This window comes from Apis laboriosa, unplaced genomic scaffold (assembly GCF_014066325.1).
Source record: "Apis laboriosa isolate Shangri-la unplaced genomic scaffold, ASM1406632v1 scaffold1321_cov151, whole genome shotgun sequence".
NCBI classification, from domain to species: domain Eukaryota; kingdom Metazoa; phylum Arthropoda; class Insecta; order Hymenoptera; family Apidae; genus Apis; species Apis laboriosa.
The window spans coordinates 165,109-231,277 of NW_025221248.1; the positions used below are offsets into that span (position 1 = coordinate 165,109).

The 66,169-nt window shown below is 23.0% G+C and overlaps 4 protein-coding genes and 1 pseudogene across 21 annotated transcripts; 4 read left to right on the forward strand and 1 right to left on the reverse strand.

The window, feature by feature from the left end:
• Positions 1-9,727: 9,727 nt before the first annotated feature.
• LOC122720756 (synaptotagmin-7) lies at positions 9,728-23,243 on the forward strand. 10 transcript variants are annotated; one of them, XM_043947689.1, is made up of 11 exons: positions 10,209-10,326; positions 15,874-16,019; positions 16,536-16,547; positions 17,790-18,099; positions 18,249-18,389; positions 18,481-18,628; positions 18,774-18,883; positions 18,959-19,127; positions 20,340-20,552; positions 20,704-20,806; positions 21,188-23,243. In XM_043947689.1, exons 2-10 carry the CDS (start codon positions 15,955-15,957, stop codon positions 20,802-20,804), a joined length of 1,269 nt encoding a protein of 422 aa, XP_043803624.1. In that variant the 5' UTR covers positions 10,209-10,326; positions 15,874-15,954; the 3' UTR covers positions 20,805-20,806; positions 21,188-23,243. The 10 variants fall into 10 exon arrangements, with proteins under 10 accessions (XP_043803619.1, XP_043803622.1, XP_043803620.1 ...); XM_043947690.1 differs by lacking the exon at positions 10,209-10,326 and adding an exon at positions 13,063-13,108; XM_043947691.1 differs by lacking the exon at positions 10,209-10,326 and adding an exon at positions 14,094-15,135.
• On the reverse strand, positions 11,539-57,943 carry LOC122720754 (dynein axonemal intermediate chain 7 homolog). Of its 9 annotated transcripts, XM_043947678.1 has the most exons (18): positions 57,738-57,943; positions 49,390-49,567; positions 47,999-48,139; positions 47,686-47,851; positions 47,230-47,609; positions 46,962-47,148; positions 41,516-41,656; positions 41,378-41,452; positions 41,076-41,302; positions 40,815-40,996; positions 40,422-40,709; positions 40,165-40,326; positions 35,006-35,159; positions 34,607-34,898; positions 34,410-34,505; positions 34,078-34,299; positions 33,872-33,979; positions 24,554-25,996 (listed from the first exon to the last, which is right to left on the reverse strand). In XM_043947678.1, the coding sequence occupies exons 5-18, from the start codon at positions 47,349-47,351 to the stop codon at positions 25,856-25,858; spliced, it is 2,397 nt and encodes a 798-aa protein (XP_043803613.1). In that variant the 5' UTR covers positions 47,352-47,609; positions 47,686-47,851; positions 47,999-48,139; positions 49,390-49,567; positions 57,738-57,943; the 3' UTR covers positions 24,554-25,855. The 9 variants fall into 9 exon arrangements, with proteins under 9 accessions (XP_043803612.1, XP_043803613.1, XP_043803609.1 ...); XM_043947677.1 differs by lacking the exon at positions 24,554-25,996 and adding an exon at positions 11,539-11,772 and having other exon boundaries at positions 41,378-41,656; XM_043947674.1 differs by having other exon boundaries at positions 41,378-41,656; positions 47,999-48,011.
• LOC122720755 (fatty acyl-CoA reductase 1-like) lies at positions 49,526-52,537 on the forward strand. Its single transcript, XM_043947683.1, has 10 exons — positions 49,526-49,665; positions 49,775-49,993; positions 50,068-50,316; positions 50,392-50,537; positions 50,621-50,730; positions 50,828-51,020; positions 51,095-51,343; positions 51,417-51,596; positions 51,704-51,784; positions 52,235-52,537. Exons 1-10 carry the CDS (start codon positions 49,660-49,662, stop codon positions 52,329-52,331), a joined length of 1,530 nt encoding a protein of 509 aa, XP_043803618.1. The 5' UTR covers positions 49,526-49,659; the 3' UTR covers positions 52,332-52,537.
• Positions 53,823-57,059, forward strand: LOC122720792 (annotated as a pseudogene).
• Positions 57,944-58,154: 211 nt separating the features above from the next.
• Positions 58,155-58,949, forward strand: LOC122720758. The gene is made up of 3 exons (XM_043947705.1): positions 58,155-58,298; positions 58,400-58,784; positions 58,880-58,949. Exons 1-3 carry the CDS (start codon positions 58,155-58,157, stop codon positions 58,933-58,935), a joined length of 585 nt encoding a protein of 194 aa, XP_043803640.1. The 3' UTR covers positions 58,936-58,949.
• The last annotated feature ends 7,220 nt before the right edge of the window (positions 58,950-66,169 follow it).

Genomic DNA, 66,169 nt, shown 5'->3' on the forward strand with positions numbered 1-66,169 from the left:
TTTATTAATGCGTATCAATGTTCAGTTATTGTTTGCTCTCAGTTTTTTTTCCCGAATGGATGTTGTCAATCACAATTAGATATAATAAATAATTATTATAAACACTAAGATAATTGTATAAAAATAATACAGAAGATGTTATTCGTCATGATCAATGATTCATAGACGAATATCAGCAAATGTGTAAATAACAATATTCAGGGATATTGGTGAGTTTATATTATGTTGAATTTTGACTTACTTGGTCCATGTAGAGCTAGTAAATTAAAAAAAAATTATTTGAAATAATATTCTTGATAAAAAATATATATATATATATGAAGATCAAATGATTGGAACTATTTTTTATAATACATAATTAATATAATACATAATTTTATAATATATAATTTAACTAAAACTTAATTATTAACATAATAAATAAGTCAAGAATGAAATTATGATGAAAATAAATTGATCAAAGTTTAATTAAAATCATATTAATATTATATGACTAAGTTTTATTTTTTATATATTTTTATAATATTTATATAGATATTTTAATTAGCAATTAAAATTAACAACGTGTAATAAATTAATAAATTAAATTTGTTAAATAAAGTTAATTATAGATGGATTTTCTAAATTTGCAATTTTGTTATTACTCTGATAGAAGATTTTAATATCGATTGATAGAATTAAATTTGAATCACAATAATTGATTATAAAAGATATTTGGAGAGAACAAAGAAATTATTATATATATAATTAAATTTATTAAAATCTTCTTTTTATTGAAAAGATATGAAAAGAACTGAATCATTAGATTTACTTAATAAAATTAGAAATATCAATAAATTGATCAATGTAATAGATAAATTTTGGAAAAGTTTTAAAAAAAGGATAAGGATAAGGAATTTTTCATGATAATGATCCATATATGATTAAAAAAAGAATTAAATTTTTAATAATTAATTGTAATTAATTTTTTTAGTAATTTAAGATACACATCTGAAAATTTTAATAAAGATTTCGAAACATAATATAAATAATATAATAAAATAATAAAAAATAAAAATATATTATATATATAATTATAGCAAAACATAATAATATCATTAATTTTAAATTAATTTTAAACATAATAATATCATTAATTTTAAATTATTTGTAATATCTGTTTATAATTAATTATTAATTAAATATATTTTATATACTATAAAGATATGTAAAAAATAAAACTTAATTATATAACAATATATTTGATTAAATTTTATTAATTATTTTCACCATTTGTTCACTTAATTTTGTAAGTATATCAAGTTCCTCTATATATTAATTATATTATATATTAACTTATATATATATATATTATAATATAATAATATATTATTAATATATTATTTATTAATATATATAATTAATAAATATATTATATTTCTTATATATATAATTTTAATTTATATTATATATATAACTTATAATTCCCTATATAATTACATTCGATAAACATTAGTTATAATAATGAAATTCATTTTTAAATATGTATTATATTTGAGAGGAGAAAAAGAAAAGAAATTAAAAAAAAAACATAATATTGAAATGTAAATTAATTTAAATATTTATCTATTTGAAATTTCTTTTTTTAAAGTTTTTTTTTTTTTTTAAAGTTGATATGGAGCGAAAAGATATAATTTTAATAGCAATTTTTGGAACGATTAATACTTTCGTAGTTTTGATAGGTACAGCAGCATGGTTTTATCTTCGAGCAAAGAAAACTAAGCAATGGAATAATGATCTTAAAAAACAAAACGGACATAGAGATAATTTCATAGATAGTCAATATAGAAAATTAATAAAAAGAAATGGTCTTCTAAAACTCAAAATATCTTTAATTAATATAAAGCCTTTTAGTTAAAAAAAAAATTAATATCATATTTTTATCCAATTATATATTAATTGTATTTTTTTTTAAAGAAAATAATAAGAAAATTATAATAACACAAATAAGAAAAACTATTATTTTATAAAATTTTATATTATATTTTGAAATATTTTGAAATATAAATCGAGCAAAAGATTTTATTTCATTCTCTATAATTTACATAGAATTATAAGTGTTGTAAAAATTGTATTAAATATAATCTCCAAAAATCAATAGAAATAAAAGATCTTTGATTACATTCCATTCTAAATGTAAAAAATGTAAAATATATATAATATAAATTACATGGTTAAATACATATATTTATATATATATATATATGCGTGATGAGATTGTTAAAAGAGAAAGACAAAAATTAATATCTATTTCGAAAATATAAACTTAAAATATTAGGAAAAGATAACATTATTTAATTATATGTATCAACTCTGTTAAATATTTCAATACGTTCACTGTTCTATGAATTATCAGATATAATGCACATATGACACATATGATATATACTATTGACTTATTAACACATAAATACATTCTATGTATCAAAGTCCAATCAATATTAACTCCTATATCAAAATGTAATATTAATAACTATATATCTAGATATTTTTTTGCATAATATTTAATTGATCAAATCATTGTATCAAAAATGATAATTAGGATATGTTATGAATCAATAGTATGTATATCATACATGTCGCATGTTTTGTCGCAAAACAAAACAACAATATATGGGACAGTGAACATATGAAGAAAAAAAGATGGTATTGAATAATAATTAATTTTTTATATTTTGTTATGTTATAATTTTAGCTACAAATTTCGATAAAAATATAATAAAAGTTATAATAAAAGTTTGATTTATAAATTATTGATATATTGATATATATTGAAATTTGTAAAGATTCCTATTCTAAATTAAAGTTAGAGATAAAAAATGTATTTGAACATATGATAAAATATGATTCAAATTAAAATAAATTTTATTTCGATGTAGAAATAATATATAGAAATTTTTACAGCAAAACGGAAAGAAGTTATAATCTTAATAATCTTAATAAAAGTTCGTTTTTATTATCGAATTATAAAGATTTGAGTTATTGAAATTCGATTATGTTATATGTAATTGATTATATTATTATATTATTATTATGTAATCCATTATGCTCTAAATATGATATATTATTATGATCTAAATATGATAAATTTTAATTAAAATCAAAATTTTCGGGTTTAATGAATTTTTATGAAATATAATGTTTTAATATTTAAGATTTTCATGACAATTGTATATTAAATTTTGCGAATAAATTAAAAGTTAAGAATTATATTCATATTTTCTATAATATAATTTTATAAAATGAAAATATCATTTTTTGATACTCTTTTTATCTCAATTATCTATAAAATAATTCAATTATCTTGAATTATTATTTATAATCTAAGTTTTAATTTGAGTTTTTAAAAATCTCTTTAAATTTTTAATTCAAAACTCTAATATTTGAGTTCTTCGATTTTGCTATTAAATAGCAACTCGATAATTTTACCTGTTAGATAGTGCTTCAATATACATGAATTATATTAATGAATTCTAAAAACTTGAATATCTATAAAAAACAAGTTGCTTAAATCAAAAAGATTTTGCAAATAAATATTATGTATACAAATATTAAATAATACAAACAAATATAATAAAATTATACATATTTAGAATACCATAAAGAAATTTTAATCACAAAAAAGTTAAAGCCAATTATCAGAAACATTAGATTGAAAAGTGAAAAATCAATTGTTTATTGTATGTAATTTTCACTCATTAGATTTTAAATTTGTAGGTATAATGAATATAATTCTATAAGATAAATTTTTATGATTCATATATAGATTCATTATTTATTATAGACAGAAAATCAATATTAATTATCAGGAGTAAATCTGAAAAAAAAAAATAAATATACGCATATTATATTATGGTAATATGATTAAATTTAGAAATAAACTTTATTTAATAAATTATATTTCTCAATCTTTTTTTAAAGAAGTAAGTAAACTCTATAAACTCTATAAATTCTAAAGAACATAAATTAAAGATTATTCTAACAATATGTAATAATATCACTTCTAATCAAACATAATTTAAAAACCGTATTTTTATTCAATATACATATATTTAATATAAATATATTCAATATAATTCAAATATATTCAATATAATTCAAATATATTCAATATAATAATATAGTAATATAATATAATAATAATATAATAGATAATATAATAATATATTTATTAAAATTATGAATATAGATTTTCGCACTCAAGTTCATTATAAAATTTCTAAATATTAATATCTTTAATATTTTTTAAAAAATTTTATCAAATAAACTATTTAAATTTAATATCGAAGAAAATACTTTTTAATTTAATCTTAAAATTAATATAATATAATAAAAAATAAAAAATAAATTTTACTCATTTTACTCATTTAATTCAAAATAAGAAAAAAATTATAGAACAATTTATTAAATTGTTCCTCTTAAATATTTAATTAAATAAGTAAAATAATAGATAAATTACAAAACAGTGAATATATATATCATTAAAAAATATTTACATGTAGCTTTGATAATATAACTATATTTTTAACCTCATCAAAATTTAAATTTATATAATTATTATTTAATATATTATTAAATATATATATTAATAACAAAAATATATTTATTAATAACAGAAATATAATAGCAATTCTAACCTCAATAAAACTTAAATATATGTAAGTACTTACTCGTCATAAAAAATATTAAATATAAATATTAATATTAAATGTAAATATTTAATATTTAATGTCTCAAACATAAATATTTATATAACAAATGTAACAAAAGAACATTACTTTTAATAATTTTATTAACTTCATAATTAAACCAAATAATTCTTGAATAATTAATCTACATTATTTTTCAGAATATATAACTCGAAGTTCTATTAGATGATAGATACGTCTATTCTGTAACTCATTTGTGATTAAATAATTGATTAGTTTTTATGATGATATAATCGTCATAATATATAAATTTATCTTTTATATAATTTATTTCGTTTTCGATTCTAAATATTTAAATTATATTTGAAAAAATTTGAATACTTCGAAAAAGGCAATGAAATATAATTATTGTATGGTAATAGTATTGTGCACACGTTTTTCAATTATATTCAGTCAAACATACGTTTCATCGAATCGATTATGTAATTCACAAATTTATGTTTTATATCCATACATGGTACATTTTAAAAATAACGTTTTAAAAATAAACATAGTCTAAATTTAATAAATGAATTTATAATATATTATTTGAAATTTATTTCTTGTTCTTTTCAATCATCAAAAATTGAAATGAAAATATTGAATATATATATTCATAAATATTCATTAAATTATAAATGAAATCATTTGAACTAATGTTAAAACTATATTGTCATTATTGCTAATGTTCTTATCGAATATTGAAAGATTCATGATCGACTGACAAATTTAAAAAAAAACACAAACAAGAAGGATTTGAAGAGGTAGTATGCTATAAATTCCGTAATTTCAGACAAGATGCCAATTGGAAATCTGCCAAGTCTGATATTTCGTAACACTTAAATTGGTGAAATGCAACAGATATTCCACTTGTTACATTACAAATTGCATATATAACTTTTTTTTTATTAAAATTTATAGTGTATATAGCAACTATAATTCTTTAATATTTTTATTTATTTGATATAGAAGAAAAATTAAGATAAGCTGTTAAATATATTTTCGCAATTGTTTTATGTTATTTATATTATCATTATTTATTGTATTCTTCATGAATAAAAATGAAAATTTAATCTTATTTTTATGTTGGTAATAATAATAATAAAATTTGGTATCGTAATATAATTTGATAGATTATGTGTTTGATACATAATATTATTATAAACGTTAAAACTTATGTAATTAATATAAGAAGTCTTATAGATTGTTACGAAATTTATTGTTTATTATATATATATAAATGGCAAATAAAAATCAAATATAATTGTTTTTGTTTTGTACATTAATAATAAAGAGAAATTTGATCTAAATTTGAATAATTATAAATATATTGGAAATCTTTTTTTATTTTATAATTATTTATTATCTTTTATTATTTATATTTTTTTAATTATGACTTTAATTTATAAAGTTTTTATTTATGGCTTTAGTTTATATTTGTTTTTTCTTAATTTTCTGAATTTTCGTAAAAAATATAGTTTTAAATAAAATAGTTTTAGAAAAAAATCAATAAATTAAAAAAAAATAAAGCTAAGAAAATAGATACTTACTTTTAGATAAAAATTAAAAAAAATTAAAGTTAAATTATAAGTAATAAAAATCAAACTTTATTTCCATAGCAAATAAAACTATAAAAGAATAATTAATCATATTCAATTGATATATAGATATTCAATTTGTAATGTAAATTAATAAAAATTGTAATTGTAAATTGTAAATTAATAAAAATAAAAATCAATATGAATAAATATAAAAAAGAGGAATTTACAATAATACTATTTTAATTATATTAAATATAATAATAATCAAAAATATAATAAATAAATAAAATAAACAATAATAAAATACAATAAAATCAAAAATAATAAATAATATAGAATGAATAAAAAAATAATGAATGCTGCTAAAAAGTAAGTTAATTATATTAATAATTAAAAACATATGAATCACCAATAATTTCATTAAATGAACATTAAATTTTCATTGAAAAATACATAACGATAAAAAAAAGAAAAAGATACATGAAGATACATGAAGTTATCGTAAGCAAAGATAAAAATTATGAATGATTTCACATTCTATAGTTAAGAATTAAAATAACATATAAATTTGTTTTAACATTATAATTGTTATTATACTTATCAATTGTACTATATAATTATAGTATATTATATATTTCGGTATCAAAATATCTCTTATAATACATGAAAATATAATACTTAATTGAAATATGTCAAAAAAATGTGGTAATTGCTTATGTCTTTGTGCTTTATATATGCAAATATAATAAATAAAAGCAAATATATATATATATTAGTATAAAGGTGAAATTTTTATAAAAAAACATAAAATTGTAAAAAATATTTCCAATAAAATTTAAAAAACTGAATTATAATATAATAATATGAAGTATAATATAATATAATAACATATCAAAAAAAAAAAAGAATAACGAACAAATTATCGTTACTTGCAAAAAATTAAAATGGAAAAATAAAATGAAAAATAAATACATGAGTAAAAATAAAAAAGAAAAAAAATATAGAGGATGTAAAAAAGAAAGAGATGTAAAAACAAAACAAAACATCATGAAAAGAAAATAAGAAATGTGTTTGAAAGGATAATAGAAGAAAAGAAATGTGTATAAAATTAGAGTTATAGAGAAATAAATGAAGAAACAAAAGAATATATCAATGAAGAATATACATATATTTATGTAATATGAGCAAAATTGTTGGACAGTAAAGGATATTCGGTATAAAAAATGGTAGAATCATGAAATGAACGAAGCGATTTATCAAGAAAGAAAATAGTGTGAGCAAAAAGAGGGCAAAAGGAAAAACTGTGGAGAGACAAAGAGACTGTATATATATAGTTAATCCTGACAGGAGTGAGAGGGGAAGCAAAAGTCCAGAAACAGTCATATCGAGGGGTACATTGCAAGTATAGAGTGGGAGAATTCGGAGTGGGATACAAAGTGATAGAAATGGGTGGGAACGAGAGTAAAGGTAGGAGAAGGAAGTGCTGATGAGGAACGTAGAGAAGAGATGAGGAGAAGAGGAAGGAAGGAGAAAGTGGGGATTGGTCATAGGGGTAATGGTAGGATTCCGGGGGTTGAAAGCAGCTGAGAGCAGTGTACGAGTAGGTCATAGCAGAGAAGAGAGGTAGTTCGCGTTTAGCAAACGTCTCGTTCGTTGGACAAAGCGTATAATAATCGTTGGACCGCTTCTTTACATTTTTCATTCGTATCTGTTTTTCAAAAATATCTCGTTTCTAATATCGATCTTCATTTTTTCTTATTAGTGTTACTATCATCATCATCGTCATTACTGTTTTCGTCGTTGTTATCGTCTTTGTAGTATTTTTCATTCTATCTTTTTCAATCGTTGTCGTTGTTGTCTCATCGTTCTGTGTTGTACTTATTCCTTGACGTGTCCTTGTCATTATTGTCCTTGTCCTTATTTGCGGAGAATATAATAGAAAATCGAGGAAAATGGATACTCCCATCGAAGAGCAATGGCTGAATATATTTATCATATAACGAAGAATCGACATTGATTCGATCGATTGAAAGTACGAATTCCAGTGTATTAATTTTGACTGGTTTTCGAAATAATTCAATAATTAGAATAATTCAATTTTTTTTTGAATTATAAACTAATGTCAGTTAACATCTTCAAATGATTTTCTCTTAGTAATTAGTCATTGATCAATTTTTTGTCTTTTCACCCCTATTTTCTCTTACTCTTTCTTATATTAATATCATTTTGTTAGATTCGTTAGAAAGCAAAGGTGTACACCATTATCCTTACATTTTATCTGATCAAATCTTCGATTAAACTTATCAAATTTTCGACGAATTCTTTGATCAAAATCATGGATTAAATTATAATCGGATTAAAGATTAAAATTATTATCGGATAGAAAAGGAATAAATTAAAACATTTCTTTGATATTTTCTTTATTTATCTTTTTTTTCGAAAACTAATTAAAAATATATAATATTTAAGATATATAGTTATAGACATTTAATATTTTCAAATTTAAAGATAGAGAAAAAACAAAGAAAGAAAGTTAAAAAAAAGGAGAAAAGTGGATGTGAAAAAACAAAGAAAAAAGAAAAGAAGAACGAATGGAGAGAAAAATTAGAAAGAAAAAAGTGGGAAATATTTGAAAAATTATAAAATATTAGAAAGGATTAGTTTTTTTCGTTTCTTCCAGAAAGAAATCAATTTACATTTGTTAGGAAATATTTGTGTTAAAATTATAACATCAATTATTATTATTGTTAATTTTTTATTACAATGTATATGTTTATTAATTTGATTATTAATTATTATAATTCAATAATATAATTCTACTTATCTCACAAATAATGAGATAAATAAGTCATCAGGTCGGATCAATGTTAATTTTATTAATAGAATATTTAAAAAATATCAATGTGTTATCGATGAATTTAATATTTTAAAATATATCAAGTTACGTATTTTTTAATTTTAGTCGAATGTTTCAAATAATCTTATCATAAGTTATTCGCTCATTTAAAATCTACATTGTAAATTTTTCATATTATTATTTTTTGTAGGCGGAACAATTTTTTTTCCGTTAGGAAAATAGTATAAATTGTCGCGGAATTGATTTTCTCTTATCTTCAATCTTTTTCGTAAAAAAGGAAAAAAGGAATAGTGCTTGAAAGAGAAAAACGAAAGAATACGAAAATATAAGGAGAATAAAAATGTAAAAATAAAAGTGCCTCTAAAAAGAAGTGGATTTCAAATGTGTAAAATATTGGGCGGTATTTTGGGATTAAATTTTATTTTTTTCAAAAAAGTGCAAAAAAAAATAGCAATGGAAAAAAAATTATAAAAAGTGAAAAGAAAGGGAGATGTAAAAAAAAAACAAAAAGAAAAATTGAAAGAAAGAGCGAGAACGAAAAAAAAAGGAAGGATAACAAAGAATAAAAGAGGAGTATTTTTATTATACAATATCTATTACAATGTATTTATTATACAATATTACATTAATACATTAATATTTGTAACAAGCATGTTATGAAATTTAAAAGAAAAGAAAGAAGAAAATTATCAAAATTAACATAAAAAATTTTGAATCATGCGACACGATTTGACAAAAAATGTATCACAAATTCAACAAGCTGAATTAAAAAAAACAAGAAAAATTAATAATCATTTAATTAAAAAAGAAAATTCGTAATAGTGTTTGTATAATTCGCTCTTTGCTATTGAATTAATATATTTTTCTTCGAACAACTACTCCCATGGAATAGCATCATCATCAGTCAACATATAATACTGTAATATATCGATCCTCTTCGGTATCGACAACAAGCGGAGACGCATTTTCGTTCGTTAGAAGAATGTACGAGATGAATTCGTTCGTTAATGCATCAAAAGTTTTCATTGCTCGATAATCAGCTCAAAAAGTCTACAAACAAACGAATACGAAAAGTAGTTCCGTTTCTAGTTTGGTTCAGGGAACGATCGAATATGGAAATCGCAGCCTCTGCAATGTTGGATGGCCTGAAAAACAATCGAATCAGCAAGTTGGCACTGTCGCGGTTCTTGTCGCAGAGTCTGTGAGTAAATTAACTCGACCGTTCGTCGAGCACGTAATCGATTCGACGTGGTACAAGTAACCAGGATGCTAGAAGGCATCGGCACGTAGCGCGCATAATAATTGATTGCTTGGCTTTTTTATGCTTTTATTGCGTTTCATCGTCATCTAGTTAATTAGTTTCCCAACGCATTCTCGATCCTTTTGACATATATCGCGCGCACTTGCTTATCGCAACTCCGAAATTTATTATCCACGCGCGAATCGTTCGCGTTCTCACGATAGGCACAACATAATTATATTGCTACCTGTACTAACTCTCTTCGACCTGTTTCGTCTTTTTGATCTTGCTTTTATACAAAATATTTTTCTGTAACTATTTAGTAACAATTTTACAAAGCATGCGAAATTTTAAAGGAATTTTATGAAATAAAAATCCCGATGTCATTCAATCTAGCTGAGGAAGTAATACTTGGTTCATAGAAGTAATACTTATACTATTAATTTTATTCTTCGATTTTCATTCTTCGTTTTTTTCGTTTCTGTTCTAAAAGAAACATTTTCTATTCTTTTATAATCAATATGTTTTTATAAATATGTGGTATAATTAAAAAAAATTCAAGTAGGCAATAAAGAAAAAAAAAATTGATAATGAAAATAAATTATAGAGAAAGGGCGAAGGGATGAAGAGAGGAGGTAGCAACGGAAGAAGAAAAAAAAGAAAGAAAAAAAAAGAGAAAATATAAAAGAAAGAAAGAGAAAGTAGGGAGGGAGGAAGAGGGAAGGGAGGGGGGCAGAGAGAGAGAGAGAGAGAGAGAGAGAGAGAGAGAGAGAGAGAGAGAGAGAGAGAGAGAATAGATCAAAAAGCAAAAAGAGAAATTATTTTTTTATTTACTCTTAAAATTATATTTAAAATTTATATATATCAATATTATTTAATTTATTTATCATACAAAACAATTTAGCATAATGATTCCAATTTCAATTCGAAAATACATTGATATAAAGTGATTATTTTCTAAGAAAATAAATAAAAAAATATGTATAAGTATGTACATAAATTATGTATTTATATATTTATACATATATATATATTATATTTTCGAAATTATAATTATATACATATACAATGCTTATTCCTATCTCTTTGGAAAAAAAAATTAAGATTATTAAATCATGGATTAATAATAGTTATTTGGTAATAGTTATTATTACCTATTAAAAATTTTTATTTGCATTTTCATAAATTTTAACATGTTTTAAAATAAAAAATTATATAATAAATACATGAATAATTTGTGATATCTATATTCATTATCTAGTAAAAGTTCGGTCATACCTCGGTTGCGCACGCATCTGTAACCCATTTTCATTTTTTTTATTTCTCATCTAACAACGAAGATATATACGAATAATTGAAAGAACACCGGAGTTGGCCCACTTTATTCAACGATGCTCCAGGCTTTTTCTAAACAAAAGAAGAACAAAAAACAAATTTTGATCAAACTTGTCATTTGAATGATTTGTGACTCTTTCTTGCTTATAAAAATAGATATTTTTCAATTTGTTCTATAATTTGTATGTTATATTTTTTTTTCTTTCATTTTTAATGATTTAATTGATTTTTTATATGTTTAAAAATTAAAAGATATGTTCTATAATTTATATATTGGAAAATTGTATAAAAAATCTATGTATATTATTAAATAATTGGAATATATTAAGCAATAATATAATTTATTGATGATAATTAATTCGAAATTTACGATTAAATAATGATTTTGGAAAAAATAATGAAGATAGGTTGAAAGGAGGGAGGAAAGGAAGAAGCAAAACAAGAGAAAATGAGAGAAGAAAGAAAAGAGCAAGAAAACTAAAGAAAATAAGAGAGAAAGAGAGAGAGAACCAATGAAATACCGACCAGGAAAATATATATGGTTGATAAGAATGAGAGGGTAGTAAAGCAATAGTGGTGGTGATATAATGGTAAAGATAGGATAGTAGTGGTGACAATAGTGGGAGAAGTCTGGCAATGTTAGTAATGGTGGTAGTGGTAATGGAGGGGATAGAAATGGAGGAAGGATAGTAATATGTAAGTAGAAAAGGGTAAAGATAGGATATGATAAAGTAATATAACCATGGCGGAGAGATTGACCAAGAAAAGAGGGGTAAGTCTGGGTTAAAAGAGAAGGAAGAAGTGAGAAAAGGAAAGAGAGAAAAGAAAAGAGGGGCGCAAGCGTTTGATCCCTGGTGCGTAGGAGAAATTTTCTATGGCGTCCTGAATATTCCTTTGATGAGCAGCGAGGTGGCGCCAATGTATCGAAGGCTTGAATGCATTGATGTATATATGTGACCAGGGCTTTTCCACCTAGGAGAAAAGTTTAGTCAGTGATGCGACGCGATTGCAGTTAGAAAGAGAAAAATGTGCACGTTTTTCGCATGAAAGCGAACGTGATATATTTCAATTTCTTCTTCGATTATATAACGAGAATTTCGCGTTCTTGTTTGAATTTATCGATAATTTATAATTTGCAGTGAAGAATTTACAATTTACAGTTTATGGCTTATGGCTTCAGCTTACGGCTTATGGCTTATAGTTCACGATTGTGTAGTTCACTAACTTTCGTTTCTCGATTTTAATTGTTAAATCCATTTTGTTTTTTTTCTTATATATATCGAATCTTGCGTATTATTCTTCGAATATAACATGTTTTTACTATTATATCTTTTATCAAATTTATCTCCATTTAAATTTTTTATTGTTAATTAATTGTTTATTTTCAATTGGAAATATTAAAGAACTGGTGAGTAATTAAAGAATGGCAAAGAATAAATACAAAAATATTAATATAAAAAATACACGATTTTTTTCGACGATATCGTAATATAGGTGTAATAGAAGAACGATAAGCATATACATAATATATTTAGATTAATGTCTTATCTTAAATTAATTAGATCTTAATTCGAAGTTCTTCATATATATGAATTGAATAAAAGCAAAAAAATTTTAAGATTACAGATTAATTAAAAAATTTAAATTGAAATGATTACGAATATAATTCAATATTATAATTAAAATAAATTGAATTATATAATGAATACAATTTCATTATAATTAATTATCGATCTAATCAGTTATGAATCGAATGATATTTTTTTTTCTATATCATTTTATATACAAAGTGTTAATGTATTGTGTGGGACATTTTTAGAAAATCGATTCTGATGATTAAAATAAGTTGATATTATATTACAAAAGTTGATATTATATATATGACAATATAATATATATTATACGTGTATATATATATATGATAAAAAATGTCGATTTATTTATTAAGTTAAGCTTATTTATTAAATTAGTTATTTAAATTTGCATTAGATGAAGCGACAAAGAAAAATAAAGCGGTTTCATTCTATCTTTGTCTATTTTATTTAACACAAACTTAAATTGCTTATAATTTAATAAATAAGTTTTTCTTTTTTCTTAATTTTTTTAAAGCATTTTTTACTTGATTTATTTTCTTTCTCTTTGCAATTGCTTTGCTTGCAATTACTCTCTATATTGCATTTCCATTTTTTTTCTGTCTTCTTTCTCATATAAAATTTTCAAAATAAAAAATTATTAAAATACAATATATACAAAATACTATATCTTAATAACACTTGAAGTATTTTGCATTAATAAATAAATAAGAATAGTAATAATAGTAATAAAATTCTTTTTTGAAAAATGCAGAATGTGTATAAAATATCTAATATATTTCCACAATAAAATCTTGTTACTCAAATAATATTTTATGATTGATATTTTGATTGATATTCTCTAGTTGAGAAAGTGATATTTCATCATGAGTATGTGATTAATTTATAGTAGAAGAAAAACAAAATAGTTTTAAATATTTAAATTTAGTTAATATGCGATGATAAAAAAAGAAAGATATTTTTGTATTTTCTCATAAAATTTATAGTCCGCGTGTACATCGACTGGGAACCTGTTGCTTGAATATTCTTCGGCATTGACCGAGCTATATCACGGCCAGGAACTTTTACCTTTATCATGCGCGTGCGTTTCAATCGATCGCTTCTCTTACAATTTTCTTTCCTGTCAAATGCACTTTTCGTTACTAATATTTTTGATTAAAAGGAATTTAAAAAAAAGAAGTTATGGAATATAGATAATTCGCTTTACAAAAAAAGAAAAAAGAAAATTTCAAGAAATAGAATTTTGCTATTATGACAAACATGATTATTATTATTAGTAATAAATCAATCAATAATCAGAACGCATTTAAACGACATTTTGAATAACAAGTTTCAAAGAGAATGATGACGAAAAGAGGAGACTGATATACGGAAATAATATATATAGATGAAAAAATGAATTTTGTTTTGATATTACTTGTTATTTAATCGTAACAAAAATATATACGTACTCAGTATGCGCGCGCCTTATTCATCGATTTTTGCAAACATTATTGCGTGACCTAATATATCTTCTATTAGTTTTGAAATTTTGTTCTCTATTTCTTGAATATCAATAATATCAGAAGACTTAATCTGTAACGTAGTCTTCGTATAGGAATCAATAATGTATATTTAATTTTGTTCACGTGTCGCATGATTGTCGCTGGTCACGCTGCTGCTATTCAGCAACGTTATGGTAATAATAATCAAGTTATTTCTGGACGATGATTGGTAACAAAAACAGTAACAATATAATGAATTGAGATGATAGTGGTGGTTATCTCAGTTGTTGACGATGACAGTAGTGGCGGTGATTATGACGTCGGCGATGGCGTGAACAGTGGCAGTGATATCAGCGAATGTAGCTAAGATCGATCGTATTCCCCTTCTTTCAACCCCTCCATCCACTAACCGACTAACGGGCTAACCGACCAACTGAATAACTGAATAATCGAATAAATTTCTGGGATTTTTTCGAGATACTATCGACTGTTATTATTATAGTTCTTTAACTAAATTAACTAACTAAATTTTTAAGTTTCTTAAAAACTTACACATTTTTAAATTTGTTTGATTATTGTTCTTTAATTTTTTCTATATTCGTGAACATTGGAAACTATGAGTACGCAATAATAGTAATTATTGATATAGATGAATAATAGTATTATTTCATTTGAAGTATTTTTAATCGAAAAACTTTATGCATAAATGCTAAATATACCTTAAAATGGTATCATGTCGTGATGCAAATTTTTGCAAATATAAAATATTCATAATTTCGAATTGCAAATGTTTTTATCGAATTAAATTCGATATTTATCAGAATATAAGTAATGAAACATATAACTTAAATAAAATGTTATCAATGTTATTATATTATTGTTTATATATAAATAAAATTTATATCAAAATATTAAAAATTAGATCAAATAGAATATCAAGTTTTGTAATTTGAAAAAAATATTTAATTCAAAAAATTCTATATCAAACATTTATACTCAAAAAAGAAGAAAAAAATTGAAACCTAAGGAAAAGATAAAAAATGCACATATAAATAGAAAGAGTTTTGTTTCTCGTTTTTTTTTTTTTATTCAAATAGATTATATCTAAAACTTAATAACGGGAATGTGAACGCGTCCACGCAATAATCGTGGTTAAAGACACTCGGAACAATAAAATCATGTGGGCTGCAGTCACGAGATCTTTGGAAATACTGGTTGCCTTCTTCGAATATTACACTACCAGGTAAGAAATGTGTATTAACTCGGCAACTTAAATTAGGAATAAAATTAGCATGATAATGATCCTTTCGATAAAGATTTGCAAACATAAGGCGTGATGGAGTATGTTTGTCTGAACAATGACTCGTGAAATGGGTACGTTCTCTCTATCTCTTTCTCTCTCTGTTTCTATGTCTTTAATCTGTCTTTTGTCTATCCTTCTGCTCCCTTCCTTCATTCGCTAACTTTCTTTTTATTTAATTAGGTTTTTTTCTGAAGTTCTTTTTTTTTTCTTAAATTTATTACTATTGCAAATGATATAAATCGAGTCACGTTTTAAAATAAAAACGAAAGCAAAGAATATTTGATTTATGATATCAAAAAAAATATTTGTGGTTCTATTGAATTTGAACAATTTTTTATTATGTTTTGTATTTCATTTTTTTTTCGTCGAATTTGAGATTAAGATTTAAAATTCATAAAATTCTATTTTAATTTTTTGTGTTTCATGCATCCTTTTGGGGTTACTATTGGAATCCAGAGCGCAACTGGAGTAAGTATATCAGTTAAAGAATAATAAAAAATTTTTAACTAATCTTTTCTCATATTGCTTCACTTGATTCTTCTATCTTCTCTTTCAATTCTTCTTCCTAATGGGAATATCTTATTCGCGGATGGGCGCTGCTTTATCTGCGTAAGTAATTCAATTGAAATAAAATTCCCAAATCTAAATTCCAATTTCTTCGATTTTAAGTTGTTTTTTCATTTCAAACAACAGTCTTTCGTTTTTTTTTTAAACAATAAAAAATATAAATTTTAAACGTTTTTTCTAGCAACAATTATGAAAAATTATTACTTTTATATCCGCTGTTTCCTCGAAATACTCTCTTAATTCTCTCTAATATTTTTTATCAAGATTAATTAGATAAGAAATTGAACGTTAAAAACAAAGGAACAAGAGAGAAAAAGAGAGAATGGGAAATAAATAGAAAATTAATCTCTTTTCTTTCGAAATTGATTATCAAAATATCTTTAATAATAAAATAATAAAATCGTGATATTTATTTAAAATTTTGACAATGTATATTTCAATGATTCGAAATATAATTACTTTTCTGTGTTCTTGCAAATGTTTAAATTTGAATATTTAAGTTATATATATTATCTATATATTTAGTTATATATTAGGTTATATTAAATTGTATAAGTTATATAAATTATATTAAATTATATAAGATAAACATAGCCATTGTATAATTGCGATACATATAAATATATTTACATTAAATATATTTAGAATATATCATAGTTTATATTTGTTACAATCGTCGTTCGCTTTCAACGACAAAATCGTATAATCTCACGATTGCTTCAGCTATGCCAAAATAGAAATTGTATGCATCATAAATGCTTTAGATTTCATCGTAGTTGATAAATGCACGTGAAACAAAATCGAGATGATGTAAGATAGAGAAATAATTTTTTTTCGTGAAAAACGAAAAAACGAAACTGAAACGTAAATACATATGGCATGACAATTACGGTGACATTAACAATGACAATGACGGCGATGATGACGTCACAATATCATTGTGTCATTATCAGACTATGATAATAATATTGATATTGATGATAATAATAATAATAATAATGATATTGATGGTGATAATAATAATAATGATAATGATAATAATGGTAATAATGACAACTAAAACATAAACATGGGAATGAATAACATTGTGTATACTTGGATTTTGAGATTTAAAAAGATGGTTGTCAATTGATTTTGTCGTAGAACAACCGGTAGTCCAGCGAATAAACCAGCATCATCGGCAAGTGGAAGTGGCACAGGCGGAAGTAGTGGGACAAGTGTCGGTGCGAATAACTTGACGACAAGCGGAGTAGCCACGGGAAGTAGCGGATCTGGATCTGGAGCAGGCGCCACTGTATCTGGCATTGGCACTGTGAATGCAGGGACTAGTGGTATCAGCATCGGGGCGAATGTTGGTACCGGAAATGTGGCCAGTGGAACAGTTGAATCTCGTACATCGACGATTGGAGTACAAAATAAACAATTGCAAAATGTCAAAGGAGAACATCCTTCCGTATGTATTCTTCATATTTTCTTCTTTTTTTTTTTTGCATGAATAATTTTTTCTTTATAAAAATTTATTATTAATAAAATTATTAAAATAATATTATTATTAATAAAATATTTTTTTCTTTATAAAAAATATCTTCATTATTATTTTAGAAAGCATTCCTACAAAATAGATCGATGTCTTTAGTGGACATGTACATTGATAATTCGGAGCCCAGCGAAAACGTTGGTCAAATTCATTTTAGTCTGGAATATGACTTTCAAAATACTACGCTTATCCTACGTATTATACAGGTTAATCTATATATTGATATATGCATAATGTATATTGATATTACAAGACAATTATTACATCATATAGACAAAGTTTATTCTTCGGATTTAGGGTAAAGATTTGCCAGCAAAGGACTTATCCGGAACGTCCGATCCTTACGTTCGTGTAACTCTTCTGCCGGACAAAAAACACCGACTTGAAACGAAGATAAAGAGACGCACGCTAAATCCTCGATGGAACGAAACATTTTATTTCGAAGGTAAATATCGAATTAAAATAGGTTTGATAAATTGGATTTTTTTCAGTGATTGCGTTGAAAATTATATTAAATATTATATTATATTATTGCAATTATTATTTTATCTTTTTTTTCGTTTTTTATTATTTTTTTTTATTATTTATAGGTTTTCCAATTCAAAAGTTACAAAGTCGAGTGTTACATTTACATGTATTTGATTACGATCGATTTTCAAGAGATGATTCCATTGGAGAAATGTTTCTTCCGCTATGTCAGGTAACTTCCATTATTGGATTATCGATTCTTTTTCCTTTCAAATTATTTAGAAATTATCTAATGATCATTTAATAGGTCGATTTTTCGGACAAACCTTCGTTCTGGAAAGCTTTAAAACCTCCAGCAAAAGATAAATGTGGAGAATTATTGTGTTCTTTATGTTATCATCCGAGTAATTCCGTATTGACTTTGACACTTTTGAAAGCTAGAAATTTGAAAGCAAAGGATATTAATGGGAAATCAGGTAAGGAAATCATTTCTTTATATAGCAAAGAAATAGCATGAAAGGAATATTTTTGTTATTGTTGAATCGAATAAGATATAAAAAAAACTAGGAAAGAGATTATTAAATTGATAACAACATTGGAAAAATCATATTTAACTATAAATATATGTAATACTATTAATATCTTTCACATGTTTTTTTTTTCGTTCTTTAAAAAAGTTTTTCATCATCATCAAAAGATTTTAAATTGATTGTATTGAAAAAAATAGTGAAATTTATAAAAGTGTTATTTTTTTTAAGTATTATAGTATTATTATTATAGTATAGTATTATTTTATTAAATATTATTATTTAGATCACAATATATTGTCAATTTATTTCGTCGTTAACATAAATACTGTTATTAATATAATATTCTTTTTTTTTCTTAAACCAGTCTGGATTAAACTTTTTTTTATTTTTTTACAACATTTTTAAATGTATATGTATGTTACATACACATATTGCCAATCTTCTAACTTGGATACTGATTAAATCTGTAATACATTTTTGCCAAAATTTTTAAATAATTTGAAAGAAAATTTATTTATAATAAATATTTCTCTATTACCAATATTTGATTCATTTAACTCAACAAATAAAATAGTTTCTTATTTATTAAAGATAACTTATTTAATTAATCTAGCTAATATTAACAAATATAATTTGGCTATATTAAAAGATTTTGCAATTGATCTATTGAACTTTTTTTTTGTATTATTTTACTGCATTATTTATTTTATAATATTTATTGCTTCTTATATTTTTTTTGTATTATTTTTTTGTGTTATATTTGAACTAAAAAAAGTGAAAACAAATTTTTAAGAAGAATTTTTTAATATGCAATAGATACATATTTAGTAATAAAATAAAATTTTGAAAAAAATAATTATAAAAATGATAATTATAAATGGAAAATCTAATCAACAATTATAATAAATGAAAGATACAGACAATTTATGTTATTATTCTTGAATAAATACCTGTTTGGATATGCATATGCATGAATCGCTATAAAATAAAAAGATAATCGTTTTAAGCAGACTTTTAAAGAAATTTATAATGTCTTTTCAATATATTTCCTTTTTATGTCATTTCTCTTCTACAGAACCAATAAAAACCAATAGAAACTGCGAATTAGAGAAAAACTTAACGATGAAATTTAATTTTTTCTTCGGTTTTTATATTTAGATCCGTACGTAAAAGTATGGTTACAATTTGGAGATAAGAGAATTGAAAAACGAAAAACTCCTATATTTAAATGTACTTTAAATCCAGTATTTAATGAAGCTTTCTCATTCAACGTACCATGGGAAAAAATTCGCGAATGCTCGTTAGACGTAATGGTAATGGACTTTGATAACATTGGTCGAAATGAATTGATTGGACGAATTCAACTTGCAGGTAAAATGATTTTTTTTTGAATAGTACAGTCAATTGATTAGCTCAATTATTTATACAAATTTGATATTGATTGACACTAATAATGATTAATTTATATGCATATTTATACGATTATATCAAATAATAATAATAATATTTCGTTAACTTTCAGGAAAAAACGGAAGTGGAGCAAGCGAAACAAAACATTGGCAAGATATGATTACGAAGCCACGACAAACAATCGTACAATGGCATCGATTAAAACCGGAATAAAGGTTCAAATATATCTGATATTTGTATATTATATTTAGAATATTAATCAAAAATTTTTATTTAAATCTAATCTAAATTTAATAATTTAAATTTAATTTAATTTAAATACATACTTTTTTATTTCTATTTCTTCTTTCTATTTCTTTTTTATTTTTTTTTATTTTTTTTTCTTATTTCTCGTCTCAATTTTTTTTCGAAATCTTATACTTTCAAGATCTGTTTATCGCTTCGTTTTTTATTTATAAAAATTTTTTTCATAACAAAAACTGCCAAATATATTATTATATTATTATATATATATTATTATAATTTATCAATACGAATGTAAATAACATAAAATAGATGTTTATATATTTAGTTTTTTAGATTCAATTTTGTTTCAGATCCCAATAAAATCCAAAATGTCAAAAATTTAAAAGTAGATCGATGGTTGCTATTTTATTTAATTCTTCTTATTCGATTGATTGTAATGCAGAATGAAAAAAGGAAAAGATTGAAGTTCTACAAGAGAGATTTCCCCATTTTCAAGAATATATGATGAGCATATAAAACATTATTCTTAGCGAGAGGAACTTCTCTCGTGTTACAGTTAAATTATTCTCTTCAATATCGGTACTTCTCGTTGGTTATTTATTTATTTTTCTTTCTTATTATGTACAACAACGATTCTAGAATGAATATATCGAATTCATTATCTTTGCGTATAAATTCGTTCTCACATGATTCAACTTTGACTCATGCATCGCAATGTTTTCATATACATATAATATACATATATAGAGGAACCGACAAGACGCTCGAAAGCGTAATCAATTAATATTACTTTTAAATTTTTATTGACATTTAACATTGAATGTTATTTTTATGACTGTTTTGCACGAGTAAATACGTATAGAGTACGTAATACTGTTGCTTCGAAATCCGTGATGCGTCAAGCGTCCTCAACTCTATTTATATCCGGTGTCTTTCGATTATGGTATTATGACTGGTCTAGAAAAAAATTTAACGATAAAAAATTTAATGAATTTTCTATAATTGTCTTTTAATAATGTTGCATTTAATGAAGATTACTAATAGATATTATTTTTCTAATTGAATGTTAGATGTGATGATTTTTTATCTTTATTCATATTACTTGTATTTTTTTCGTTTATCATATATCCATTCAGGATCAAATCAATCATTTCTTTTTTTTTTCTTTATTTATTTTATGATATATCATTGATCATTGCATAGAAATACAATCGGAGCAAGACACCGGAATATAATGTTGAATTTTCATAAGTAGAATCCATAAAACAGCGATATTTTTGACGGAATTTTTGTATCGACTTAGTCGGAAATCTTTTGAAAGCGATGAAAATTGTGATCGGTGTTACACCTTGAATTAATCTTAAGCGTTAAATTCGATAGTTTGCTGTTGTTAACGATAACACGTAGAAAGATCCTTGAGATCAAATTCAGATGGCGATTTTGCATACATTATAAGTATGTTGCGCTCGTGTACGTGTATATGTACGTTTGCATATACGTGTGGTATTTGTGTGCCGAAATGCGAATATTCTTGTATATGTGTCGAATGTGCAGTGCGTCGTGAAAGAAACAACGATAATTCTAATTATTCACAAACTGAAAAGCGTTACGTAGCTACGTTTAGCGTAGCGCTTTTAGGTTAGATGCGTAGACTGAAAGTGTAAAAATCGATATTGCAGCAAAGATATATATTCTGAGCAGCATAATCGATGACTGATCGAATATTTTTACATTATGTGATTTTACAAATTAACAAATTACTAATGTATAATAATTGAGCGTATAAAAAGCGTGCCGCTTTTTAGTCAAGCTACGTATCACGCTAGCGAGATCGAGCGACGAATTTTTACACGAGAATCAATCGATTTTTTTCGTGTTATGTTAAATTCGTCTAAATCCATCACATGAACATATATTGTATTTCCATGTTGATGGTATGGCATTAAATACAATGCATGAGACGACGCACGCACGCATGCACGTATATACTTATGTCCATATACGTACGCATCATATATATATATATATATATATATATATATATATATATACACGAGCACTGTTGCATATAAAATTAAAAAAAATTTGCACAAATACGCATATGTGTGTACACCTAATTATCAGGTAGCACAAAAAATCAATTAGACTAACATTTGTATATCGTAGATTGTATATTATACTGTTGCATAACAGTTGAAATGCAAAAACAAAAAAATATTACGATTTGGCATAAATCTGTTAGAAAAAAATAAATTCCCCCCTCCTTCAAAAGAAAAAAACATGTTGAAACATTCTTATTCAATTGAAATCGAAAACCGAGCGAGTGTGTATGTATCTGATAAATGCCATGTGTAAAATTCATAGTGTTTAGCTCTTAAATAAATACATTCATTGTGCATTTATAAACATATAAGTACATACATATGTTCGATCGTCGCTCGATCGTGTTTAGTCAACTATTGTAATGTAAACGCGTTCTTGAGTGATTATATATGATTATACGCGATTATTTAGAAAATTAGTCCAGTTAATTGGAGAAAAAGTGCCAAAAGTAAACGCGAATGGCGGATTGAACATGTTTTTCGGCTCCTGGATGTTTTTTTTCCCTTTTTCTTTTTTTTAGATTTTTTTTAGTTTTTTTCTTTTTTAGTTTTTTATAGTTGCTTCGTTTAATAATTGTTTAAATTGCGATAAGATAGAAAAAGTTTTCGCACGATTCGTTCAACAATAATGATCAGTCATATAGTTCCAATTGAACTATAATGCATATAATATTATTGCAACTGCATATCTTTTTTTATTTTTCAAATTAACAATGAAAATAGATATATAATGATAAAATATAATCATTCTATATCGGGATTAATCTGTCTGACACCAAAGATTTATTGTTCAAACAATCTATTGCGAAATTTCTTATTTCTTTTTCTCACCTTTCTACTTCTTCCTCTTCTTCCCGTGTTTCTTCCTCTTCCTCTTTTTTCCCTTTTTTTCTACTTCTCTTGTTTTCGCTTTCCTCTGTTTTTTTTTTAGATGGAATACATGTTAATTCCAAAATCTATATTTTAAATTCAATCAACAAATGTATTATATATTGTATATTACATAGTGTACAAATTAATTCGAATTGGATGCGAATTGGGCCTTATACTATGGATTACCTCAATCGTAAGCAACTTGCCAGTCAAGTTCTAGTGCGACTACAATAAAACAAACGTTAATAAGATTTTAAACCGATTTCATAAAAACAATTCATTCTTCAATGTTTAACAAATATAACAAATCAAACCTGAAATTGAAATTAGATGTTCATTTTGCATTATTGTTATGTTTATGCATGACACGATTTGTCATTATCTGATAGTAAATTGAGAATAAGAATGGCATTATTCGATCAAGAATGAATCAAAACATGGAATCAAATTGATACGATATTAGAACACCGCGTAAAACGCGATTACTGCCTTTTCTTAGATTTTCGATCTTTCGTTCGACCAAATTATTAAAAAAAGAATGGAATTTTCTATTCTTCCTTTTGTTACTTCATAATCATTTTTTTCAATATTCATTCGAATGATTGTGTGAAAAAAACTTATTGATTTTTCTTTCAGATTTAGTATTTATTATATATATGCATATGTTTCAACTTTCAAATTGACAAATTCTAATTATATGTATAAGTTATTTGATTAATATATGAATTAGCTTTTGTTTAAAGTTCTAAATGGAAAAAAAAAGAGTTGAAAAATAAGGAAAAGGTGAGAAGCTTGATTTCATTTAAATAAAACAATTTGAAAAATTGTTATTAGAGAAGAGAATATTTAGAAACATAAATGTTAGATAGAAAACATAGTAAATATAAAATGATACATGATCTTTGATCATATTTTATCTCTTCGAAACAGAAGAGGAAATTTTTGTGACAATGTATTATTTGATATGCTGTGCGTTAGAATATACAGTGAAAATATATGCGTAGAAATGATAGATAAAATGAACAGAATTCTATTGATCAAGTCAAAGAAGTAAGCACAAATATAAGAATATAAAAGGAAAAAAAAAGAAGAGAAAAGAAGGTAAAACAAAAGCGAACAAATGATAGAGAGAAATTTCACGATCGATTATGTCCTATCCTTGTAAATACATGATATATTTTTTACTTCTTTTGCTTGTTATATATACACAGAATTGTTCTATTAAGAAAAAAATTAAGAAGAAAAATGGAAAAAGAAGGAAGATGAATAGAGCAAAATATTAAAAAAAAATTTTTTTTAATAAATACTATGTATTTACAAATGATAGAAAACGAAAGGAGGGGGGAAAAAGAAGAGGGGAGGGGAGGATATATAACAAACGAAAAAAGAAACGAACTCCGTTCGAAATATAATTGCAGTTTTGCGATGATGCATATCATTCATTGTCGAAAATCGCATAAACAAATCCGCGTAGCTAGATTTGCTTAGTTAAATATCTGCTTAACAAGATATTTGCATTAATCAAATTCTTGTAGCTAAGTTCGTGAAATACTATTTTGATCATATTTTTTGATTTAATGCAGATTTAATGCACTATCATTTACTTGTTGTTGTATTGCTTATTTATATTATATTTTATTGATCAAATCTCATAAATCCTTAATGAATATGTTATTTGCTTCATATCTCATTCTTTCATCTCGAATCTAATAACCGACTCAGTCTTATCTACGTATCTATTTTATTCTGTTATTTTATTCTTCCAACCCAAGAATAAAATACATCCATTAACTTTCTAGCCATAAATTCGATATCGCTATGTGTTTCCTTCGAAATATTGTTTTATAAATATTAATATCGTTGATAAATTGATCGAACGGAGATATTTATTTCCTGAATATTGCTTTATGCTCGACATACGTTGTATATCCGAATAAAGAGAATTTCGTTTGAGAAACGAATTTTTTATTAAATTTTATTTCCCTTTTATTTTTTATGAAACATTTATATAGTATTCATTTTGACAAATGATATTTGATCGGATTAAGAAGACATGCTGATTACATTGGTACGTTCAAGAAGCTGAGTGACTGTTGATGCTAATTTATATGTAATCTGTTTCGTTAACAATCGAGTCTTGATTCCGGCAGTATGTAATGCCAGTTGATAGAGATCGGCATAGTACTATACATAAAAAAAAAAAGACAAAAGATAAGTATAAGATAAAAGAATTCATTTATTGAAACAAATTGGAATTGCAGGAATTGTATGATAGTGGGATTAAAAGCTTATGTCTCAAAAGTTATAATTCGTCAATGAGATATTAACAAAAATATTTAATTTTGTTGTGTATTATATTTAATATAAAGAAATTAGTGATGAATATATGGTAGATATACAAATGCTTAGTGCAGGTGTTGGATAAAAGATAAAGATAATCCTACAAGAGACAAGCCGACATCACTAAAAAAACAGATTTTAAGTAATAGATTGATTATTAACAATTATGATCTTGAATTATTGCAATATCAGAAATCTCATTTTTTTATTCTTTGTTGTTAGAAGAGAGATAAATTGTATTTACTATTATCANAAAACATTTTATAAGCGTTATTATATTTAAAGATATTATATTGAAATAAGTAATAATATATAATAATACATAATATTTTATACAATAGTTATTTTAATATATAATATATAATCGATAATATCGATTCGATATTATAAATATTAGATAACAATAGATTATAACAATGGATCGGTATTATTCGTCATTTAAAAATAGAATTTTTTAAATACGTTTCGCTGCTGCATCTTGTAATTGGACCATTTATACTCTATTCGTCATAATTGAATGTATATAAGCAATGCTCGTTTGGAAAATTCTATTTCTATATCTTTCAATTGGTGATTCGTAAGTCATATGTGACTCCTCTATTTATTCTTCCTTCCCTCCCCCCCCCTCCTGGAAATACTAAGAATGTGGAAAAAAAGCAAAGATTAGAATATTAGAGAATCGGCGTAGTAATAGGAGTAAAGAAGCAAGAGGAAAAAGTTGCTCACACTTGAACTTGAAATCATCAAAAGAAAAAAAAGAAAAGACAATGATATTAAAATCAAATGATAAATTAAACTTGAAAAAACAAATATCTAGAATTATTTGAATTGTTATCTGTTATTATTTTTAAATTTCAGTATAATATACTATACAATGTATATAAATATTGTGTAACTATGTAATGTATTTAAAAAAAAATTATTTTTAATTAATTATGCAAATTGAAATCTATATAAAAAAAACTATAATCCATAAGGAATTAGATTTTTAATGATTTAATGACTTATTATTTTGGACAATTTTTATATTTATTTTGGATATATTTTATATTTTGGATATCATCCATTGCAATGTGTTTATAGAAATAATAGATGAGTAGTCACATCGTATTACCAATAGCATATATAAACAAAATTCAATCATATCAAAAATTTTTTTTACTAATATCTTGGAAATAAAGACTCGAAAGACTCATAAAGACTCGAAGCTAAAATTCTATATTTTTCTTTTCCCTTTTTTTTCTGCCTCAAAATTTGCTTTTTCGGTCAAGAAATGCATACCGCATTTTATTCAAACTAAATTATACAATAATCGAAATAATTTTATTCGAAAAAAATTAATGAATAAAAATAATTAATAAATAAAATTAATGAATAAAATATTGCAGTAGTAAGTTGAAAAGAAGAAAAGTATAATATTTATACTTTTTAATAGATATTTAATAGATATTTAATAGATATTTAATAGATTTTTAATAGATATAAGATGTGATAGTAATGTAATGTAATTAAAATGTAGATATTAAATTTCAACTATTATTTCTTTCTGTTTAGTGATTTCATATCAAAATAAGATATTATTTTAAATATGTAAATAAGAGATAAAGTTTTTCAATTGATGCACTTATGAAAATCAATTTAATTCAAGTATTATTAGTGATTTTTTTATATGAGAATAATTTAAAAAAGCAAATTTGTATTAAAAAAATATCTTCATAATCTGAAATCTTATAAAAAAATTCAATGATTAAATAAAAAATGCAACGATTTATCTATGGATTTAAATAAAATGTTGTTTATATAAATTGTTTTATTAATATTCTGAAATTTAAAACTTATTCAAGATAAGTGTTTATTAAATAAGTTACATAATTTTATATAAATATATATATAAAATTATAGACACTATTAATCTTTATATCAATTTTCATAATGAATAATTTGCGTTGAAGAAATATTTATTATATTCTTTATCATATATCTGTATTTGTAAATTTTTTAATATCTTTAATGCATTCAACTATCTTTTATTTTTTCTAGTTTTTACAATATTATTACAATATTATTATTATATTAACGATTTTATTTTTATCGATGGATAATCAAATTACTTTTTGAATTATTTAGATTAGATCTTATATTTTCAATGTATTCAAATTTTTTAAAAGATATTTTACAATTGAATTTCTTATTGATTATTGAATTAAACTTATTTAGATTCATCAAAATGTTGTTAACGATAGTTTTTCTATAGTTTGCAGTAGTATTTTAGCTTTAAGTGATGTTCTTTTTAATCTCTAATTCATTTTTGATTCTATTACTATATAATTGTTTTTTAAAATTTGAAAAAAGTTTTTGTATTGTTTTGAATTGAGTTTGTGTTTTAAAAATGAAAAAAAAATCAATACTTATGTTTTTTCATTTATGATTTTGCATTTTTCTACTATTGCTATTGTTATTTGCGTATGTAATAATCATATATCATATGTATATCATATATATTGTATAGATATTTTATGTAATATTTAATGCTATTTTTAATAATAATGGTTCTTCATATCCTAATGGATGTTTTGTATCATATATACTATAATGAGATTTTAAAAATGAATTTCCGAAATTACCATCAATATTTTGTTTAAATTACCATCAAAATAAATAAAAAATCATGTAAATAAATATTTTTCTTTTTACTATATAATATAATTTTATATTATAACAATAATAATAACATTATAATAATATAAATTTTTCTGTTATTATTATTATTCTTATTATTCCATATTACTTTGATTAAGCAATTTATTATTTATTATGATTGATAATGTAAATAATTCTATCATAAAAATTATTTATTATTTATCATAAATTTTACATTTTTTATGGATTAAATTAATAATAATTTTAATTCTGTAGATTTCCGAAATGATTAAATGATTGATGAAAATTTGATTCTATTATTATGTATAATATTATATTTAACAGTTTATATAAGTTATGTATCTGTTATACTTCAATAAATTCTGTTATTTATAAAGATTGAAAGTGATTAAATAAAAGAGTTAGTATTAGATTAGTTATTGTTATTACTAAATTATTGTGTTTGTTTTCTATTTGAAATTATTCAATTTTTAAAGGAAAAAAAGAAATTTTTGTTGTATCTGTTTTTACACTTTTGTGATTGCAAGATATTTTCTTTCGCTATTTAGTTACTGTTTATATTTTTTATTTTACTTTATCCGCTGTTCTAAAATACACTTAAACATAAGCTAGTAATTTATTATAGTAATTTTTTGTATTGCTAGACGTTTGATATCGATACTATGATATATAATAGTATATCATATGTTACATTTCGATCTCTGTAGTTCTATATTAATTTCTATCTCGGTGATTCTACATTATACATATCTTTATTAATATTCCATGACAAAAAAGAGTATTATTTAAATTGATTATTTTAATATAATTTATCGTAATTAACTATATTATTTATTATTTTAATAGAATAACTGTTTTAATTCTTCATATTTTATTTATGTTTGTTTTTAAGATCTTCCATCTATTTTAGATTGATAAATATGAAAATTTGCATTTTACTTTTTAACTTTGTCGATTTTAATTATATTCTTAATTCGTTTTTTAATCGAATTATGATTAATGAATGAATCGTTTTGTTATTTCGATTACATTAATGATGACAATTGGAATGTTATCTATTAATAAAATATTTTATATATTACTTGTAAGTAGCCATTTTATAATAAAATATTTTATATATTACTTGTAAATACATTTTACAATAAAATATTTTATATATTACATTTTATATATTACATTTTACATTAGCCATGTTCATGTTTGTGTATGATTTACAATGGTATTTATTCTTTTATATTTTTTTAGTTGAGTTTACAAGAAAATTTATCAATTATTTAATTACTCAAAAAATTAATCTAAATATTCCATATAATTCTATATATTTGCATGTTGCATCCCATATGCTGTTTGCATATGATCCAGCCATGTGAACTCTGAAATCATCATATTCTAAATTTTCATCTTTTAAATTTTCGTTTTTTTTTCATTAAATATTTTTTTTACTTCATTATTAGTTTTGTTCAATATCTTTTATTTAAAAATGATGAATAAGTACAAAAGCGAGTCCTTTATCATTATTTTCCTCATGATTATACAAATGATCATAGAAATCATTGTATTTTTTATAATTTTGTATACTTAAATTTAATTAAATAAAAATAAAACATCATTTTAAAAACATATCGCCATCTAATAGTTGTTTTCAATTTTGAGTTGTATTGACAGTGTTTCAAATTTGCTTTTGTATTATTAAATGCATAGATACATACTTACATGCCAATATATACATATATAATTTACATATACATATATAAAATTATGAACGAATAAGAAATTTATTTTGTCTATTTGATAGTTTAACAAAAATTAGAAAAAGACTTATTATTAAGAATGTAATATCGCTCGATTCATTTTTTTTTCAATTCTAATGATGAATTTAGACATTCTATAATGAATTCAACAATTCTATAATGAATTTAGACATTTCATGAATTTTTTGAAAAATAAAATAATAAAACATACTATTAATATCGCTATTATTCTAATTTGATTGTTATAATTATTATAATTCATTTTGCAATCATTCACAAATTAATTGAAACGGAATCGAATAGAACAACAAGTAAAACGATTGTATTGTATCAATTGCATTATATACACAGTCATATATGTAAAATATATATATATATATTCATATATAAATAAAATGAAATAAAATAATACTAATTTTTATCGAAAATATATCAAAAACTATAAATTTGTAATCATTGTAATCTTTGAGACATAAGCTTTCTATCAAACTATCATATATCTTTTAATTCCTTATTTCAATAAGTAAAATTATATCGAAACTTTTATTTTCTCGATAAATATTTAGAAAACGATCATCATATATATAATATAAATACAATAAATATAAATACAATATCTGTAATATATTATACAATAAAAATATTATATCAACATATTTATATCAACAACTTTTTTTTATATATGCAATCTTCGCTCTTAATTTTAGATATATTTATAAAAAATTGTATATATTATTGTTGAATTTCACCTATATATCTAATAACGTATGGTTTATTATGTGCACCACGTCGTTTATCTACTGTTTCTATAATACTGCAGCAGTTAGTATCTAAAATACATAAAGAATGAATATATAGTCAAAAAACTATGTTCTCATAATAGACTTGAAATATTTTAACTCTAATATTTAGAATGTAAAAATTAAATATAAAAAGGCTAATTTTAGTTATTAATATAATGAATTAGAGAATGAACGATAATTCGATTGAAAATTTAAAATTAACTATCTTAAGCATTATAATGTTTGTAATTGTTGAAAATTCATAATTTCTAAAATTAACAAAAATTATTATTATTACAGAATTTTGTTTATATATATGCATTCAATGTATATATCAATGTGGGATTGCTGTTTATTTTTATAAATATATTATACTATATTTAAAATGTATAATGGATGAACTAATATAACTTATTATTTATAATTAATATTTATCTATGCACAGATTGAATATTCTATATTTTTTGAATGCAAGAATAAAATAAAATAATTTTTGGGAGATTGAAATTACTATGACTATTATTATATATTAAATTATTTAATATACGATAATTAATATATTTGATTTCACTATTATTAATTTCAATTATTCAAAAATTGTTATATATTTCATTTTCATATTTTGCAAATCCATTGGTGATATTATTAGGTGTGCAAATAAGTTCTTTCTCCTTTTTTTCCAAATTCAAGATTTTATTAATAAATATAATCAGATACAAGATTATGTCTCAAAGTATTCATCCTCATTCTTTATAACTATTTGATGAATAAATTATAAATTCCATCCCTGAAGAATGACAGCTGCTTGCTAGTTATGAAATCATCAATATATTTTTGGATATCTTCTACTGAATTGAAGTGCTTCTCCGACAATTGGTATTGCAGATTCTGAAAAAAATGGTCCTCTGACGGGGCCAAGTCTGGCAGAACTTCCTATCCTAACATATAAATTGTGTTTCCTTTTATAATTGAGCATTGTCAGATTGCGAAATCACGTGATTTGTTTCTTATTTAATAAACGGCCGTTTCTATCCTAGCTGATCATTTAAATTCATTAATTGATAATATTCGGCAGTTGTTTTTCCAGGTGGAAGCAGTTCATAATGGATCATTCCTCGGAAATCTCAGCAAAACTTTTTTGCATTGCAAATTCAATTTTACCACTGAAGTTGACGAGTTCAGGATTAACCCATGATTTCTGTCGATTGTCATATAATATTATATCATATAATATCATATAATATAATATTTTTCATTACCAATAATAATTTTGTGCAGAAAACTTTTCCTTTTTGCCATGGAAGCAAGACAATAGAAATCTCGAGTCTGTTTTTCTTATTCATTTCGCTTAATTCGTGAGACTTATTGTTCTAACTTCTGAATCTTATTCAATTGTTTTAGTCGGATAGATAAAACAATACTTGTCTGGTGACTCCCAATCTTTCTGTCAATTCTTCTTACATCTTCATCGGATTTTCGTTGAGCAATTCCTTTAACTCACCATCATCAAACTTTCTCGGTGCATTTGAAGAATCGTAGTCTTTTAAATTAAAATTTCCGGCTTTAAATCTTTAGTACCATTTTTTGCATATTCTGTAAGATACAGCATTCTCTTCTACAGTGCCGCACAAACAATCAATACTTTCAAGAGCTGATTTCCTAAATGGAATGCAAAAAGTAAGCAATGACGTAAATAATGCTTCTCGCATATTACTTGAAATTGTTGCATAAACTCTTAGAGCGCTTATCACAACTTTTCTTAAAAACAAAAGAACGCTCTTTCAAATGGCACCACAAACGGAAAGTAATTCGAATTTAGTCAGAAATTATGATCATAGAAAAAGGAGAAGAAACTTATTTGCACATCTAATAAATCAGTTTATACATTTTAAATCATCAATGATATGTTTATCGCATATTGATATATTGATATACATTTTGTCATGAACATGAACATATACTATGAATTTAGATAACAATTCTTGAGATAGCTTTCGATTCAATTATTATGCTTTTCGATTCGTTATTCGTATTATAATAATAATTAAATAAATAAAGTAATGCGAAAAACAAAGTGACCAAAAATATTATTATCATTTTTCGATCATACAAGGATTATATCACATTATATGTTTTATATTTTATTTAAATTTTTTCCATAAATTTAAATAAATATTAAATATAGTAATATTAATTTGCTTATTATTATATATTTTGTTAACTTTTATATATATATATATATATATATATATATATATATAAATGCTGATTGTCTAATATGTTTATATAAATAATTCATTAAATAAGTGATTTGCACTCATTGTCATGAACGTACATAATCGAAATTCATTATCATAAATGTACATAATCGAAATTCAATGTATTAAAAACAAACTAACTCAAACATTAAAGCCAAGCAGCAATTACATATATTGAAAAAAGTTGTTAAAAATTGTTATTCTTTATAATATATTTAAAATTAAAAATGACAATCACTTTCTAAATAATCATTATTTTTTCTTTACCTTAGTATCTTGATCCTCGAGCGGTAAATCGGAAAATTCAGAACTGACTTCAGTACAACGTATACGCATAGTTCGCGAAGGTGTCACCAAAAGCGTTAGATTTGTACGCTGAAAAAAAATATAGTAAGTAATTAATCTCAATTTGAAAACGATATTTGAACAATTCTCTCTGAACAATAGTCAAAGAACAATCGACTTTTCTTTACCTCTTTAGCAATACAACCATGTGCTTCTTTGAATTGTAAAACTATTTCTCGAAAGTCTCGAGTCGCATTCCATCGTGACCACGAAAAAATATAAGAAGTAGATAAAAGAGCCATACACTCTCTTAAGTGTTTCTCTGCAATCGGGTGTTTTATTGGAAGTCCTTTCAAATAACTGGCAGCATCTCGTTCCGGAAAAAGATCACATCCAACCTGTTGTAACCGCTGTGAGCAGCTTTTGCATTACTTACTGTCAATTATTTGATTATCGCGAGAAGATAGATGGAAATATATGATTTAAATCGAAGAAAAATTCAAAATGAATTATCACATACCTCGATTAAATATTCTAATTCGAAATATTCACCGAGAATTTCTTCAAGCGGTGTACACGTGGTACCGGTGAATGATTTTAAACAAACTTGATCTTCCTATATAAATAAAATTGATTTGAAATATAAATAAAAAAGTATCAGATAATTAAATAAAAAAATTTCGCATTTAAATTTTAAGTTTCAATTGGGGAAAGTACCCTGATAAGAAATTCAGCTTGAACTATAGCAGCTGTAACAGTGAGAATTACTCCAATGTGAACACAGCCACTTTTTTTCGTTTCTGGTTTTAATTCCCAACTTTGAAATGGAAGATTTGCGTATTTATATCCAGCTAATCCATGAATACCCAATCTTCCAGTTCTGAAAGCAATTGTTTGTTTCTCTTCATTGTATTTAATATCGTGAATGTCTTTTGTTGACCATATCCTTTTTTCTGGTAGCCAATGAGCGACTACTGGTGGTTCAAACCAGAAAATCGACTTGGGTAATCTGTCAGAAGAACAAGACAAACAGCAACAACAATTTCTATTAACAAATTCTTAGAACAAGATTGTGTTAATAGAAGTGTATAAGAAAAGAAATTTGCGCAAACTGACTTGAGGGTAAGCAAGATTAATGCATCCATTGCCACTTCTAAAGCTTTCATTTCAGCTTCGATAATTTCCGGCGTTCTTTCGGAATCTGGATCTGACCGAGGTGTTTCATATGGTTTATAAAATGGCACAAATTTTGGTTCTTTCGGTAACTCAACTGTAAAAATGAATATGGTTTCATTTTCGATTCGAAATTATGTTTTTGTTACTAATATGTGATTATGATTTAAAACCAGCTATTTATATATGTATATTTTAACAGATATGAGACACAACATTGATTTATAGGCATTAACATTAAATTAACCAATATTAAATATTGAAACTATACAAAAAGGCTATAATAGCTTCAATAGTAAGGTTATTTTGGAGGATCAATTCTAAAGACTAAAACAAAAATATAATTTATATAAAAAAAAATATTAGTTAAATTTTATTAAAAATAAACAATTAAATTTCTTTCAGATAAATTAATATAGATCTATGTCTGTCATATCAAAACCTGATCTGACAGGATCAATGCCCTGTAGAGTTAAAGCATAAAAATAAAAAACATTTGATATTTTGCAAATAAAAAATAGAGATAAACAGAATTTATTTATTTTTTTGCAATTAATTATTTTTCTCCAATTAATTATTATTGATAATAATAAGTATAAAACCTAAAAAATTTATAATAGTAATTAATTTTTTATTAATTATATATATATATATATATATATATATATATATATATGTATATATACTTTCTCTGTCCGAAAATATGATATACATTTAAAAGAAAATCTTAGATTATCTAGAGTTTCGAAAGCAACTGACAATACTCATTATATTGGTATTGTTTACATTGATAGTTAAATAACCTAACATATTTGATAGGCTTTTGAGTTAAGTTGAGTTAAAAATTTGAATATCAAAAATTAGTTTTTTTAAGAAAAATAAAATAGTCAGGGCTGTAATTTCAAAATTTTAATCCAAATAATATGAATTTACAAAGAAGAGATAGCAAATCGAAACAATTGATTAATGAACAATGTTAACGTTACAACAGCAATATACAGTATACGAAAAACAAAGAAAAAATAGAATATGATGCTATTAATAAAGTTGCAAAGTTCTTCTGATAATGATAAAGATATTGTTGTTGCAGGTTCTACCAATGGTTGGAATATTCAATTTAAGTCACAATCACCAACAGTCCTGATTTAAACGTTTTTGATTTGGAATTTTTTTTAACTTTATTCAATCACTACAACATGAATCTTCGCTAAACACAATTGATGAATTGAATGAATCTGTTCAAGATGCATTTAATAAATTAAACAGAAGCACTCTTGATAACATTTTTGTTGTTATTAAATGTTACTTTAACTAAATTTGGATTACACTAAAATTACTTGTATTTAGTTATATTATGATAATAAAATGAATTTAATATTTTTTTTTATTATTTTAGTTTTATTTTATTTAATTTTTTTCGCAAATGTATATCATATTTTCGAAAAAAAAAATTAAAATGTATATCATATTTTCGAACAGAGGAATAATTTTATATAATATATAATATTATATAATTTTATTTTATTATTAATTTTATAAGTATTCAATATCTTTTTATTTTTTACTTTTATAAATAATTATTATTTATTATTTTATTCTTTCATTTTTGATCAAGTTTAATTAATTCTTATATCTTTTATTTTTATATCATATCATTATTCTTTATATGTCTCATTCTCATATGTATATACATATATACATATCTTATTCTTTATATCATTAATTAATTCATTAATCTCATTTATTTTTTAATTGATCCGTTCCATATCATATACATATATTAATTAATTATATCTTTATTTTTTACATTTTTAAGGAGCAACTTTAAAACCTTTAAAAATTACTCGAGAAAATGTTCTGAACAATACATGTCAAGATCATCAGATCAAGATTATCAGAACAATCTAAATAAATATTATGATAAATATTTCTTTCATAATTTAATAATAATTAAATAATTAATAAAACAATAACTATAACGTGCAAAATCTATATTTTATCAAAATTTCTTAATACAGTTAATTAGATTTTTGAAATTATAATTAAATTCAATATTTAACAACCAGAGTTGTGTGAAAGAAATATCAAAGATTACCATATACTTTAAACATAATTTTAAACATAATTACTTGAACAAAAGAAAGAAAAGAAATAAATTATTTTTATAATATTCATAATAAAATATATCACTTTAGTTTATTTAGAAAATTATTTTAAAAAATATTGTATTATAATATATCACTAACAATAACAAAAATAATAAAAATGTATAATAAAAATGTATAATAATCATGTTTCTTATTCATATTAAAATATAAATATCATATAAATCATTATATAATTTTTCTTTCGATCTTTAATTATAAAATTGATAAAATGAAACTTAAAATAGCCTTAATGCAAAAAATTAATTTTTTTTTTTAAAATGAACGAATCCTATTTTTATTTGCAACTATCTAATAATATTGTAATATTGCTCATTAAGGATTGACTTATGAAGCAATTAAAATAATTTGAATTTCATTTTTCAATAACTTTAACATTTTCAATAGTTTAGATTTTCAACAATTTAGGTTTCTTTATATATGAATAATTTATTCACTCATATTATGATTTTCTAAACTTTCAATGAACAGAAATAGTTAAAGAAATAAATAAGAATGCTGAATCTTACTAGAATCTAATTCTCAGTATAATTTTGTTATATAGAAATTCTGTAGCAGGTTAAACATAAAATTTAGATCAACAAAATCGAATATTTCGAATATTAAGAATTTAATTAATTTTATAACAGAAAAAATCCAAATTAGTATTTCTTTCAAATATAGTAAATTTACCATTCTATGCCTAAAAAAATTATAGTAGATATACCGAATTTCTTATTAGCCAAAAAAAAAAGAATATAGAAATATTACACATAGCTGATTAGACGATCGTTAATTTAATCAATGTGGGAAAATAGACATGCTCATCGGAATGGATATATTTTATTGTGTATAGAATAACATAGGAAAATCTTCATTTATTAGCAAAAGATTGATTCAATATTTGCAATAATTTTATCTGGTATAATCGGAAAAATCTGATGTTAAGTGTCATGTTAGAAACAATGATAACTAATTTGCTAAATTTTGGAAATAATTTTGGAAAAAATTTTGGAAATATCCGCAAGACTTGAGTAGAAACAAGATTATTGTAAATCTCATTTCTTAAAAAACTTGCACATTGCAAATAGACGTTTATATGGTCAGTATATAATTTTGTAATAATGTGCTGCAATTAGACTCATATGAACATATCAAAAAATGATTATAATCTTTTAAGAAAAAATTAGCTGAACAATCGGAATTATTAGAACAAATGATAAATTGCAAAATACATTCATCAGAAAAAAACATCCTTTGCTGAACGAATTGCCTTCAAACATCTAATTATAGAAATAGTAATAAAACACAAGTACATTAGATTATTACATGTGAGATGGCAACAAAAAATAATATCGTTGTATCAGCGATATTGATATATAGTCTAGCACTTAAATTATGGTATGCACCATATTTGACTGAATTGTGGAAAAGTGCAATGAAATTCTCAAAATATCATTTACGTTACATTGTTGGCGAATGAAAATTAAATGTTCGAAGAATTATATATTCTGCAGATTCAAATAGAGTTCTGTTTGAATTCTCATTTCTTTATTTCCGTGTTATCGGATTCTGATGATTTAAATTTTTCAAAATTATTTCTTAATCGACAATACATATCGAAAGACAATTTGTGAAAAATCAAAATGAATTATTTAGATATCAACTAATTCAAGAAATGTTCCAGCATTTCTGGTAGCATTGAAATAAAGAATATATATCTATATATATATATATATATATATATATAAAACAGCATTCTAACTCATCTGTATATATAGCAAAGAAACAAGTGGCACATTTTAATAATACACATCTTATAAAAAAAAATGATTTAGTGACAATACAAGAGAAAAACCTATCTTCTCTGCAATGGTAGATAGAGTCATAGAACTATAATAGGGAACAAACAATATTCCATTTCGAGTAATTTGAATGACGGAGATTAAAATCAATTATATAAAGAGAAATAAAAATTTTAGAAAATTAGAATTAGTATATATTTTAATATCAACGTTATTCGTTGATATTAATCAATATTCGTAAAATCAATTGAAAATTTAGTCATAAAATCAATTAAAAAATCAATTATATATTTAGTCATAAAAAATACTAGCTCTATATTATTTCAGTATATAATTAGTATTGAAGTCGCTAGCGATTTCAAAGCGAGCAAGCTGTTAACAAAAATGTATAAAAACAGAAATTAGGATTGACTTATGAAATGGTCAATTGTCAATTGCTTGAATTTCACTTCTCAATAACTTTAGCATTTTCAACAGTTTAGATTTCTTACAAGTTTTCGTTTTGGTACAAGGTTTTTAATAATAATGAAATGAATAATAAATTATAAATACATTATTCTAAACTCTCAATTATTCTCAATTATTCGAGAAACTAAGATACAATGGCAATGGCCAATTTATAAGTTATGCGCCATACCTTGTGACTAAAATAATTATTAAAGATTTTGATCTCTACGCATTGCGATTTATCTTTTGAGAATCCATTGTTGGAAAATGCCCTCCAATTAACTATTGATTTTTTTTCTTTTTAATTGTTATTATTTTTTTTTTTGAAATAAAATAATAATTGCAAGAAGAACCAAGATTCATAACAGTTTCCAAAAAATCAAATTTCAGAACATATTCAATTATCAATTAAATCACAATTAATTGTCACAGAAGTCAGAAAGATTTAATATAAATTAAATCACAATGAAAAACTGCGGAATTCAATCAATCACAAAAATTAAATTAATTATTATTAAGTTTAATTAAAATTCACAATATAAAAATGTAGTATAATCATAAGTGATTTTTTGAACGATAGTATTCAATTAAAACACTCACTTTACAATCTCAAAATCACACTTTGTTGGACTTTAATATTGTTTATATGAATAATTGCTGAACAATACTATTCTAAATAGTGATAGTGATATGTACATAAACTCACGAGTTGTCAAGTAAGTATCTTTTCCAAGATCCTTCGGTTGCGGTGGTTGATAGAGAATATCCACGCGAAATACTCCACCGAGAATTCTATATTTTCGCAAGTTCACTTCTGTTTTTTCGCATCGAGTGAATAGTAATTTTTTGCTTTCTAACATAGCTTTTTCTACGAACAAAATATTCTATATTTGCATAATTTTAATTTTTTAAATGAAAATTAAACGAAATTTACATTATATGAGAATTAAACGAAAGCTGTACCTTCCCTTTCAAGAATGATCTCATTTGGGGTGGGTAAATAAGGTAATAATTCCGATTTTGAAGGTAATATTGAAGTCAACATGGATTCAAATTCTGTTTGGTGATCTTTCGGCGAAGATTTTTTTTGCTTTTTAGCACGTTTTCTCTTATCGATTCGCGGTACTGAAGGATACTCTAACTTTTCGAGTATCGCTTTTTTCTCTTCTAATCGCAAACGTCGTCCTTCTGCTTGCTCTTCGCTTATTCGAATTTTTTCATCATATTCTTTTACTGAATATTCAAAAAGACCTAATAAAGGAAAAAAAACGAAAAAAAGAATTAAATTATAAACAATTATAAATCAATAATCTGAATGAAAAATTGATATAGAATATAGAATGATATATAACACACCGAGAGCAGGATTCCACAAATCGAATAATTCTGGAAGTTTGGACATCCAATAAGAATTCGATCCAATCGAATAATGATCGTAAGCAAGCCATAGACCTCTAATCGCCATCCGATGACAATCTATGTTGCTTGGCATTTTAATTCTCAACTTTATTTCTTTGAATTCTATTTCAATGCATTTTCTATTGAGCAAAATGTGAATTATATTAGACTTAATAATAGCTTAATAACACTAAAAATTAAATTGAAGAAAATATATACCCAACTACGGGAAGTACCGATAATCGATCTCTTTCCATTACTTGTGGTTTCATTCCTATTGGTAACGTGATCGGAGCCCAAACACAACATATTGCTTTGTTCATAGTCCGAACGTATCTAGTTGTTTTTGTATTTTCTCTAGTCATATTTGTCTCAATGTTACGTAACATACGATAACATGCAAGATCTATCCATCGTTGCAGTTTTAACCGAAGTTGGGCAGCAATCTATGCATTAATCACATGAACATTTTACTGAAGAAAGTAAAAGAAGAAATGGGACAAAATTTTATCAAAAATTACCGTTTCGTATTCAGCCACATATTCTTTTGTAATTAACGTGGAAAAGCGAATAATTTTATCAAGTTTATTCAATAACTGAAATGCCATATTATAATTAATCGTAATTATAAAAAGCTGAAACATATACATATTACTTACGTGTATGATTACTCGACATTTTTCCTCTATTGTATCCATAGTTGCAAGTTCATCTTCCAATGACCAAAGAAACAAAAAGGTATTCATGTCAGATAGCAATCCAGGATTCGGAAGACCATCACAAGTCATATATCGAACCCACTAAAATTCATTGACAGAAATAGACAAAAATGATGATAATTTTTAATAATTATTTAACAAAGAAAAATAAAATACAATATGACCCAAGCATCATATTGAATTGAAATTTTAAAGAAGTGAGAAGTTTAGAAGAAGAATAAAATCATACCATCCAAAAGTTTAGTTTCAGCTAATTTCTGACATAAGTAATAAAAATTTTTTTATCACATTGAATATTGCATATATTATAGATAGATGCAAATAATTATTTACTACTTATATAAATAATTACTATAATTATTTAAATATGCTTTCCAAAACTTATTAACTTATAACTATACAGTTTTTAATTGTCAATCAAAATTAAAAATGTAATATAATATATGTAACATAGTAATAAGAAATATAAGTTATGACAAACTTAACTTATGACAAATTTAACAATTTTATTTAATTTTTAAATAAACTATTCGAATTATTCGAGCATTTCTGAGAACAAGTTCTTTTTTTTGAATTTCTTTTTATCATAGGTATTGATCATTTAAATTGATAGATAAATCAATACATTATACATATAAATTATTATAGATTATTATTTAAATTGTTTTCATTACATAGATTAATCTAAATTATTACTTCTCTATTAATTATTTTATTATTATTTTATAATTATCCTCTATTAATTAATCTATTAAATTTATTAATTAGATTTCTGTACTTTGAAGATATAATTTTATTGATCTTCATTTATTTTTAGTTGTTGTTTGAAAATTCCAGTTTTAGAATCAAAAAAATTGATGATAAATTAATTTACTGACAAATATTGATATTTCAAATAATTGTAAACTTTTCAATAATTAAAATAAACCATTATTCTCCAAGCAATATATTTTTTGATTATTAAAATTAATGACGATTTCTCTTGTTTTTGAGACATATCTTTAAATCAAGTTCTTGAATCTCTGTTTCTAAAATCCCAAAAATCCATCTATTTTTAACAATGTAATCTCTTTTAAATTTTTAATAATCAAATTTCATTTCATGAATTTCAATTATTTTTATCATTGTTAACTATTTTTTCTATGATTAGCAGAAATTTCTTTACAATAAAAATTTGCAATTGTTTTTCAGGAAACATTAAATGTAAACTCTTCATTTCATTTTTAACACTTCCAATTTTAAAAAATATTTTTAAATCTTAAAAGATTTCATGGAGATTATGATACTCAAATTATGTTGTTATTTTTTATATTATTATTTTATTTGTCATGAATCGTATAGAATGTTTAAAACATCACTATTGTATGTATGTATTGCCGTTTTTTGTTATTAAAACTTTATAAAAATTTTCCGTGATATTTTTCTCATGAGATATTAGGGTGTCCCATAAATCTTTTTTTTTAATACGAAATGAATACATGATATTTGTTATTTACGGTTGATTTATTGCGTTATATATGAATTTCTATTCTAATACTTTCTTACATTTCTCAGCAAGTCTTATTATTCTCTTCCAAAATTTTTGAGGCTTTGCAAAATATTCCTCGTGCGTTTTTATTTCGCTTATTGGAACTATTTATCATGAAAAGAATTTTTTAATGACAAGAACAAATAATAGTCGGATAGAACAAAATCTGGGAAAATGCGAAAAAGAACATTCTAATCAAATTTTAACAGTTTTTCTGTTATAGCCAATGCAACATGCGATTTTACATTGTCATGATGAAAAACGACGCCTTGTCAATTCGCTAATTCCGTTTTTCTAATATGGAGGCTTTCAATTTATCAAGCTGGTTGCAATATTTTGCAGAATTGATAGATTCACCTTGAGGAAGGAGTTCATAGTAAACTACATTTTTCCAATTCCACTAAATGAACAAAAGAACTTTCTTCGGATAAAGTCCCGCTTTGCGACAGTTGAAAATCTATTGTCCTTAAATCAAGTACGTTTTCAATGCATATTTTAATACAAAATTCAAGTCTCGTCTCCAGTGATAAGTCTCTTTAAGAAAGGATCTCTTTCATGTCGCTGGAGAAGTAAATCGCACGTAGAGATGCGATTCATAAGAATCGCAGTCTCCGTCAATAGCTGTGAAATTCAAACTTTTCATCGATTGATATATCCCATTCTAATCAGATGATTATGTACCATTGTTCTGGGAATGTTAGTGATATTCGTTATCTCACGCACGTTATATCGCAGATTTTCAGCGAGTATGGCCTTGATAAGTTCCGTATTCATCGCTGTTGAACGGCCGCTGCGGACTTCATTTTTCAAGTCAAAATTGCCAGCTCTTAAACCAATTGCGGATGGTCATAATAGTCGTAGCAACACTCCTGTAAACGGTACAAATTTCTGCAATATCATTTGCACTATCACCTTTTTTAAAGCAATGAAGCATAACATGCCGCAAATGCTTCCTTTGGCTATTCATATTAAATGGTATAGAAAAAAATTTTAAAAGAGAAAATCAACAAAACATCAATAAAATATAGTTTAAAAGAGCTCTGAGACAATTGAAATCATAAACGGCTAATAAATAAATTTGCATGTTTATATAAAAATAGCCAGTTAAAGTCATTCCTAGCGCGAAAAAAACTTATGGGATATCCTAATATTTGTTATCTTCTAGCTAAAATTATCTTCGAGCTAAAATGCTATTCGAGCATTTTACTTAGATAAGTCCTTCTTTTGTGATAATACTTTTAAAATAAGTTTTTTTACATTCTATATTTTTATATTTCCTTTAAGACGTTCATTTGTTAAATCTTTACAATTAATATTATAGAATGGAATAAACATACACAAATTAAAATATGCATAATACAATTCAGACTATCTGTTCTTCTTAAGTATCTTTCACGATGAATAAAACATAAACCAATCACATTATTTATTCACTACTTTTACAGAATATTAATATATTCATGCAACACCTTTGAAAAATTGATTCTAAAGGCCAAAACAAATACAAAAATTATAAGATATATAAAAATGTCAGTTAAAGTTTATTAAATTATAAGTTAAAGTTTGTGTTTCACAAAAAATTTGATAAAATTTAGAAAAAAAATGAAATTATTTTGTCTTCCTTATATCATATTCTATTCTTATTTCATTTTATTTAACTCACATTTATAAATTTAATATTTAAATTTAATAATAAGTTAATAAATAAGCCTTAAGTGATATTTATATAGCAAATTTTTATATTTATTTTGATTTAATCAACTCTAAAAATGTTCTATGAATAAGATAAGATTTCAATCCAAATTTTCAAAAATGAGTATACTATAAATATATTATAAATTTAATTAATATATAAACAAAAAAATATATATTTGCAAATATAAATACATATAAATTTATAATATTAAAAAAAAGAAAAAAATAATAATAGTTTTTGAAAAAAAAATAATTGATTCTATGCATACAATCATTTCATTCGAAAAATGATGCTCGCTTTAAGTTATGGCTCAGATAAAAAATTTATATTATAAATTTAGTAAAAAAAAATTATTTTCTTTTTAAAAGATACAAACATATTAATTACATATATTCAAATATTCTGAATATTTTTCGTGAAAAAATTTTTCACAAGTCAAACACTAAATTCAGTAATCTTATTTTGATGTATGATACTGTTCCTCGCATTCCGTTTATTTATTAGTATAGTATTGCTTTTTCTTCCTAAAAATATGATCATTTTCTTTTGCTTGAAAATCTGCAAAATTTTCATCAGAAAATTATCTTGTATATAAATTATTTTCCGTTTAGATCTGTTTACTTCTTTTGTTTAAGATTCTAAATTGCAGAGATTCTAATTAAGATTCTAATTGCATTTCTTTTTTAATATTTCTTCTTTTATCAATATTTTCAGAAGAAATTAAAATCATAGCAATCTGTTTTCTATATTTTCTCATTTACTAACTGTATACACTAAAATATTGGGAATTTATTTTTTAATAATATGTCTATTGTTTTTGCTACAGAAGTTTCTATTAAGTTTTTCATTCTATAATTTCATTAATATTTATAAAATGTTTTAATCTTTCTTCTGATCGTTCTCGTGTTTCATTTTAAAAAAATTTGAAATTGCATTTGAATTAAATTAGATATATATATTTTTTTATAGTAGATCATATATATTGCATAAAAAATCAAACCGTTTAATTCAAAAATCGAAAAAATGATTACTCATTTATTTTTTTAATAACTGTATGAATATATTTGATAATACAAATATAAACATAATCTCTGAATATTATATTAACGCATTATATTCCGAAAAAATTATTATATTTTGCTAAAATATCATTGTAAATTTAAAAAATATGTAAAAAATTTTCGGAATATACAATTTTTAAATTATATATAATTTTTAAATTATATATATTTGTCTGATTTTTCAATTAAAAATAAACAGAAATAACTATAAAAATATTATGTACATAATACACAATATACTATTAAAAATATCTGAAAGAATGTTTTATAACTTTTCGAAATCGAATCATTTGAAGTTATCCTATATTAACGTTATTTTCTGTACACACATAAAATTAATAAAAATTCCATTCGTTAATACTTGTAATAACTTCAATTGAAATTGAATTCATCATTGAAATTGATTTAAAACATTCCATAGTTACTGAAGTAACTATGTAGTATTAGTATAGTCATAATAATTGACGACAATGATTATCACAACAAAAATAATTATTTATAATAATGTTTAGATAAGTCTCTATTTAATGTAATAGAATAATAATCATATATTCAATATACGGTATTGAAAATTTTTTATTAATATTTCGAAAACTAATAATTGATTAAAATTTTATAGTCTACTTTTTTCCCTTACCATTCTTTAAATTTCGTATCGATTAACCTTTGCAGTACTACTACAGTCAAGAAAACTTCTCATCGATTTCGATAATTTTGAAATATGTTGTAAAAATTTTTGATTAATTCATCCATTATTCATTTTAAGTTATTTATTTATTTATGTCGGTCATGATATGTTCATATAAAAAAAAGATATATATGCATATACACGGATGCATTTGTATAAAATTCTATATAATAGTAGCAAAAATTTTTTAAATTAAATTTTTTAATTTTTTTGTAAATATTTCGAAAACTAAGATCTAAAAGCGATTATATATATAAAAAAAAATTGTTCAAAATTTTTTCTTCTATAATTAATATTTATATAATTATAATATTTTAAAATTGACAGATAATTCTCTTTTTATAAAATATAAATTACCGAATTCTTCGATCATTTAAGTAACAAAATTTTTCAATTAAATTATAAATACTAACATTGTCTTCTTCTTCCAACTTTAACATATTCTTCATATACGCTGTCCAGTGTCGAGAAAGAATTGCATGCGTCTGTTCTAATTGTTTTTGACGATTCCTCGCTTCTTCTGCTTCGAATTCTTTCCTTTCTTTTTCATATTGTTGTTCCATACGGATATTATCTTGCAAGTCCTTTATTATTTTATCTCTGCACGATACCAAAAAGAAAGCGAAAAATCTATAGAACAACTTCTAAGATAAAACAATGTTAGTTTTGTTTTTATAATACCTGATATCTTCAATTCGGATAGGAACTTCAATACCAGGAGGAACTTCAATCTTTTTTTCTATTGGTAAAATTTTCCATGGCTTGTGTATATCAGGTTGTTCATGTTCCGCTAACGCTGCCATCGCCTCCTTCTAAACCAATCAAAAATATTTTTTTCGCGATTCGAAAAAATTTTATTTCGAAAACGATCGCGGTGTTTGGATATCAATACATTTGCCAAACTGACTGATTGAAAAATACCGAACACAAATAAATCAGATTGACTGGCTTGAATCGCATTACGTCGCTATGCCGTAGATATCGGCGTGATCAATCACGATCGTTGCCGATCTCGATACGTAGTACATCGAAATAACCTGCCATTCTCGCCATTTTTCCACCTGAAATATAAATAAAAAATTAAATTAAATATGGCGAATTGAAAGTTAAAATTATATATAAATATTTCTTCTTTACCAATGATAAAACGCGACGTGGTGCATCGAAGGATTTCGCTCGTTCTTTTTCCACCTCTTCTGTGTCTTCTATATATTCCTCGTAAGAGATTTCCGAGTTATTAAAAACAACATGTTCCTGATTTTTGGTTTTTTGATCAATCATCGATTCTTTGTTACTCGATTCTCTACAATATCAACAATTTCAATTATTTACATTCATCAATAAACTATTATTTCATCAAACTATTCCAGCCATCTTATAAATATATATATATATATATATATATATATAAAAGAGTTGATACGAGGGTTATTTATTAGTAATTCTATACCTTTTCAAGATTTCTTCTTGATCCAAATTAAAGTGTAAAGAAGTCAATGGTGTTTGTATTCCATTTTGTCGGGGAATCGTTGACATCGATGTTTCCGAAAGAACATGATTTGATGAATTCATCATATTTTGAAAAATTTTTCTTTACAAAAAGCGATCCCAATCGACAAAAAAATTCGTAGCCATTACCAAAACAAATGATAGCAAATGGATGATACGGGTGTACGAAATAAATAAATATGTTACATATGTAACACATTTATAGTAGACTTATAATATTGAATATGATTGAATAGTAAAAAAAAGGAAGCACAATATTAAATGTAAAAAAGAATAAATTAAGATCAACATTCGTAATTTCATGTAAAAATCTATGTACAATATTTCTATTAATATTTAATATTTATTAAGTTATATATATATATTGCGAATTTGCCATAAATCTTTATGAATGATCAAGTTGTTCATGATTATATATATAACATGATCTATTACATATTAAGTGCATATATGAATATATATAATAATCCGTGCAATAATATTTTTTCAATATTACTTTAAATTAAATTCAAATTATTATATTTTTATATAATAAATATATTTATTCAAATGATACAAAAACATTTTATATATAAAAAAAATTATATATTAAAAATTATATTATAGTTATTTTGTACAATTATCTATTTAGTATAAAAATATTCATAGAATATTTATAAGAAAATTACAAATGTTTTTGCATCATTTGAACAAACATATTTAATTTATTCAATTATCTGTACTATTTTTTTCTTAATTAAATTGCTTAACAGTAATTATAAAAATGATGATAGTAAAAAATTGTGAATAAAGAAAAGAATTGTAAATAAAAAAAAAAAATAAAGCCAATAATACAATTTAATTCCGAAAAAATGATGAAAATTAAAAAAATTAAATAACGAAATAATCAGAAGGATAAATAAAAATAAGTTCATTTATTTTTATTTAAAAAATAAAATTAATTGTGGAAAAATACAACTAAAACAGTTTTATCCTTTAGATAAGAAATCTAAAGAAAAATTTTTCAAATAGTTTTGAAGTTGAGTTTTAATGCAATTGCTAAACAAGCTAATGTTTTAATTTATATGAATAATATAATAATTATAAAAAAAAATGTCTATCTTAAAAAGAAAAATTTGCCAAACAGTTTATTTTTTTTTTTACTACTTTTAGTAAAAAAATCTGATGAAATATTTTTGTCGATAAAAAGTAAACATTTGATTAAATATATAGAGTAATAATGGATAAAATATTATAGAATATTAATAAGAATATCAATAAGAATATTTATACATATGAATATATTCTATTTATGAAATAAAAAATATTTTTCATTGGTTAATTAATACTCACTCAAATGTTAAATATCTGATAATGTATAAATCCGGTTTAAAAGTATAAATACATATTCAAGAATTTGCTCTTTGAACCGGTATGAATTAAAATAACATTATCAATAGGTCAATTTCTGTGTCATTTCCTGAAGTTTCAATCCTTGAATTGTTGGACAATCGATCGCTTAATTAGATTGCTAGAAAGATAACGAAAAGAAGCAAATTTAGTGCAATTTTAGTGTTAAAAAAAATTAATCTGAAAATAATTGAAGATTATTATCGCCACATTATGCCTGTAAGTTATATTTGAATTGTAATTATTGAACGATTTTTTTGATTCGTTCGGAAGTAAAAATGAGAAATATTCGTTTCGAGAATGCATGAAAATTTATTATTGGTTTCAGAATTGCATAGCCGATACAAGATCAATGGAATGTGTCTCAATAGCTACGTTTTATGCTGGCCGGAATATTTTCATAACCGGTGGTAGCGGTTTTTTAGGAAAGGTATTAATCGAAAAATTATTGAGATCTTGTCCTGAAATTGGACACATATTTATTTTAATGCGGCCAAAAAAAGGATTATCTATCGACGAAAGATTGAAGAAAATGTTCGAATTACCGGTTAGTAGAAAAATACTTAACAGTAATATATACGTTCTCGTGTTTTTCATAATTTATTTTTTCTTTGTTTCTAGCTATTTGATAGACTAAGAAAAGAAAACCACTCTAGTTTCGAAAAATTAATTCCGGTTCTTGGTGATATAAGCCTCGAGGATTTAGGTTTATCAAAAATCGAAAGACAAACAATAATCGAACAAGTTTCAATAATTTTCCATATAGCTGCAAATGTTAGATTCGAGGGAAATTTAAAAAAAGATATATTTTCGAATGTTCGTTCAACAAGAGATGTCTGTATTCTTGCAAAAAGCATGAAAAACTTAGTGGCAAGTAAAATTATTTTTTTTGTACTTGGATATTTTGTATTCGATGTTTATTTTAAAAAATGCATTTTTGTGCAGGCTTTAGTGCACGTTAGTACTGCATACGCACATGTTGATAAACCGGTGATCGACGAAATTGTATATCCTTCCTTAACCGATTGGAGAAATGTTATAAAAATGGTAGAATCATTGGACGAACAAATTATACAAGTATTTACTTCTAAGTAAGTCTAAGTCTTATTAGCCTATTTTTTTCAATTCCCTTAGTATAATATTAAAGTTTAATGAATGAATGTTTCGATTATAGATATTTGGGTTCAATGCCAAATACGTACACATTTTCCAAACGAATGGCGGAACAAGTGATAAATGATTATTCGAAAGATTTACCTAGTGTAATTTTTCGGCCGTCAATAGGTATATGTAAAAAAGTTGAACGCAATAAGATGAGATATGAAAAAAAGCTGATAAAAAAACTTAATAATAAAAAAAATTGTTATTTCTTTTGATATAGTGACATCAACAATCAATGATCCTATGCCTGGCTGGTTGGACAACTTTAATGGACCTGTGGCAATGATGATTGGTGGTGCAAAAGGAATATTGCGAATAATTCGTTTAGAAGCGAATGCATGCGCAGATTTTCTTCCTGTTGATTTGGCTATTAAGATTATGATCGCAGCGGCATGGAAACGAGGATTAAACACGTATAAGAGTATCATAATTTGAATATTAATCAATTAAATATTAAATTAAATTAGATTTTTGAAAATATTTATAGAATTACCAAGGATCCAACTACTTACGTTTACAATGCCACCTCTTATCAAATCCATCGCATTTCTAATAAAGAAATGATTAAAATGGGATTGAAATTAAATGAAGAAATGCCATTTGAAGGAATCATTTGGTATCCCCAGACTTTTATAACATCGAACCGTTTTCTTTATTTTGTATTGACATTGTTGATTCATGTGATACCAGCCTTGATTATAGATGAAATTCTTAAAATAACGGGTCGTCAACCGATGTAAATATACTGTTATATACACTTTTTTACAACTTTCACTCAATATTCCAGAAATTTTTTTTTATTTAATTAGGCTGATGAAACTTCATAAAATTATCTATTCACATGTAACACAATTAAGTTACTTCTTACATAATGAATGGATTTTTTATAATTTCAAAATGTTGGACATTTTGGATATGCAAGTTCCATTGGCAGAACGAGAAATCTTTAGCTATGATTATCGCAATTTTAATTTAAATAAATATTTTAAGTGAGTAAGCGAAATATGGGATGAACGAGTAAAAAAAAAACACTAAGCAAATTTTCTTTCAATAATCCTTTTCTAATTTATTTATTTATTTTTTTTTTTTTGATTAGAAATTGTTTGATTGGAGCGAAATGTTATCTTTTGAAGGAGGATCTGAATCGATTAAAAGAAGTAAAACAACATTTTAATAGGTAAACTGAACTCACTTTAAAAAAATAATTTATTCATTGGAAATTGCACCATCAATTCAACCGTGTTATCGTATCGTTCTTTAACTGCGCATTTCATTCTCTGTCTCGAATATATTCCATTCTTGAAATTTGTTTGATCAATTTCACGTTTCCATTAGCGATTACTGCATGCTAATAATCGAATTAATGGGAATCAACAAGAATTAAAAAAATAACTTAATAATCAAGATGACCAATAATTCTTGATTGCAAGAAAAGGAAAACACGAAATAAAAATCGGAAAATGCGAAATCTAGTTTAGATAATGCAATTATATATTATTGTCTTATATCATTATTTTAATATCTTTTATTTATTTTCATTTTTATGTAAGATTAATATTAGCACTTTCTTGGTTCAATTTTAAATCGACTTATCACAGAACATTAAAAATAATACAGTTATTTTTAGGATGCAATGGATCAATAGAATTTTCAACATTTGGTTAATTATCATGTTAATGTGGATACTTGGAAAAATCGGAATATTTCCATACTTTTCAAATTGAATCGCTTTCTAACCAGCTTATAATGATTTGTTTACAATCTGAAATTATTATTTAATAACGTGTGATTGGTAAGAAAATACTAGTAAAAAAAAAAAAAGAAAGAATAATTCAATAATCAATTGTGAAAAAAAGAATTTATTCATGTATTTTATTATTTTCGAAACATAATTATATTATATTTTAATATCTTCAAAACATAATTATATTATAACATTATTATACAAATAAATTCATTATTATACAAATTAATACAAATAAAATAAATTCAGAACATTATTAATCAATCTCTTTCTCTTTTAATTTATCTATTTTTTTTCTTTTTATCTTTTTCCTCCTTAATAATGCTTTTATCAACATGCATACATATTCATGTAAATGAAATTGAAAGACGTCATCAGTATCTGCGCATGCATATTTATTCATTGTACATTTAACAAAGGCATCATTAGTCAGCAGATTAGTTAATTAATTTAACGCGTAATAAATATTATAAAATATTATTAAATAAATATTAAATTATTGATTATAAATTATTGATTATTGCTACGATTTTATAAGAAAAAAAAAAATCTTATTGAGGATCAGAAATTGGAACAATTCGGATAAAAATAGACACATAAACTATCATGGGATTATCTTTAAATAAATAGGGTAAGACTATGATTTTCTTTCTAAAATCTTTTAAATCGTGAAATGACATGACACTTTCAATAAACCAGTATTGATAATTAAAATTCATTTGATTTTCATAATATTCTTGGCTATTATAATTTAATTTTTTCTATTAAATATATTTTTCATCTAATAAATAATTTGCAAAATAACAATAAGCAGTTTCCTCATTATAAACAACAAATTGTTATCACCATCTGTGTCATTCTTATTTTCTCAAATAAAACACATATTCGTGACAATCATTAAGACTGATGATAGCTATAATAGATCATCTAATCAAAACGATCCTATAAAACGATCAATCAATTAATAATACGTGTAAATAATTACACACACATGTAATAAATTACACACACGCGCGCGCGAGCATATATACAATTACATTCAATTCGTAGTTACTATTCATTAATAATAAATTTGCAAATATATAAAAAAATATTTATGAAATATTTTTTTAATAAATAAATTTTTTTTAATAAAATAATTTAAGAATATTTTTCAATATTTCAATATTTTTATCAATTTATAATGACAAAAATTTTTATTTGCAATGATAACGCAATAAAAAAATTAATTAGTTTAATTTTTTAATTTTTACTATATAATTGATTATCGAATATTTTTTTATTATTTTTACTTTTATAGTTTACTTTTAGTTGTTATTTTTTAATTCTAACTAATGAACTGAATTTCTAACTAATGAACTTTTTTAAAATTTTTTTTTTCATTTTTAAGCAAAATAAAAAACATTCTATAAAATACTAAAAATAGCTGCATAAAAAATCTGCATAACTATTGAATCTACTTACAGGTGCAATGCTTTTGTTATAAAAAGCTATGAATTAAAATAAACGAAATTCATTAAATATGACAAATAGTAGTGCAATATTCATATCTAAAAAACAAAATACCATGCCGCATTTAATTGATTTTCATTTATTGAACGACATGAAAAATATAATCAAGAAAGTTGAAAATCTTCATTTTAATAATAGAAATAATCAACATTTCCATGTAATAAATCATATTAAAATACACACATCAACTTATTCTGGTAATCAACATGGTTGCTATCAAACAAAATGTATCTCAATTTGTCAAACATTAAACAATAATGAAAGCTATGATCAAAATTATGATCAAAATTCTAATCAAAATAATTATTACGGTTATAATCACAACGACGATGACCATAATCAAAATCAGAAATCAAAAGATCTTATTGAACGAGGATCGATCAAATCGCAATTTTCTTCATTAAATCGCAATAAACCATATTGCATAAATTTAGAACACTCACAACATTTGAAAGCAAACGAAATTTTTCTCAGCGATTATGATAAAATCGATAAAGAAGATTATAAAGACATTTGATTTAATCTGTTACAAGATTTTGAAACTAATAAAAATAGTAATCAAAATACATCGCAATTATATAATTTAAAAAAGGATGTATGTATGATGACTATATTTGTTTTGTGATCAAGCATGAATAAAAAACTTAATTTAAAAGTTTTTTTTAGTTTCCAAGTCCTATAGAAAATGTTTCAAGCAATGATGTGGAAATTTCATTATTGGAAATGGTGAAGTATGGAGCATTTCAAGAAGGTCAACATGTAACAGAGCCGTGTTTTGTTCATTCACAGGAAATGATAATGAAAAATATTCCTCATTAAAGAATGATAACATAATTATTTCTAATTCGAAAAGTGAATTGAGTCATACTTATTTACCGAATTTAGCAGTTCATATGCATTCTCCTAAATGGACACAACAAAACTTAAATTACAATTTAATCGATTCATCTCAGGTAAACGATAAATCTTTTTTTATATATATTATGTTAGAAAACTCAGAATTTCCATATAATTCGTGTTTCAAATTCAGATCGACACAACATGCATACCGGTGCAAATTTCTTACTCTTTAAATTGCCCGCCATCTTCTTTAAGTCAATCTTATAATGATACATCAAATTCAAATAATTCGTATCGAACGGTATCCAGTTCTCAAATTGAGGAACGATTCGAACAAAATATAACAAATGAAAATTTATTAGATAACATTAACCAATTAATTGAAAAACTAGTTGATGATTTAAATCTATCCAAAGTCGATGAAACATATACACAAAATTCCTCAAAGAAGAACAATATAATTATTTTTCAAAACAATAATTTTGACAAAACATTCATTCATTCGAATTGTAATGAATGTAATAATTTTACAATTACGAAAACTTTATCTTGGTCAAACATACCATATGTGATATAAAATATTTCCGAAAAAAAAAAAAAACTCAAAAGATTCAAACGATTAATCCAATCGAACCTGATTATACTGTAAACATACCTATATTTTCAAATTGTTTAAAAGATGACCATAATAATATTATTAAATATTCGACGAAAACAAAAAAAGAACACAATTTTTCTCCTTCATACAATGACTCTTCATTAATCACATCTATCATTCCAAATTTGAATTTGCATGATTTTGAAAGAAAAAATTTAATAACGAATTTGAAAAACAATTTTCAAATATCAAAAACAGTTTCATTCAAAAATCAATATTTTCAACAATTATGGTAAATTTTGATTTTAATCATTGAAATTCATCGATTCTTATCCAAGATTTTATTATATTTATATATGATATATATATATATTATATATTTATATATGATTCTAGCCATTCCAAAAAAGATAAACAATTTCGATTATCGAGACTATTAAAATTACCATCTGTAAAGGCGAGTGAAAAATTAAAAGAAAAATTGAATCTAGACGAAGTGGAGAAGGCTATGATTAATTTGCTTAAAAAATCAGCAAAAACACTCGCTAAACAAGATGAAGATGGATATACGTAAAAAATCTACAATTTGATTCACTAATTTGATTTACAATTTTATTTTACAATTTGATTAACTTTTTAATTATTTGTTTCCTTTTTAATAGAAAATTGATGTGTTTGGTCAGCCATCCGAACGAACTTCTTGAAAATCTAGCCTATCTGGTACCGCTTGTAGAACATTTAAGTATAATCGCTGGAACTTTAACAATCATGAATAATCGCGGTGAGGATGCGCTTTACTTAGCTGCATTAAATTGCCCACAATTTTCTTTTGTTGCTGGATATTTAGCTGCAACAATGTTAGAGAAAGGAATCGATATCAGTCAACAATTGTATCACACTCGGATACGATTTTGCATTCTCTTTTTTTTTTTCTTTTTTTTCTCTCTTCTTGTTTTTCTTTTCTGTGATTTTATATCGATTAATTTCTTAAATAAATATCGTTTCTTAAAAATTTTATTATTTTTATAGAGCAATACTCTGATGCATTCAATCACGGCATGGGGGGATTTTTACAAAGAAGTATTAAATGAATTATTGGTTTTAAAAACAATTCAAGGAAATATGCTATTTGATTTATCAAAACGTAACTATGATGGTTCGTTTAAATTCAAATGAAATATAAAAAGACAAACTAATTATAATTTTCTTATATTTATTATTTCTTTATAGGTAAAACAGCTCTTCACATTGCGATTGAATCGCATAAGCCATTTACAAAAGGAATCACATCATTAGAAATAGTGAAATTGCTTTTAAAATATGGAGCAAATTCCAAAATTAAAGAAACGAAATATGGCAATAGTGCTTTGCATATGGCGATTTTTTCAGACTATGATCCTATTCTCATTAAGGTATTTTATTGTTTTATTTGTTGACAAATATTTAATTTAATTTTATAGACTTCCAACTTTCAACATTTTCTAATCTATTTTTTTTATATGCATACAATAGCTATTATTGGATACCTGTGCTTCCGATTTGGTAAACGCAGTTAATTATAATCATGATACAGCATTACATTTAGTTATAACTATGTCATCTAATATTTTTTCGGAAAAACAAAAAAAAGTATGTTGGTTGTTATTTAACGCTGGAAGTGATCCTAATTTGCCGAATCATCAAGGAAAAACACCGCTAGTATTTGCTAGCCTAGATGGAAAAGAAGCTATAAGACGAATTCTTTATAAAATATCATAAAGATAATTGAAAGGATAATATTATAATATTTCAATCATTTTTAATATTATTATTATATTTTTCGTTTATTATATATATACAATCTGCAACAATAAGACTTCTATTTAAGTTTTTTTATTAAAGTTTCTATTTAAGTTCTTTAATAGAAAGTATAAGTTCTTTAATAGAAAGTTCTTAAATAGAAAGTAAGTTACTTTCTATTTAAGTTTAATTGTTCATGTATTTTCTTGAAATATTCAGTTAGTTGATTCCAATAGATCATTCTTTAGTCGTTTATCGATTGCGCATAAAAAATCGAAAAAAAAATAAAATATAAATATAAGTTACGATTGAGAAAATATCATAATATTATGTAAATATTGCTTTTTCTTATCAAAATTTTATTAAAATTTAAATCATATCAATCATATAATCAAATAAATTTATTCTAAATGATAAAAAAAATGTATGAAATATATTAAAATTTTATGAAATATCTGGCAAATTCGTTATTGCAATACATTTTTTCAATATAAAATTGAACAATTATTATAAATGGATAAATATATAAAAAATTTGATTTTTCTTATATATATATATTTATAATGGACTCATCTCTAAAATGAACAGATTCATTTCATAGCTGAGTTAATACATGTTATCCTATTGAAAGTTTAGTATATGGACTGCGTTACTTACGAATTATTTACATGTCACTCAATATGAAAGCGGCATGAAACAAGTGTCCATCTTAATCCTGATGATCAACGATTGATCAGTATGTTTATTCGCTGTTCGACTTCGGTGCTAATATCATGTTACATTTTTTTCTTTAGTTTCTACCATTTATTATTTTTGTTATGCTGTAAAAATTGTGAAAATTAAAAGATAATTCCATTCCAGTGATTAATTTAAGTGAAACAAAAAAAAAAAGAAAAAATCAAGAAAAAGCAAACTAATTAAAGTATTATTTGAAATTTTTTTATTTTTAAACAACAAGCGAATAATTCGATTGTTAAATATTGTAAAACACTTTTTTTTTAAATATTATCTAATATAATCGAAAATCAAATAAAATCTACTATAGAAACGAATTTTCAAATATTTATTTTTAATATGAAATTGAAAAGAAATAAAATAAAAATGATATTAATAATAATAAATTGTATATTATTATTACTAACAACAGCATTTAATATTAGTAAACAATGTAAAATTTATAAAATGACAACAGTAAATTGTCATTGCATCGGAAACGAGGTAAATTTTATACAATTCGTTATTACGATCGAATGGAATTTAAATAGTAAGAAATATTTCGAATTTATGAAAGAATTTACTGTAAAGATTTTCTTTTACAGGAATTTTTCTTGCCGGAAGGATACAATTATGAAAATGTAACAAGTATACGAATTACATCTTGCACTATTGTAAACCTTCATTTTTCCAGTTTAACGGAAGCGAACAAAATAACAGAAATAATTGTGCAAAATATTAGTGAACGTTTGATCTTCGAACTATTTTTAACATCGAAAAAAATAAAAAAACTAAAATTATCAAAAATTCAACGAATACCATTAATTACTCATGATACATTCGTTAGATTAAATAGCATCGAAACGCTTCGTATTGAGGACACACGAATTGATAATTTTGAAGAACAATTTACTGATATAGCAATAACCAACTTTTCTATGATCAATGTTACAATTGAACGTATTCATGAGTTAAATTTTTTAGAACGAGGTGAAAGTCTATATATTAAAAATAGTGAATTTCAAAATGTTACTGGTTCATTGAATTTCGCATATTTTTCAACGGTAAATATTCTTCATTCCAAGTTTCAGTTACAAAAACCTGGTTATATATTGATCGAAGGGAATATCATTTGTATTGAAAACTGTATTTTTTCAAATTCGAGTGCAAATATAGTTGCGACAGATAGCATTAAAATAAGCAGTATTTGTGCAGATGGAAAAAGCTCTATGAGACTCTTATCAAGTAATATTAAAAGCATGAATAATCGATTGCCTACTGAAATCATTTATACAAAGAATAAAGATAAGTTAGAACATTTTTTTTACCGAAATAATACGGTATGTATCGCTGGAAATTGTAAATGTCCAAAAAGTAATGGTCAAACTATGCACTTGATAAACTTATTTCTCGCATTTACTTTTCGATATTTATTACCAATTATTATTCTGGAATCAATGTTCTTTTAATTTCATACAAAACATTTTCTTTTTTTTTTAAGTAAATATAAATCATTGAATTTTATAAATTAATGAATATTATATTAATTAATATTATTTCAAATATGCTTTTTGTAAATAAAAAATAATTTATAATAAATAATTTTATATAGTATCTTTTATTCTATTTTTCTCAAACTTATGTATTAATCTGTTAATTATATAAAACTTATATTTATTTCATATTACCATTTATCCTTAATGCATGTTTTGATTTTGATTTCAATTATTTAAAAAGATATATATAATAAAATATACTTTGTATTTATATATATATATATATATATAATATACTAATCTTTAATATATATTAATATAATATGTATAAATTTACTAATCTTGCATTACATGTTATATTTAAGTTATGTTATATTATATTTAAATACAAGTAAGTACAATACAATATTTAATATTGCATAATATAAGTAAAAAAAAAATTTATCTTTCTATTTATTTAAAATTATTTACTTATTTAATTTTAAAATTATTTTAAAATTATTAAACTACAAACGTTAGGAAAAGAAATATGTGTTGAATTGAATATTTGACAAAAAATCTCACTTAAGTTGCATAAATATTATTTAAAATTATACAAAATCAAGAAATAATGTATGTAATTTATAAAATAAAAATATAAGTTATATAGAATTAACAAATCTCTTTACAAATACATATATATATAAATTGAAAATTGAAATTATTTATGAAAAATGTTGTTAGTTGTTTTTCTATACCTATATTATGAAAAAATATTTACATAAAGTATTTCTCATATTTTATGATCAATTTTATCATTTGCACTAAATTATAATTCATCCAAAATCATGATCACTAAATGTAAATAAACCAAATATGTACTTACTTAATATACAATTAATATACGATTTAATTATTGGATAATAAATTACAAATATTGTTGCTCAACGATATCATTTATTATCATAAAAATTTATTTTTATAAAAATGGAGTTTATAATATATTTGTCTATATTTACTAACTCATTGCAAGTTATATTAGAAGTAAATAAAACTATATAATCAAAATCTAGGGAAATTAAGACCAAAATCAGAATATGAGATTTAATGACAATAAAAATCATAAATCATAATTTTTATTGATAATATTGTATATACCGAGTGACATTTGATAGCTTTAATTTAATTAATTTAATTAATTTAATTTTATTTTTTCCTTTGATTTAGGGATATAACATCTATAGGAAAATGGCATTGCTGTATAGTTATAAAAAAAGTGCGGTTAATTTTAGATTTAAGAAAGATTTAGAGAATCATATTGTGGATATCGCAGTATGAGAATTATATCTAAATTTTGCAGAAAAAGTGTTCTCTCGGTAAATTTTATTAAATATATATAATTACCGAGCATAATAATATATATAGAGTATAATAGTTGCATAAAGAAATTGTAACATATATTTTTTCATTAACTATATATATAATTATTTTTTGTTTTTACTATAAGCTGTCAAAAGATAGTAGATTTTCTCACGATTAAAAAAAAAATTTTTTTTATAAAATTCACATTGCTAATGATTCTACTATATATGGTGTTGCATTTTTATTTCATATTTATTATAATGTCTATATTATTGTTCATTTTTTTTAATTTTAATGTTTTTTTTCATTTTTTATTATTTTTCAATTATAATATTTTTTCTCTTACATTTTTGTATAAAGTTATAAATTATATAATATATAACAAAAATTATAAAATGAAAAGATTATAAATAATATATAAGAATATGTAAAACAATAATAAAATAATTTCTATTATATCTTATGTCTAGATTTTTGTGCTTTATATGTTATTTTTAATTAACATTTAATTTTTATTTTTTTATCTATAAATTTATATTAAATTATTATAAAATATATAAATATATAAAAATATTTTTTTTATTTTTTTCTATTTACTTTCTCAAGTATTTTTAAAATATAATATATATNTAATCTATTAAGCTAATATTTTTATTTTTTTATTTTAGTTTTATTTATTTAATTATTTTTAATATTAGCTATTTTCTTTAAAATATTTATTTTACCAGAGTTTTTATTTTCTGTTACTTATTATATGTATAAATTATATAATATTGTGAAAACACTATACATAAATACAATAATAATACAAAGTCCTTTTCTAATGTTGTCTTGAAATCAAATAAAAATATTTTGAAATTTATATTCATTATTCATATTTCATATTTTCTTGGATTGTTGATAAATCAAAAATCATATTTTTGATTTATTTACTTGATTTACTTTTATATTATATTTAATTTTTCTTTTCTTAATTCTTTCAATCTCCTAAATTTTTATGTGTGCAGGAATTTGTATAATTTTCATTTTTATTTCTTTGTTGATTTCTATGTTTTTTTTTTCTTTTTTTGTATTGTTTTCTATAAATTTTTTATTTTTTTGGTTAGTTCTTTTAAATCATAAATTAATATCCTTATTTAATAAATTAATAAATTAACATCCTTTTTAGGGAAGAGATTTTTTTTCTATTAATTCATAAGTAATGACTTTTATTATGCTTTTAGATAAAATTCTGATAATAAAGTATTATTTGTTTATTATTTTTTTTCTTGTATTGTTATTGTTTAATTTATTATACATAATATACATAATAATTTATTATCCATTATGTATATTCGCAATATTGTTTTCATTGTGAATATTAACATCTTTATATATATTGGTTTTTATTTTTATCTATTGGTTTTTTTATTATTCCTACTGCATACAAGCTAGAATTATATATATATTTATCATATTTATCTTTAAGATCCATTCTGTGATTTTTAATATTTGTTTTATCTTTTTGCTAGTTATTATTTGTAATATTATTGTAATATATTTGTAATATTCATATTTTTATTCGTATTTCATTTATTTTAATTAAGTGTCTTGGTTTTTTATTTTTGATATTTCTATTTTTCTTTATTATGTATGTTTTTTATTTGTTTGTTTTCATCCATCAGACTTCAATATATATTATATATTAGTTTTTTTTTTCTATCTTTTTTATAATCTTTTGTATCTTTATTAAGTTATTCTTTATTTCATTACATGTTTTCTACATTTTTTTGATTGATTTAGTTCTTGTAATTATCTATTATTTCTGCTTCTGTGTACATTATATATGTTAATGTGATTATCTTGTAACTTAGAGTTTCTTTTAATTCCTGCATTTTATTTTCTTCCTACAATTATTTTGTTTTTTCTTAAAATATTTAAATAAAATCATATTTCATATTCTATTATTGATCTGATTGATATTTATTATTGATTTTTAAATGTGTATCTTTTTTTATTATTATTATGTATCTTTATATAACTGTTCTTTTAGCTATTTTTCTTATTATTTCATCCACATGATTATTTATCTTATCTTTCTAAATTTTACTTGATTATTTTTTTATATTGTGTTTCTATTTATTATTTATTATATGTTTCTATTATATTTTTTATTAATATACCTCTTGTACCTCTTTTTGATTAGATTTTAGCCTTTTTCTAGAATTTATTTTACTATTATTATACATCTTTTCTACAGGAATTTCTAGATCATAAATCATAATCTATCTTGCTTTCTATTTTTTTTAAGTTTAAGTTAAATATTAAATTAATTAGATTAATTATTAATTGTTACATATTTCTTTAATTATTAAGATTTTATTGCTTGTATATATTCAATTACAATATCATCAATATATATTATATCATTCTGTATATTCTTGCTTAATATAAATATTTTATGTCTTTAGTAATGCTTGTTTTATACAAATTGTAAAGTATTAAAGATTGATTTCAAATGGATTTTTTATTGATAAATTGTAATATCTGATGCATATATTTTTATATATTCTGTTATTTTTTTTTCATATTGTCATGATTCCTTGATAAATTTACTATGATTTATTATAGGCATTTTTAATATCAATGAATACTGTTAAAATATTTTAGTATTTATTATTAATATTTCTATATTATTTTCTTTTTTTTTCTGAATTTGTTTTGGTTTTTATCTATAATGCTATTTCTTTCTATTTAATTGATTAGTCATTTATGATCTCTGAAGATATCTTCTACTATTACTGCTATTGATTTTTTAGATCTTTTTAATTTTTAATTAATTTTTATATTCCTAGGAAATAGCCTTTTTAGCGATCACAATAAATTATATGTTGTTCAATTCATTTTGTTGAATATATTATTAATTTGTGATTATTTGCAACAATTTTTTTTATTTAAAATTGACCGTTAATTAAACCTTTTTTATAAAAAAAAATAAGATAAATACGTTTTGACACATTTGTGAATGAAAATAAATGGCTACAATTATTCTATATATATAGCAAATAATTTTATTTTGAATTTAGTAAGAGATAAAAAAAATTATAGGAAAAAATTATAAGGGAAAACTTGATATTATAAAGGGAAAAATGATATTATAGTGACAATTTTTCAAATTGTATTTTTTTTTATAAGGATGTACCTAAAAAATATAAATGCATTTTTTTAAATACAATTGCATATATTATTTTATTTTTATTGATTCCTTGAAATATTTTGTATGAAAAATTTTATTGTATACATTTAATATATATATAATATTTAAAAAACAATTTCGCGAGATATTTATTATATTTTTGATAAATTTTTAAAAAATCTAATGTTTTGTAAAAGAAACACAATTTATATATTAATATATGTTATTAAAAATAATTTATATCATTAAGATTTATATCAACCACATTCGATTTTTTAAATTTAGAAATGACAAAAATATTTATTCCGTCCCTAGTCATTGACAAATTATTGTCACAGAAAATGATTTACAACTTATTTATAAACAACGATAAAATTGATATATTTACTTATTTTGTATTATATAATAAAAATTCTATTAAAACTATTCTGATATACAATAATATATATCCTTATTATATATAATCAACAAATTACTTTCACAGACTTAAACTTGAACGAATATTTACAAAAATATTTTTGAAACAATAAGCTAAACCAATTACAAATAATATTAAACTTTTTGTATTAACATATATTTTCTAATATTTAATCCATAAACTTTAACAAAAAGAAGTAAATGTAATAAATAAAAATTCTATTTGAAAAATTTTGAAATCATAAAAGTTTTATACATATTTCATATTTTCTAGTTAATCTCAATTATCAATTAGCTCTTTTATTGAGTTTAATAAAATATATTGAAAAAAATATTAAATATTTTAAATAATTTTGTTCTTTGTATATAATGAATGATCTTAATTTTCGAATTATTTTGAAAACTATATTATATATGATATATAACTATATATGAATAAATTTAAAACTTTTTAAAAAATTTGAATTTAAAAAATTTTCCTCATTGATTTGAATGAAATTTTTTTAAAAATTCTTCACTTTCTTTATGGCATATATATACAATAGAAAAACTTCGATCACCCAAGGCGATTGTTTTTTTTTTGTTTAATTTGTTTTTTTTTTTTGTTTCGCATTCGAATCCATAGAATATCCAAGTTTGTTAGCATAAATGCTAAGTATAATAATATATATTTTTTTTTCTATTATATTGAATTTATATAAATAATTGAGAAGTAATATTAAATAATGCTATATTCATTTTAAAAATTTTTTAAATAAATAATGCTATATTCATTTTAAACAATTTTTTAAATAAATGCTATATTCATTTTAAACAGTTTTTTAAATAAATAATGCTATATTCATTTTACAGTTTTTTAAATAAATAATGCTATATTCATTTTAAACAGTAATTTTAAAACAGTTAACTATTTTTAAAAAAGCTATTGCTACATTATAAAGGCATTTAAACTATGTTAATCTGGCAGGAACCGACAATAGTAATTCAACAAGGATTATTAGTACTTTAATAATAATATTCACTTTTTCATAATTAAAATAAATCAAATAAAATATCTGTTTTCTACTTTCAATAAATACCAAAGATATTTTTAATTTTTCATTTTCATAGTATTGACATATTAAAAATAAATCACATTAAAAATAATTCATTTCTTTCTTTATCAACATCTTATCCTTATAAGAATTTGAAAAATAGAATTCAAATAGTTAATAAATGAATCAAACAATGAACATTTGATCTTGAACGCATGATCTTCTTTTATTTTTTTAAATTAACTTATAATTTTTTTTGTTTTTCAAATTTTATGTATTCTAATGATTTTTGCTGTAAAAATGATTTAATAATATGATTCTATAAAAATATAAAGTTTGATTAAAATTCATAAATTTTGTAAAAATCATTTTTTAAATTTCTACAGGATAAAATGTTAATAAAAATATTTGTTATATTTATAAGATATTGATAAATGAATTGTTCATAATATGGTAATGCTAAGAAATAACAGATGGAAATTGGAGATATTTCAGCATTTGTAAAACTAGCAATAAGAAAAAAATTTATAATTTCAAAACAAGATATGGTTTTCAAAAAAAAAAATAAAAAATATTAAAGATAATATTAAAATTAACATACAAATTCTATATATAATTATAAATAATATCATATTATAAAAGTATTGGAATTAAATAAAAATATTGTTTTGCAATGATTATATTTTATTCAACAAGTCATGGTTGAACAATTGTTGTGAAGTGATTGGAAGAGAAACGATTGAATCATCATTATGATTGAATCATAAAAATAGATAAAAATTCAAAATTTAAAAAATAAAAATACACAAAGAACAACGAATATTTGGTAATATCAAATAGGAAAGAGAAAAGATATTATAAATATCTGTTGAAAGCAAAGATAAAACTTTAATTATTACTATATATATCATA

Coding starts and splice junctions, on each gene's coding strand:
- LOC122720756 (XM_043947684.1), top strand. CDS start 10,133: ATGCATCAAAAGTTTTCATTGCTCGATAATCAGCTCAAAAAGTCTACA. Junction 18,629..18,773: donor CGAAACATTTTATTTCGAAG/GTAAATATCGAA, acceptor TATTATTTATAG/GTTTTCCAATTCAAAAGTTA. Junction 20,553..20,703: donor TGGACGAATTCAACTTGCAG/GTAAAATGATTT, acceptor GTTAACTTTCAG/GAAAAAACGGAAGTGGAGCA.
- LOC122720754 (XM_043947674.1), bottom strand. CDS start 47,351: ATGGCAGCGTTAGCGGAACATGAACAACCTGATATACACAAGCCATGG. Junction 34,899..35,005: donor TTAATCTTGCTTACCCTCAA/GTCAGTTTGCGC, acceptor TTCTTCTGACAG/ATTACCCAAGTCGATTTTCT. Junction 33,980..34,077: donor ATGGTTGTATTGCTAAAGAG/GTAAAGAAAAGT, acceptor ATTTTTTTTCAG/CGTACAAATCTAACGCTTTT.
- LOC122720755 (XM_043947683.1), top strand. Junction 50,538..50,620: donor ATACAAGTATTTACTTCTAA/GTAAGTCTAAGT, acceptor TTTCGATTATAG/ATATTTGGGTTCAATGCCAA. Junction 51,597..51,703: donor AATTTAAATAAATATTTTAA/GTGAGTAAGCGA, acceptor TTTTTTGATTAG/AAATTGTTTGATTGGAGCGA.
- LOC122720758 (XM_043947705.1), top strand. CDS start 58,155: ATGAAATTGAAAAGAAATAAAATAAAAATGATATTAATAATAATAAAT. Junction 58,299..58,399: donor GTCATTGCATCGGAAACGAG/GTAAATTTTATA, acceptor TTTCTTTTACAG/GAATTTTTCTTGCCGGAAGG. Junction 58,785..58,879: donor GTTAAATTTTTTAGAACGAG/GTGAAAGTCTAT, acceptor CTTCATTCCAAG/TTTCAGTTACAAAAACCTGG.